Raw genomic sequence first — 72,089 nt, forward strand, 5'->3', positions numbered from 1 at the left:
CTGTATGCAGATCAAGAAGCAACAGTTAGAACTGGACATAGAACAATGGACTGGTTCCAAATTGGGAAAGGAGTATGTCAAGGCTAAATCCTCTTACCCTGCTTATTTAATTTATATGCAGAGTACATCATGTGAAATGCCAGGCTGGATGAAGATGAAGCTGGAATCAAGATTGCCGGGAAAAATATCAATAACCTCAGACATGCAGATGACACCACCCAATGGCAGAAAGCAAAAAGGAACTAAAGAGCCTCTAGATGAAGGTGAAAGAAGAGAGTGAAAAAGCTGGCTTATAACTCAACATACAAAAAAACTAAGATCGTGGCATCTGGTCCCATCACTTCATGGCAAAAAGATGGGAAAACAGTGGAAACACTGACAAGACTTTATTTTCTTGGGCTCCAAAACCACTGCAGATGGTGACTGCAGCCGCAAAATTAAAAGACACTTGCTCTTTGGAAGAAAAGCTATGACAAACCTAGGCAGCATACTGAAAGGCAGAGACAGCCCTTTGCTGACAAAAGTTCATATAGTCAAAGCTATGGTTTTTCCAGTAGTCAGGTACGGATGTGAGAGCTGGACCGTAAAAAAGGTTTAGTGCTGAAGAATTGATGCTTTTGAACTGTGGTGCTGGAGAAGTTTCTTGAGAGTCCCTTGGACAGAAAGGAGATCAAACCAGTCAATCCCAAAGGAAATCAATCCTGAATATTCATTGGAAGGACTTATGCTGAAGCTTCAATACTTGGACCACCTGATTCAAAGTGCTGACTCACTGGAAAAGACCCTGATGCTGGGAAACACCAAAGGCAGGAGAAGGGGGTGACAGAGGATGAGATGGTTAGATGGTACCATCAACTCAACACACATGAATTTGAGCAAACTTCAGGAGATGGTGCAGGACAGGAAAACCTGGTGCACTGCAGCCCATGGGGGTGCAGAGTTGGATATGACTGAGTAACTGACTATAACAAACACTGAATATAATGCAAGTAACTTTTATTCTACCCAGGGTTAATAGCCAAATTCATATTATCTCTCTTGCAAAATTTCTCCGCAAAAAAGTAACTTAGAATGATGGCTGAGATTACCTAATGGCTCGTGAAGTTTTCATGAGTCATCTAAACACGATTGTTGGGAATAAGTTATTTAGATAGATATAAACGGTTCAGTTCAGTTCAGTTGAGTTCAGTCGCTCAGTCATGTCCGACTCTTTGCGACCCCATGAATTGAAGCATGCCAGGCCTCCCTGTCCATCACCAACTCCCAGAGTTCACCCAAACTCATGTGCATTGAGTCGGTGATGCCATCCAGCCATCTCGTCCTCGGTCGTCCCCTTCTCCTCCTGCCCCCAATCCTCCCAGCATCAGAGTCTTTTCCAATGAGTCAACTCTTCACATGAGGTGGCCAAAGTATTGGAGTTTCAGCTTTAGCATCAGTCCTTCCAAAGAACACCCAGGACTGATCTCCTTTAGAATGGACTGGTTGGATCTCCTTGCAGTCCAAGGGACTCTCAAGAGTCTTCTCCAATACCACAGTTCAAAAGCATCAATTCTTCGGCACTCAGCTTTCTTCACAGTCCAACTCTCACATCCACACATGACCACTGGAAAAACCATAGCCTTGACTAGACGGACCTCTGTTGGCAAAGTAATGTCTCTGCTTTTGAATATGCTATCTAGGTTGGTCATAAATTTCCTTCCAAGGAGGAAGTATCTTATAATTTCATGGCTGCAATCACCATATGCAGTGATTTTGGAGCCCCCAAAAATAAAGTCTGACACTGTTTCCACTGTTTCCCCATCTATTTGCCATGAAGTGATGGGACCAGATGCCATGATCGTTGTTTTCTGAATGTTGAGCTTTAAGTAAACTTTTTCACTCTCCACTTTCACTTTCATCAAGAGGCTTTTTAGTTCCTCTTCACTTTCTGCCATAAGGGTGGTGTCATCTGCATATCTGAGGTTATTGATATTTCTCCCGGCAATCTTGATTCCAGCTTGTGCTTCCTGCAGCCCAGTGTTTCTCATGATATACTCTGCATAGAAGTTAAATAAGCAGGGTGACAATATACAGCCTTGACATGCTCCTTTTCCTATTTGGAACCAGTCTGTTTTTCCATATCCAGTTCTAACTGTTGCTTCCTGACCTGCATATAGGTTTCTCAAGAGGTTAGGAGTTTACAAACATTTTGTAGTAATTATATTTTATGTTATGTGTACTAAGAAATAGCTTTCAAAATCTTTCAGGTAACTTGAAACTTTGAAGTTTTACTAAGCTAAGTTAATGAAACTTTGAAGTTTTACTAAGCTAAGTTAAATTATGGAAATATATTGAAAATCTAGATTATTTTCAAATAAGATGAAAGTGAAGTCGCTCAGTCGTGTCCGACTCTTTGTGACCTGTGGACTGTAGCCCATCAAGCTCCTCCATCCATGGGATTCTCCAGGCAAGAATACTGGAGTGGGTTGCCATTTCCTTCTCCAAATAAGATGAAACAGTGAAACAATGATTAAACGTAGGTTTATCTACTTTTGGTTTCTTATGACAAAGAAATGAAAGGTATTTTGGATATATTAGTAAACTTATCTAGTACTTCATTGAAAGTCTCTTCCATGACAAAACAAGTATTTTTGGAAATTAAGAAATGAATTCATAAATTTGCAAATCTAAAGAATGCTGGTGTAACAGACACAATTCAGAGTTGCTCAGGTATGTTTCCTTAGAAATTAAGGTTTTAAGGGTTAAAAATTCTAATTTATATATATATTAATATATGTATACATATATACAATTGATATATATGTAACTAAAATTAATGTGTATATACATGAAATTAAAATTATTATAAACAAGGAAAACAATTCCATTTGCAAAGAAAGTAGGATGTGGGAATTTGGCTAAAATAAAAAGTATAAGATATTTAAATGTACGTTGAGGGGAAAAGAAGGCAAATTTTACTGAAGTTAAAAAAAAAAAAAGTTATTTCTAAATGGAAAAGGAGAGAATGAAAGCCAAATTAAATACGAAGTTGGGAAGAAAGAAAGCCAGGGAAAATTTTACCTTGTGTAATCAAACTGGCTAAGATTGAATTTATATTAAAAAGTGTTTCAAGTAAGCTTTAATATCAGTAATGTACTTATATAAAATTATATTCTTTCATCTGCTAAAGGACATAGTTTTTTGTACTATTGGTCTGCTCTTCATAATAGGCTATTGTAAAAGGTTTCTCTTTCCCTTTTAAATAATAACTGCCTAGAAAGCAAAGACTTTGTGTTTTACAAAATAATTTCCTGAGTTTTATCTGGTCTTTGACTAGTTTTTCTCATAATTAAGTAACCTTTAGTATTTTCCTTTGAAATATTTTATTGTCACTTTGATCAAAAGATAAGTATTATTTTATAATGATTTGTGATTCTATTTGCTGTGATTTTTTTTAACCTTTTTATAGTATTTACAAAATTCCACAAATCAAATTCTAAATGAAGTCTTTCTGAGCTCAAACTAACAGGATTTTCCAGATTGTCCCTCGAACATCTCAAAAGATTTTGTCTATGTCTTCATAAAAATAAAGGTGTTAAACTAGGCTGATTCAATATATTAAACTACATGGAAAGAACTGTCAAATAAAAAGTAATACCAAGCCTTCTTAATATGCTCTTTGTATATGTGTGTGTGTGTGTGTGTGTGCCTGAAAGTCCTAAAGTTTGATATGCCCTAGTATGATGTTATTGTCATAATTCCAGTTATTTTAAAATGTTGTACATCACAGAAACAACCAAATTTTGTCAATTTCATTACAATGAACTCTCATTAAGTCTTTAACAATGGACATTTTTAAAAGTCTTTCTGTCATTTACAGACAGCTATTATTTTCCTCAGATCTTTTGCAAAAGGGTTCTGAGAACAGTGCTTCATCTTCAAGGAGACTCACAGGAAAAAAAATAACAGTACAGGTTTTTGATCATAAAACTGAACTGGATAAGAATTTCTAGATCTAATGGAAAACCTGAATTCAATAGAACAAAAGTTAATAAAATGAGACTGAATTAAGTAAAGAGGATGATTATAATTTTTATGATTTTTTATGTGAAACATTTCTGGCTCCTTAATATTGTTTTTTCAGATTTAAAGACATATTTTATCTTAAGCTATCTATGATTTTAAATTACTTCGATAAGGTATACCTTTATAAACAAAGATGAAACATTTAGCTTTTCTTCCAACCTAATCTCTCCAAAATTTGGGAACTCCTGAGTACTTTCTTCATGGCAATATAATTACTTGTATAAATTCAGTAAAAATGTATCCTCTTTGTAATAAGACACAACTAGAAACATTGGTTGTATTACCAAAGATCTAACTGGAAAGTCATATTGGAGAGAGATATGCATATTCAGATATGGCCAGACAGTTTTGAGGAACTAAAATTGACTTTATGAAGCCAATAAATCCCCTTGAAAAAAATGGATCTAGCACCTTGTTTACAATGTTCCAGCAAAGTGATCTTAAAAGGTTTTATATAGTCAATCACTATTCTTCCTGCATTTACATAAATAATCAGGCCAAGTTTTACTGTAAACAAATTAACTTTACTGTAGTTACCTTTGGCAAAGAATAAGGATAATTGTAGAGGGGGAAATTATGTTTTCACCTTTGTAGGTACTAGAATCTAGCCTTGTTAACTGTCTGAGATCTTGTTATAAACCTGTAAAGGGGACTAGATCTTGAATTCTTCTAGTTTTCCTCAAATATCTGACTCTCCAAATTAACATTTCCAATTTCCTTCCACTCTTTTGATCTGCAGTCAAGGCTGCCCTTGAATCTCCTTGGAGGAAATTATATCAAGTTCTTTTCATTACTCAGATGGCAGCCAAACTTCAGGGACTTAAACCTTTAGCACACATCTCTCAGTGAAAAAGGAAACTGCATATAAGATGAAGACCTCAAAACCAAATTGAGTAGGAAGAGAAGTAGCTGACATAGATGCAGACTGCTTCCACTAAGATGCCAAATCAAGACGTCTTATTTTAACTAAACATAAAGCCTTTGTTCTTTTTTCTCCCTTTACTCTGGCATTGGCCCAGAGAGACCACACATCAGAGGTCACCACAAAGTGGGTATAACCTCTGGAACTTAGAAAAACTTTCTATTTCAGGCTAGAAAAAAAAAATCTAACTGACTCCTGGCTTGAACAGGCAAATGCAACAATCCTTGTAAATGAATGCATAAACAGTGTCAACTTTGTAGAAGTAGTTTGCACCTCAACAAGATTTATCTTTGCTTGTTGTGTTTATTATTCTCCTTGAGTCTATGAAGCCTAGATAGCTGGCAGATAACTGGGCAATGCTTTCTAAGTTATCTAACTGTGCCCCTAACTATCCACACACAAACTGAAACAGCTCATTGATCAGTTCCCCTGAATTTGCATGGTTGAGTTAGGAAGGATATACCAGGAAGCATTCAGAACTTAAGGATATGCTTTATTTAGCAGAGGTCTACTTCCCTCAACAGAAGTGAGTACAAATGAGGCTGTGATCAGGAATCTCTCCCTAACTCTTTAAAGTATTGAAGAGTCTGCTGTGAAACAATAGCTGTGCAATATATATCCTTAGACTCTCTGTCCAAAGTTATTCTTGATAACAGGGTTATCATTTAGCTAGGCAAAGAGGTATCATCTATGCTGTGGCCCACACTACTTGCTATGTCTGGATTACTACTTCTGGGGAAACTGAAACTCCATTATACAAGATCACTGAGCAAGCCCACTTGGCTTAAAAGAGTGACTCTTTCAAAGGAACTGTTCTTTAGTTGGTCCGGTTCTTAGGGATCATGACTCTGAAGTACACTCCGAACATTGAAACTATCCTGAAGATATTAAGAAAAGGTGGCAAGAATACACAGAAGAACTATACAGAAAAGATCTTAATGACCCAGATAACCACAATGGCGTGATCACTCACCTAGAGCCAGACATCCTGGAGTCTGAAGTCAAGTGAGCCTTAGGAGGCATCACTATGAACAAAGTTACTGGAGGTGACAGAACTCCAGCTGAACTATCTCAAATCCTAAAAGATGATGCTGTTAAAGTGCTGCACTCAATATGCCAGCAAATTTGGAAAACTCCACAGTGGCCACAGGACTGGAAAAGGTCAGTTTTCATTCCAAAGCCAAAGAATGTTCAAACTACCTCACAATTGCACTCATCTCACGCCCTAACAAAGTAATGCTCAGAATTCTCCAAGTAAGGCTTCAATAGTATGTGAATTAAGAACTTCCAGATATCCAAGCTGACTTTATAAAAGGCAGAGGAATCAGAGATTAAATTGCTACCATGTGCTAGATCATCAAAAAAACAAGAGGGTTCCAGAAAAGCATCTACTTATGCTTTATTGACCATGCTAAAGACTCTGACTGTGTGGATCACAACAAACTGTGGAAAATTCTTAAAGAGATGAGAATACTTCTTACCTACCTCCTGAGAAATCTGTATGCAGGTCAAGAAGCAACAGTTAGAACAAGACATGGAACAATGGACTAGTTCCAAACTGGGAAAGGAGTATGTCAAGGCTGTATATTGTTAACTTGCTTATTTAATTTATATGCAGAGTACATCATGCAAAATGCCAGGCTGGATGAAGCACAAGATGGAATCAAGATTGCCAGGATAAGTATCAAATACCTCAGAAATGCAGGTGACACCACCCTCATGGCAGAAAGCAAAGAGGAACTGAAGAGCCTCTTGATGAAAGTGAAAGAGGAGAGTGAAAAAGCTGGCTTAAAACTCAACATTCAAAAAACTAAGATCATGGCATCCGGTCCCATCACTTCATGGCAAATAGATGGGGCAACAATGGAAACACTGACAGACTTTATTTTCTTGGGCTCCAAAATCACTGCAGATGGTGACTGCAGCCATGAAATTAAAGACACTTGGAAGAAAATCTATGACTAACGTAGACAACATACTGAAAAGCAGAGACAGCCCATTGCTGACAAAAGTTCATATAGTCAAAGCTATGGTTTTTCCAGTAGTCATGTATGGATGTGAGAGCTGGACCATAAAAAAGGCTGAGTGCTGAAGAATGAATGCTTGTGAACTGTGGTGTTGGAGAAGACTCTTGAGAGTCCCTTGGACTGCAAGGAGATCAAACCAATCAATCCTAAAGGAAATCAATCCTGACTACTGAATAATCATAGGAAGGAATGACAATGAAGCTGAAGCTCCAATACTTTGGCCTCCTAATGTGAAGAATTGACTCATTTGAAAAGACCCTGATGCTGGGAAAGATTGAAGGCAGAAGGAAAAGGAAATGACAGAGGAAGAGATGGTTGGATGGCATCACCGACTCGATGAACATGAGTTTGAGCAAGCTCCTGGAGTTGGTGATGGACAGGAAAGCCTGGCATGCTGCAATCCATGCGGTTGCCAAGAGTCAGACACGACTAAGCAACTGGACTGAACTGATCTTGTTTCTAATTATAATGATAATCTCCCTGGTGCCTTGCATTTTCTCAAGTGCTTTAAATGCACGTTTGCAGCCACTAATCACCAAGCAAAAGACTCCGCAAGACTGGAACTTTAAAAAAGGAATGAAGAGAATGATCAACTAAATTATTTTGAGCCTGAAGTCATGACATGTGAATACCACACAGAATCAGCAAAGAACGAACACTTAGGAACAATAAAAGCTCTAAGAACTAGAATGAAGGAAATGCCTCTAATTTTGGTCCATGTCTCAGTTAGGGTTAGAGCTTGATTTGATCAAAAGGGGGAAACTGTCAAAAAGAAACAACAGGCCTCAAATTAAATCATTTTATGCTAAGCCCCAGCAACATTTATTAATCATACCTAAATTAAATGCAGTTTCAGTTTCTCTAAGGAGTAGAATTTTTAACCTATCAGTCTGGAATTTCCTGACCAACACTACTGAGGTAGTTTGCCTAAGATCCTTTCCCTTTCCCCTAAGAAAAAGGTAACCTTCTAATGCAGGAGACACGGGTTCAACCCTGGAAGACCCCACAATGCCATGGAGCAATGAAGCCCATGTCCCACAACTATTGAACCTGTCCTCTAGAGCCAGGCAACTGCAACTACTGACCCTGTGTGCCGGAGGCTTCACAACTACTGAAGCCCACATGCACCAGAGCCCATGCTCCACAACAAGAGAAGTCACCACAATGAGAAGCCTGCAAACCCCAACAGGGTCAGCCCCACTCCCCACAGCTAGAGAAAAGCCCAGGCAGCAGCAAAGACACAGCACAGCCAAAAGTAAATGAATAAAATAAAAATTATCTTAAAAAGGTAACCTTAATCGAAATAATCTACTCTTTAACTTCTTTGCCTCACCTCTTTCTGATGATAAAATCCTTTCATTTTGCAAAACTCGATGAAGTCTCTTTCTACTTGCTTGATGACATGCTGTCTGATTCAGAAAACATTGAATAAAGTGAATCAGAATTTCCAATTTAGTCAGCTAAATTTTGTTTTTTAATAGTACTAAAGCAGATTATTTTAAGTACCCTTCAAACATGGCTACTGGTCCTTAAGCAAGTATTCTGAGCCTTGATTTCCTCATTTCTAAATGAAAGACTGAACTGGATAGATCAGTGGTTATTAAATCATTAGAAGACTCCTCACTACTTGTATTTGGAAGCAATTTCAAACTTGAAGAAAATCTACAAGATATATGAAGAACACTCATTATCTGTCACCTAGATTCACCTATTGTTAACATTTTATACCATCTGCTTTATCATTGCTGCTCTCCACCACCACCCCCATCCATATAGATAGAGAGATAGTTAAATATCTATCTAAATGTGTATCTAGACAGAGATGCAGAGAGGTCTAGATTTAGATCATAGGGCTTCCCTCATTGCTCAGTTGGTAAAGAATCTGCCTGCAATGCAGGAAACCCAGGTTCGATTCCTGGGTCGGGAAGATCCCCTGGAGAAGGAAATGGCAACCCACTCCAATATTCTTGCCTGGAGAATCCCATGGACAGAGGAGCCTGGCAGGCTACAGTCCATGGGGTCACAAAAGTTGGACCCAACTTAGCAACTAAACCACTACCACCACCACTGCAGAGATCATACACACATCTATGTGAATGTGCACCCACATATATACATATATGTATGTATATTCATTCCCTATTATCTGAAATCCAAATTGAACTGGGTCACATGTATTTCAGCTGGGAACCTTTATAGGGGAGAAAAAAACAACAAGAGTACAATAATAAGTACGTTATCAGATGTTGCTGGTGTTCAGTGTGGATAACAGGCTTCAAATCTTGCTGGGGACCTTATGAGAAACTGTACAGAGTATCCCTCAGAACTGAGCTACAGTAGAACAGAAAGCTCAGGACATGATCCCTGGATTCCCTTTCAATCTCTGTTGAAGGCTGTCCCTAGGGCAGCATTAACTCCTTGTCACTTTTGTGCTGCTCTAGCTTGTGGCTAAGCAAACTCCCAAGCATGAAAGAAGCCCTCAAGCAGAGAAGCAGACATTTAAAGTGGGGAGTTATCCATGGTATACCTGAAACTATTCACCATGAGGACAGGGCACGTTCAGAGGTGAGCCTTGGGGACATGGGTCAGGGTGTCAAGAAAGTCAACTAGAGATTCTTTTTACAGTGGCTTGGCTTTGCTTCTAGACTCACAAAGCAACATTGTGATTATCACACTGCTTCTTGATATTATAGAAAAAGAGAAGTACAGTCCTGAGGCCTCTAGCCTTGTCACTGATGGCTTTCAGTGCATAGCAATGAACAGATATTCTGGTCTTTTACATTGGCTGTGGGAGCTTATTCAATGTTTCTCTTCCTGAGATCTATACTCATTTCTGGCAATGCTGACAATTTATGTTTTTGAGTCAGTAAGATTGTGGGACAGGCCTCCAGATGGTGCCAAGATGCTAGTACACAGAATAGCACTGAGAGATAATTCTTCCTAAGAGATACCTGGTCTCCTCACAGCCCTAAAACCATGAAACATCTTAGCAGTTGTGAGTCACATTTTTCCTGTTTTGAGTTTTTACAAACTTCATTCTTCAATGGGCAAACTGAGTTTAGATACTCCTCCCCAAAAGCCCATTTTCAGTGTATTATTATGTAAAGGCTTTAGCTTTAAACCTCAAATCAACTTAGCTTAATTACAAGTGTCTGGTTACTATCTATTCCTTCATATCTACAAAGTGGGGTCTTGTAATCAGCTTGAGGAAGCTCACATTTCTTGGGAGAGTTTGATTAGTAGCAGAGGAAGCACGAGGCACCTCTCTTTCTTCCAGGCTTGCATCTAACCCTAGTAGCTACTAGGAAGTACTCTAGGTTACGATTTGAAATCAGAAGGTTGAATATTCTTCTTGGAATGGATAGTTTAGAAACTGATAGAGAGCACTGACTTTAATATGTAAATATATTTAAATGATGTTTTAAAATCTTGATTAGAATATGGGTCAGCCTGGATTCTTCATGAAACAGACCTGCTTTTTTCTGTTTTTCTTACTTTGCTTCCTTCACTCCATTATAGATTTTACCCAAAAGTACTCCCATCATAAATTACTTGCAAGAATCCCTGTCTTAGGCTCTCAAAGTCTGACCTAGAAGACAGGTGAGGTTGAGAGGCTCTGAGGCAATTCATAAGAGAAGAATAATGTGAATTAAAGAATAAATTAATTACTTCTCACACAGAACCAGGAATAGTCCAACATATATGTGTTGATGTTTCCTGTCACTTTAAACTATAAATATTATAAACACCATTTTACTAAACTTTTGATTTAATGCTTACTCTGACTGCTAAGAATTCAGAATCAAAGGATTAATATCCTACCAGCTACTGCACAACTTCTCTAATGCTGTAATCTTCAAATGAGGCTCTAATAGAATGTCCATTTTCTTGCTGTGATTTGCTCGCATGCAAATCTCATTGGCTACTTTTAATTAGAATCTTAGAATTTTATAGCTGGAACAAACTTTAGGGATCATCTAGTCCAACTCTTTTCGTCATGGACAAACAGAAGGCAACAAAATCCAATTAATTCTTAGGGTCATTCAACTACCAAGTGGCAGAATTGGGATGAGAATCCAGTCTCATGGGCTCCAATCCAACACTCTTTCCACTGAACCACATTACTTGGCCTTTACCAAACTCCACATACTTCAGATAGGAGAGAAAAAGAATATTGAAAATTTCACTCATTACTCATTAACTCATATCATTGGGCTTATAAATGAGTTACATTAGTATCTGCTTTTGCCTAGTAATGAGTTTGTAATGCTAAATTATAAATCCATCCTCTCTACTTGTTCTTCTGTCTGTATAAGCTTCACCCAATTACTTCAAGTAACAATAAACATGTAACTATTCATCAGAGAGAAAAGCTCACTGGCAGAGCTACTGAATGTTGTATTATTTCACTCAAGATATAGTTGGAATTTACTTCTGTGTGAGTTAGTTGCTCAGTAGTGTCCAACTCTTTGTGACCCCATGGACTGTAGCCCACCAGGCTGCTCTGTCCATGGGATTCTCCAGGCAAAAACACTGGAGTGGGTTGCCATTTCCTTTTCGAGGGGATCTTTCTGACTCAGAGATTGAACCCGGGTTTCCTGCACTGTGGGCAGACTCTTTACTATCTGAGCCATCAGGGAAGGAGTAGACTAAATGAACTCATTTCCAAAAATGTTTAGTTTGTCTCTAAATGAATCAATGTCATGGACAGAAACACTGCTTACACACATTGTCCACATAGAGAGATGAAATTACATGGGATAAAAGGAAACCTTGCAGAGCCCTACTATTTCCATGTGATCCAAGACAATCACTGCTCTCCATTAATTACAGCTATCTGAGAAAATTGACCTTTATGCCCATTAGGTTGGTCTTCAAGCACAAGCAAATCTGCCAGCCTTGAAATATTACATACCCCAAAGCCACTGGCCATTTGTTCCTTATTGAATTTCTGTGTCTCTGTTTGTAACAAAAGTAAGACTTTCTAAAGAAAACATTTCTGCCTTAAATTATATAATTTGGCTACTAGTGAGTTACATTAGATTCCCTTCTGTAATCAACAGTTCTGTGCAGAAAGGAAGAACATTCTCCCCTCAGGTGTCCAGAGCTAATGATATCATAAACTTTCTCATATTTGGTGACTGTAATTTTCAGTTCATAGTAAGGCTTAAAAAACTAATGGTTCTGTTTACTTCCAATGAACAAATGGGAAGGAGGAGTAAAGGATGTAATGACTGAGAAAAATCCCTTTACCCTTTAAACTCTAGAAAAAGAATGTCTTCAATGGATTTTTTTTCTTTTTGCCTGCTTATTTTATAGTTCCTTTGCTGAAAAATTTTAATACCACATTAGAGTGAAGATGGTTCACCATTATTCTCAGACCACCCAACTCCCAATGATCCATTACTAACATCCAATTAAGGCTAAGTGATAGTGATGTCAATGAGTTGGATGTGCTTGACATTTGACCAAGGCAAACATCCTACTTGAGCTCATCTTTCCACGGGAACAAAAGTACATGACTTTTTGGCCAACTGTCTCATTTTATTAAAAAATATATATACAGTAAGTATCCTCCTACACATATTATATAAAGTGGAAGCACATTAAAAAGCTATCCTTTTGTTGGCTTTAAAGTCAATCATGTGTCCACGAACAGAACATATATATGTATTTGTGGGTTTTTTTCTTTTCTAAGTTGAATTAATTCATTTTATTTGAATATATGATCAAAAATCATTTAAAACTTCAAATGAAAGCAACCTAAGTGTCCTTCAACAGATGAATGGATAAAGACGATGCGGTACATATATACAATGGGATACTATTTAGTCATAAAAAAAGAATGAAATTTTGCCATTTGTAGCAACATGGGTGGACTTACAAGGTATGCTAAGTGAAATAAGTCAGACAGAGAAATACAAACACTGTATATTGTAACTTATATGTGGACTCTATAAAATAAAACTACTGAGTGTAACATAACAGAGATAGACTCACAGAGAGAACAAACTATTGGTTACCAAAGGTGGGGGGGGAGGGGCAAAAAAGGGGATAAAGAGGTGAAAATAGTATGTAAAAAATAAATAAGCTACAAGGAAATATTATCAGTTCAGTTCAGTTGCTCAGTCGTGTCCGACTCTTTGCGACCCCATGAATCGCAGCACACCAGGCCTCCCTGTCCATCACCAACTCCGAGTTCACTCAGACTCACGTCCATCGAGTCCGTGATGCCAACCAGCCATCTCATCCTCGGTCGTCCCCTTCTCCTCCTGCCCCCAATCTCTCACAGCATCAGAGTCTTTTCCAATGAGTCAACTCTTCGCATGAGGTGGCCCAAGTACTGGAGTTTCAGCTTTAGCATCAGTCCTTCCAAAAAAATCCCAGGGTTGATCTCCTTCAGAATGGACTGGTTGGATCTCCTGGCAGTCCAAGGGACTCTCAAGAGTCTTCTCCAACACCACAGTTCAAAAGCATCAATTCTTCGGCGCTCAGCCTTCTTCACAGTCCAACTCTCACATCCATAAATGACTACTGGAAAAACCATAGCCTTGACTAGACGGACCTTAGTCGGCAAAGTAATGTCTCTGCTTTTGAATAGGCTCTCTAGGTTGGTCATAACTTTTCTTCCAAGGAGTAAGAGTCTTTTAATTTCATGGCTGCACTCACCATCTGCAGTGATTTTGGAGCTCAAAAAAATAAAGTCTGACACTGTTTCCACTGTTTCCCCATCTATTTCCCCTGAAGTGATGGGACCAGATGCCATGATCTTCGTTTTCTAAATGTTGAGCTTTAAGCCAACTTTTTCGCTCTCCTCTTTCACTTTCATCAAGAGGCTTTTTAGTTCCTCTTCACTTTCTGCCATAAGGGGGGTGTCATCTGCATATCTGAGGTTATTGATATTTCTCCCAGCAATCTTGATTCCAGCTTGTGTTTCTTCCAGTACATCATGTTTTTCATGATGTACTCTGCATAGAAGTTAAATAAGCAGGGTGACAATATACAGCCTTAATGTATTCCTTTTCCTATTTGGAACCAGTCTGTTGTTCCATGTCCAGTTCTAACTGTTGCTTCCTGACCTGCATACAGATTTCTCAAGAGGCAGGTCAGGTGGTCTGGTATTCCCTTCTCTTTCAGAATTTTCCACAGTTTATTGTGATCCCCACAGTCAAAGGATTTGGCATAGTCAATAAAGCAGAAATCGATGTTTTTCTGGAAATCTCTTGCTTTTTCCATGATCCAGTGGATGTTGACAATTTGATCTCTGGTTCCTCTGCCTTTTCTAAAACCAGCTTGAACATCAGGGAGTTCACACTTCACGTATTGCTGAAGCCTGGCTTGGAGAATTTTGAGCATTACTTTACTAGCATGTGAGATGAGTGCAATTGTGTGGTAGTTTGAGCATTCTTTGGCATTGCCTTTCTTTGGAATTGGAATGAAAACTGACCTTTTCCAGTCCTCTGGCCACTGCTGAGTTTTCCAAATTTGCTGGCATATTGAGTGCAGCACTTTCACAGCATCATCTTTCAGGATTTGAAACAGCTCAACTGGAATTCCATCACCTCCACTAGCTTTGTTCGTAGGAATGCTTTCTAAGACCCACTTGACTTCACTTTCCAAGATGTCTGGCTCTAGATTAGTGATCACATCGTCATGATTATCTGGGTCGTGAAGATCTTTTTTGTACAGATCTTCCGTGTATTCTTGCCACCTCTTGTTAATATCTTCTGCTTCTGTTACGTCCATAGCATTTCTTTCCTTTATCGAGCCCATCTTTGCATGAAATATTCCCTTGGTATCTCTAATTTTCTTGAAGAGATCTCTAGTCTTTCCCATTCTGTTGTTTTCCTCTATTTCTTTGCATTGATCACTGAAGAAGGCTTTCTTATCTCTCCTTGCTATTCTTTGGAACTCTGCATTCAGATGCTTATATCTTTCGTTTTCTCCTTTGCTTTTTGCCTCTCTTCTTTTCACAGCTATTTGTAAGGCCTCCCCAGAAAGCCATTTTGCTTTTTTGCATTTCAGCACTGGAAATATAGCCAATATTTTATAATAACTACAAATGGAATACAATCTTTAAAAAGTGTGAATCATTATGTTGTACACCTGAAACCCACAATATTGTAAATCAAATACACTTCAATGTAGAAATATTCAACACAGGCTTATGAACGCCTCATTGGAACAAATGTGAAATCAACCTGAAGAGGAATGAGACAACCTGTACAACTGCTACATGAGCGTTCGAAACACCGTGGACTAGTACTAGGACACATACAGGCTTTGAAGCCACCGACATGGACCCTGGAGACATAGTTGTTTCTCTCTTGCCCTACCCCAGTGGTTCTTAAACTCTTTGTGTCATAAATTTATTTCTACTTTTCTGACAAAGATATACAAACTTGTGTTCACAAGATTAGGAAGCCCTTGAACTTCCAGAAACCCTCCATGAGCCTTCGAAAGGAAATTAAGGACTCCTCCATTCATGGCAAACAGGTCATTCCACTCTTCTGAGCTGAAGATACACAATATCTTTTCGTCTTCTTTTTTAAGCTTTTTCTTTCAAAAAAAAAACAAAACCCCAAAAATCCCACTTTATCAAGAGTGGGGTGACTGAGACTACTTTGATCTCTAACAATCACGGTGGCATCTGCCCTTCCGGGTTTAATGTAGCAGGCTCCCTTATCAGCCATCCAGGAATGGTCAGTGCCCTGTCTTTCTATCCCCACAGCCCCACTCCCACCTCAAAGCACTGACAATCAGCTCAGAAACATGGCTCACTTTGATAACCTTTTAGCCTTTGTTATTCCATGTGTTCTACAGCAGAGGTGATTAATCCTAGTCACCAGAATGTCAGGAAGAGGGTGGTGCTGGCAGGACATTCCTTGAGTATTGTGGGATGGGATGATATCCAGGTGATCTATTCTACTGGGGAAGCTTGTGTTGATTTAGCTGGAAGTTTCACACAAACAGAATTTGGTGTAACTGCACAGCAGTATATGGAACAGCACTGGGCACATTTTCACTTATTCACTGCCATCCTTGAGGCTAGTATTAAAGTCATGGATTGTGTTCATAGCAGAGTGGGATATTTCACAGTTCTTTATTTTTCAAATTCCAGTGAATTCTATGTCAAATTTCAGACGCATCTTATTTTCAAATGTATCTCCCTCTGAATTACATTGTTGTAGAAGAGTCCCAGAGATTTCTATGTCCCAAGATATTGGAGACAGTCCTGGCCTGAGACTGTTGGGGCCAATGTAAAAATTCACACATTCCTTTGATGATCATTTGCTCTGTACTAAGGGCTTCTGAGGCCCTGGAACTTAGTGCTTAACCACTTTCCAGTATCTTTACAAATAATGCTGCTCTCTTTTTCCTGAGGTAGAGGAAGAGTGCAGGGGAAAGAATATGCTTTCTAGATTCCCAGCCTAGCCACAGTAGCAAACAAACAGACCAAAACAAGATTCTGACTCAATCGTTTTAATAAATCACACTTACATATGTAGCATCCTTTTACGTCACCTTATCTGGATGGCCATTGGCCAAGCGGCAGTGACCATTCCTTTCTCTCAGGGTTTTATACAATTGTCCTGAAACCATGAGGACCTTCACTGGGACTGAAGAGATGAGGAACTGAGAGCTTATGACTATCAAGGACCCCAGGAATACATTTTTCTGAAAAAATTATGAGTGTCTATAATAACTTGGTATTTTGTAGAATTCATTATTCCAGTTGTATTAAGACATTTGTTTGGACTGCAAGAAAAGGTTATCCTTTCCATTCCCAATGTGCACCCATGCTGTATAGTTATTTATATTTTAAAATGGCTAAGGGTGAAAGCTTGAGTATTTTTAATTTTATTTTTTTAATGTGGGCTACTGATGCATAGAAAATAACTTTACCATTAAACAAATGCTCTTTAGAAATGACAAGTCACTAATGTAGTCAGAAAAATATAGTGTTATGGTAGGAATTATGACTGCTGTGATTATTGCTGTGTCTTATATTATACCTAATATTTCTTTTAACTTTCCACTTGACAGCTGAGCAAAAGAGGGGAGAATGAATGATGTATGTTGGATCTCAAGCAGCAACTGTACAATCTTGCAGACTGAAAATTAGGAGTCAACAGGCCTTGGTTCTAATGACAGTTTTACTTGACAACAGCCCCAGACTTGGTCTCTCCAACCTGGGAAGATTAATGACACAGCAGTTCTGAAATATCTCGAGGGCAAGTTTGAAATATATGTGCTTCTCCTTACGTTAATATATCTTCTCCTATTTCCTTCTAGTTTCCACTGAGTGACCACCATGGAAGGACAGAGAGCTGTGAGGTGGCAGGGTGGGCAAAGGTCTTGCTTTTCCTTCTTCCACATTCTCATTTCTTCCATACTTAATTGTCTTCCTTAATCTGCTATCATTGTCTTCTTTGTTCTCCTGTGTGCCCCATAATTATCCCTTCATATTCAATACCAGTATCACATGCAGATATTCTTAGCGTGGTCTTTCTTACCTCCCGCCAGTGGAGTGTTTCCAGAAGTCCTTTATTTTTATACAAGACAGCTTCGAATGTGGTTGTTTAAATAAGAATGAGGAAATAGAACAAGCATTTACAAGTGACTCAGTTCAGTTCAGTCACTCAGTCATGTCCGACTCATTGCGACCCCATGAATCGCAGCACGCCAGGCCTCCCTGTCCATCACCAACTCCCGGAGTTCACTCAGACTCACGTCCATCGAGTCAGTGATGCCATTCAGCCATCTCATCCTCTATCGTCCCCTTCTCCTCCTGCCCCCAATTCCTCCCAGAATCAAAGTCTTTTCCAATGAGTCAACTCTTCACATGAGGTGGCCAAAGTATTGGAGCTTCAGCTTTAGCATCATTCCTTCCAAAGAAATCCCAGGGTTGATCTCCTTCAGAATGGACTGGTTGGATCTCCTGGCAGTCCAAGGGACTCTCAAGAGTGACTCTCAAGAGTCTTCTCCAACACCACAGTTCAAACGCATCAATTCTTCAGCACTCAGCCTTCTTAGTCCAACTCTCACATCCATACATGACTACTGGAAAAACCATAGCCTTGACTAGACGGACCTTAGTCGGCAAAGTAATCTCTCTGCTTTTGAATAGGCTCTCTAGGTTGATCATAGCTTTCCTTCCAAGGAGTGAGAGTCTTTTAATTTCATGGCTGCAGTCACCATCTGCAGTGATTTTGGAGCTCAAAAAAATAAAGTCTGACACTGTTTCCACTGTTTCCCCATCTATTTCCCATGAAGTGATGGGACCAGATGCCATGATCTTCGTTTTCTGAATGTTGAGCTTTAAGCCAACTTTTTCGCTCTCCTCTTTCACTTTCATCAAGAGGCTTTTTAGTTCCTCTTCACTTTCTGCCATAAGGGTGGTGTCATCTGCATATCTGAGGTGATTGATATTTCTCCCGGCAATCTTGATTCCAGCTTGTGTTTCTTCCAGTCCAGCGTTTCTCATGATGTACTCTGCATAGAAGTTAAATAAGCAGGGTGACAATATACAGCCTTGATGTATTCCTTTTCCTATTTGGAACTAGTCTGTTGTTCCATGTCCAATTCTAACTGTTGCTTCCTGACCTGCATACAGATTTCTCAAGAGGCAGGTTAGGTGGTCTGGTATTCCCATCTCTTTCAGAATTTTCCACAGTTTATTGTGATCCACACAGTCAAAGGCTTTGGCATAGTCAATAAAGCAGAAATAGATTTTTTCTGGAACTCTCTTGCTTTTTTGATGATCCAGCAGATGTTGGCAATTTGATCTCTGGTTCCTCTGCCTTTTTTAAAACCAGCTTGAACATCAGGAAGTTCATGCTTCATATATTGCTGAAGCCTGGCTTGGAGCATCTTGAGCATTTCTTTACTATCATGTGAGATGAGTGCAACTGTGCAGTAGTTTGAGCATTCTTTGGCATTGCCTTTCTTTGGGACTGGAATGAAAACTGACCTTTTCCAATCCTGTGGCCACTGCTGAGTTTTCCAAATTTGCTGGCATATTGAGTGCAGCACTTTGACAGCATCATCTTTCAGGATTTGAAATAGCTCAACTGGAATGCCATCACTTCCACTAGCTTTGTTCATAGTGATGCTTTCTAAGGCCCACTTGACTTCACATTCCAGGATGTCTGGCTCTAGATGAGTGATCACACCATCATGATTATCCGGGTCATGAAGATCTTTTTTGTACAGTTCTTCTGTGTATTCTTGCCACCTCTTCTTAATATCTTCTGCTTCTGTTAGGTCCATACCATTTCTAGTAAGTGTATATTTTTCCAGGGCTGCTGTAGCAAATTACCACAAACTGGTGGCTCAAAACAACAGAACTTCTAGTCTTACAGTTCTGGAGGCCAAGCCCACAACCAAAGAGCTGGCAGGGCCATGCTCCCCCTGAAGGCTATGGGGAAGGACCCTTTCTTGCCAAGTCTAGCTTCTGATGGCTGAGAGCAGTCCTGGTAGCTGGATCCCTCCAATTCCTGCCTTTGTCTTCATATAGCTTTCTCTTCTCTCTGTGACTGTGTGACTATCATAATGACAACTGCTATCGGATTTAGCTCCCACTAGAAAACTCAGGAGGATCTCATCTTGAGATCCTGATGTCTGCAAGACCTTTCTTTCTCTTTTTTTTTCCAATAAAGTTCATAATCACAGATTCTGAGACACAGATAAGTGTTTAGGGGACCACTGTTAACCCATAAGAGTATATATTTAGCATTCACAAACCTGTTAGGTAGGTAATAGAAATCCCAATTTACCAGTGAGAAAATTGAAGTCCTGAACTCTTACTGAGTTAAGAAGAAGTGGACTCAAAATTCAACTTTAGGTCAATATGACATCAAAGCCTAGGTCTTTCACCATGAGCCTTCCTTGTAGTATCTAAAAATGAGCACAAAACTGCTTCAGCAAAAAGAAGATATTAACACCTCTAGTAAATAAAAAAACATTCTCTAAGCTGATGTATTTTCTTTTAAACTTCTTCTAAAATGGATTCTTCCAATACAGTTTATTATATTAAAAGGAAAAAGTCTGGTTTTTAATTTACCAAAAAGTCTCTTAAAAATGAAAATGACATGAAACTAGATATTAAATTTCTGAGATAGGGCTAGGATGGGGACAAAAATGTAGTTCTTAGCTTTTGTACATTAAAAAAAAAAAATCTTTTTTGATCCATGACCTCAAATGTATTCTTTGCCAAATGGAATTTGGAAACCAAAGGACTTCAGCCAACCAGTTCAATTTTATATATTAAAGAAGGACACCCTGGCAGTTTTCTCAACATATAAGCCAATATTTCCAATGACCTTCTCAACATTTTTACATGGACATCCCAACATCACTTTAAGTTCATTTCCAGTATCACTTTTCTTCCAACATTTCTGTTTCCACTTTTTCTAGTTGCTGCTACCATTCTTCCATTTACCAAGCTAAGAATTTTTGACTCATTGAATGTTTTTCTTTTCTTCACAGTGTGTCTTACATGCATTCATTTACTGCCCAAGTCTTTTAAAGTATTTTTTTCTGGGTCATCCACCATGTGAGTAGTAGAGATACACAGTTCCAAAAAGGCAGACACAGCTGGCTCTTTTAGGGTGCTTAAAGTCTAGCTAGAAAAAGAGACACTGAGCACATAATTACAAATATGACTCAATATTAAAGAGAAAACAAAGGTTTTAAAGAGGAACATGCTGCTGGGGAATCAAATCCATCCACATCTTGTCACCCTCTCTGCTCTGCTCTGGTTGGCCCTTCTCTTACCAGCTTCAGGAGGCAGCCTCTCTGCCTTTAGTCTGACTTCATCTGATCCATCCTGCAGGCTACTGCCTAGTTAAACTTTCCATATTTCAGTTTATTCTATGTTACTCTCATGTCATGAGTTCTCAGCAACATTCTGCCACTTACACACTAACCTTTTAGGCATTTAGGATTTCCCTTCTTGTAACCTCACTCAATCCTGGGTAGAGATCTCAGAGAAGAGACCTTAGGGTCTTCCCAACACTGGGAGCTTGGCAGTGGTATTAACAAGCCCTATTAGGCTCATGAAACTTCTTCCAAAACCAATCTATGCACAAATTATCTGTCCTAAGACATCTAAATTAGTCTAACCCCTAACGTTTGTTCAAACCATTTTTTTTTCCCACAGCTTATCTTTTTCCTCTTCTCCATCTCTCAAATTTGACCCCTGCCTCAAAGAAAACCCCTCTGAACCCTCCCTGACCCCAAGAGCTTTCTCTTCTTTCCCTAAGCTCAAGGCACTCATTGTCACACCTGGCCTCTACGTGAGCAAGTCCAACTGGATTTTATGATGTTATTTTTTCTGTGTAAGCATCTATACCTTACCTCTTCCAAAGAAACCATGTACTTCATTAGAAGGGCTAGTCCTGCAGTCAGTGTTTCTTTGTCCTATTGCACCTTCTGCTCAGTAGAGAGAGAGTCAATAGTTCATATAATCATAGAGCTGTAGAGTTGGGCCCTGAGTGAAATGAGATTCAGACCGGTAAACTGACCACCTGCAGATACACAGGTAGTTAGAGGCATGATTCAGACCAGAAACTAGATCTCTTGCTAGCAGATAATATTCTTTTTACTGATGAATGAATGTAGTAAGTAAATGAATGTAAATAAATTTTAGGAAAAGTTCCATTCTTTTTCAGTTGGTCCATCTAGTACTTAACCTTTTGTAGACAGAGGTCATCCTATTGATCTGCAGATGCTGTGGTTTCCACAGACACACATAATAACCTTGTTATTGAATCTGAACTGTGATGCCCATTTAACCATCGCTGCAGCAGCAACAGAACCTTCCCACCACCCCCTACCTCCCATTCATTCTGATTTATTCTTGACTATAACTGGGGTAGTGCTTCACAGTTGGCTCAGTGGTGAGCCAAAGAATCTGCCTGCCAATGCAGGAGAGGAGACATGGGTTCAATCCCTGAGTTGGGAAGATCCCCTGGAAAAGGGAATGGCAACCCACTCCAGTATTCTTGCCTAGAAAATCCCATGGACAGAGGAGGATGGAGGGATATAGTCCGTGGCATCAGAAAAGGGTCAGATACAACTTAGGAACTAAACAACAATAATAACTATGGTTAGATAGACTTTCAAAACTTTAATTCATGGCCTTCAGCTTAATTTCCCATGTCTGCAATTTGTGGTGTAGTACCTTGAGAAGACAAAAGCACACACTTTGTCTACAGGAAGGAAGCTCTTGTGTGAGACAATAATGAAGGTAGATGGAAGATTGTCCTATGATATTTCTAGCCCTTCAGACATTTGGGGGTAGTTCCAACATTTAACCAGGCTTCTGAGCTATCAGTTGGGAGCCTGGAGGTGGGATGGGGACACCCCAAGAAATCATAGCAAACTCAATGATTATCTCTCCACTGACAATGAAAAAAAAATCACTGTTCAGCTCTTTGTAGAATGAGATGGGGGAATGGGGGCTGTGAAGAAATTAAAAACATGAAAAATATTAATGAGTGCAATTATTGAATCATCAGTGACACAGTCCATCTGCTTCAGAGGATTCCAGTGACTGGTGAAATTCTAAAATATTGCACTGTATTTTCACATTCATATAATCACATAAATGTTCTTTAAGGAATACCCAATGATATTCATATATCATGCCTATCCTCTCTATAACTCGGCAATCTCTTTTTGTCTGTTTCATTTTATTAGTCACTAATTTCACATTCTGACACCAAGTTGTTGGAATTTGCTGGCAACTGTGTAGGTAGGAGGCAGCCCATCAACATGAAATACTGAGCTATGGAATCTTCATTTGTAAAGATAAACTGATGCAAAATTTATCTCAAAGATCTTATGTATCCCAGTTTTGAGAGCAAAGTGAACTTACCGTCAGAGTGAAGAGATTAGATTCGTCTTTAAAGTCTTTTCCCAGAGATGATTAATATATTCAGGAAAGAGATGGGACAATGACAGTGACTTCACTCTGACAGTAAGTTCACTTTGCTCTCAAAACTCTGGGCTACACAAGATGTTTGAGATAAATTTTGCATCCGTTTAACTTTACAAATGAAGATTCCATAGCTCAGTGAGACCAGGTTTGTGGAGTAAGGCTCTAAAATGAGATTTCTGGACTCAATTCCAGTGTTAGTGGTTGGGGTGGTTCTCTAGACCAATAAACAATTCTCCAACATTTGCAAGGTATGCTGCAATTCAACTCAACTCTGCACTATCCACCTGAAACTGCTGTCGGACTCTACAGGTTACGTCCTGCAAGGCTGTCCCCATCCCTGACACACACACACTTCTGATTCTAGTCATTACTCCAGGTTGTTCCCTGTGCTTCAGACAAATTGGTTATAAATCAAAAGGTCCCACAACCCAATGGTAGAGTAGCTCACAGAACTCAGAGAAACATTTTACTTACTAGATCACCAGTTTCTTATAAAAGGATATAACTCAGGAATATTCAGAGGTAAGAGATGCCATAACATAAAGAAGGTATACAGGAAAAGAAAGAGGACCTCTGATGCTTTCTCTGAGAATGCCACTCTCCACAAATCTCCATGTGTTCATCAACCAAGAAGCTCTTTGAATCCAGTCCTGTTAGGTTTTCATGGAGGCTTCATTACCTAGTCACAACTGACTGAATCATTGCCTAACACCATCCGTTGGGAAGACCTATCTAATTGATATGATCAGTTCAGTTAGGTTTAGTTCAGTCCCTCAGTTGTGTCTGACTCTGCAACCCCATGGACTACATGCCAGACCTCCTTGTCCATCACCAGCTCCCAGAGATTACTCAAATTCATGTCCATTGAGTCAGTGATGCCATCCAACCATCTCATCTTCTGTCATCCCCTTCTCCTCCCTTCAGTTTTTGCCAGAACCAGGGTCTTTTCAAATGAATCAGTTCTTCACATCAGGTGGCCAAAGTATTAGAGTTTCAGCTTCAACATGAGTCCTCCCAGTGAATATTCAGGGCCAATTTCTCTTAAGATGGAATAGATGGATCTCCTTGCAGTCCAAAGGACTCTCAAGAGTCTTCTCCAACACCACAGTTCAAACGCATCAATTCTTCAGCACTCAGCTTTCTTTGTAGCCCAACTCTCACATCCATACATGACTACTGGAAAAACCATAGCCTTGACTAGACAGACCTTTGTTGGCAAAGTAATGTCTCTGCTTTTTAATATGCTGTCTAGGTTGGTCATAGCTTTTCTTCCAAAGAGTAAGCATCTTTTAATTTCATGGCTGCAGTCACGATCTGCAGTGATTTTGAAGGCAGGAAAGACAAAGTCTGTCACTGTTTCCCATCTATTTGCCATGAAGTAATGGGACCAGATGCCATGATCTTCGTTTTCTGAATGTTGAGCTTTAAGCCAACTTTTTCACTCTCCTCTTTCACTTTCATCAAGAGGCACTTTAGTTCTTCTTCACTTTCTGCCATAAGGGTGGTATCATCTGCATATCTGAGGTTATTGATATTTCTCCCAGCAATCTTGATTCCAGCTTGTGCTTCCTTGGCCCAGCATTTCTCATGATGTACGCTGCATATAAGTTAAATAAGCAGGGTGACAATATACAGCCTTGATGTCCTCCTTTCCCAATTTCGAACCAGTCTGTTGTTCCATGTCCAGTTCTAACTGTTGCTTCCTGACCTGCATACAGATTTCTCAAGAGGCAGGTCAGGTGGTCTGGTATTCCCTTCTCTTGAAATTTTCCACACTTTGTTGTGATCCACACAGTCAAAAGTTTTGGCATAGTCAATAAAGAAGAAATAGATGTTTTTCTGGAATTCTCTTGCTTTTTTGATGACCTAATGAATGTTGAAAATTTGAACTCTGGTTCTTCTTCCTTTCCTAAATTCAGCATGAACATCTGGAGGTTCATGGTTCATGTACTGTTGAAGCCTGGCTTGGAGAATTTTGAGCATTACTTTGCTAGCATGTGAGATAAGAGCAATTGTGCAGTAGTTTGAACATTCTTTGGCATTGTCTTTCTTTGGTATTTGAGTGAAAACTGACCTTTTCCAGTCCTGTGGCCACTGCTGAGTTTTCCAAATTTGCTGGCATATTCAGTGCAGCACTTTGACAGCATCATCTTTTAGGATTTGAAATAGCTCAACTGGAATTCCATCACCTCCACTAGCTTTGTTGGTAGTCATGCTTCTTAAGGCCCACTTCACTTCACATTCCAGGATGTCTGGCTCTAGGTGAGTGATCACATCATCGTGGTTATCTGGGTTTTGAAGATCTTTTTTGTATAATTCTTCTGTTTATTCTCTTCTTAATATCATTTGCTTCTGTTAGGTCCATACCATTTTGGTCTTTATTGTGCCCATCTTTGCATGAAATGTTCCCTTGGTATCTCTAATTTCTAGTCTTTCCCATTCTATTGTTTTCCTTTATTTTCTTTGCATTGATCACTGAAGAAGGCTTTCTTATCTCTCCTTGCTATTCTTTGGAACTCTGCATTCAAATGGGTGTATCTTTCCTTTTCTCCTTTGCTTTTCACTTCTCTTCTTTTCACAGCTATTTGTAAGGCCTCACCAGACAGCCATTTTGCTTTTTTGCATTCCTTTCTCTTGGGGATGGTCTTGATCCCTGTCTCCTGTATGATGTCATGAACTTCCATCCATAGTTTTTCAGGCACTCTATCTACCTAATCCCTTAAATCTATTTGTCACTTCCACTGTATAATCATAAGGGATTTGATTTAGGTCATACCTGAATGGTCTAGCGGTTTTCCCTACTTTCTTCAATTTAAGCCTGAATTTGGCCATAAGGATTTCATGATCTGAGCTACAGTCAGCTCCCAGTCTTGTTTTTGCTGACTGTATAGAGCTTCTCCATCTTTGGCTGCAAAGAATACAATCAATTTGATTTTGGTGTTGACCATCTGGTGATGTCCATGTGTGGAGTCTTCTCTTGTGTTGTTGAAAGAGGGTGTTTGCTATGACCAGTGAGTTCTCTTGGCAAAATTCTATTAGCCTTTGCCCTGTTTCATTCTGTACTCCAAGGCCAAATTTGCCTGTTACTCCAGCTGTTTCTTGACTTCCTTCTTTGCATTAAATTGAAAAATGAAAATGAAGTTGCTCAGTCGTGTCTGACTCCTTGTGACCCCATGGACTGTAGCCTACCAGGTTCTTCCATCCATGGGATTTTCCAGCCAAGAATACTAGAGTAGGTTGCCATTTCCTTCTCCAGATCTTTCCGACTCAGGGATTGAACCCAGGTTTCCCGCACTGTAGGCAGACACTTTACCGTATGAGCCACCAGGGAAGTCCACTTTTGCATTCCAGTCCCCTATATTGAAAAGGATATCTTTTGGGGGGGTGTTAGTTCTAGAAGGTCTTGTAGACCTGTGATACAGGTCACAGAACCATTCAACATCAGCTTCTTCAGCATTACTGGTCAGGGCATAGTCTTGGATTACTGTGATGTTGAATGTTTGCCTTGGAAACGAACAGAGATCATTCTGTCATTTCTGAGACTGCATCCAGGTACTGCATTTTGGACTCTTGTTGACTATGATGGTTACTCTATTTTTTCTAAAGGATTCTTGCCCACAATAGTAGATATCATGGTCATCTGAGTTAAATTCACCCATTCCAGTCCATTTTAGTTCACTGATTCCTAAAATGTCAATGTTCACTCTTGCCATCTCCTATTTGACCACTTCCTTGATTCACAGAGCTAACATTCCAGGTTCCTATGCAATATTGTTCTTTACAGCATTGGACTTTACTTCCATCACCAGTCACATCCACAACTTGGTGGTGTTTTTGCTTTGGCTCTGTCTCTTCATTCTTTCTGAAGTTATTTTTCCACTGATCTTCACTAGCATATTGGGTACCTACCAACCTGGAGAGTTCATCTTTCAGTGTCCTATTTCATACAGTTCATGGGGTTCTCAAGGCAAGAATTCTGAAGAGGTTTGCCATTCCCTTCTCCAGTGGACCACATTTTGTCAGAACTCTCCACCATGACCCATCCATCTTGGGTGGCCTTACATGGCATGGCTCATAGCCTTGCCTAACTCAATTGATATGGTAGGTTTGAAAAGTCTATAAAAATTCATCAGAAAGCGTATCTAGCATAGGCTAGTATTCTCAGAGGGGGCTTAGAGCTAAAAGTGGACATTCAGTCTGCTTAGTTAGGGAGTTTGTCTTGACCTATTTGGTTAATGAGAAGTGAGAGCTAGGCTGTCTGGATCCCTATTCCAGCTCCCCCCCCATTATCCATGGTGAAACTTAGAGAGTTACTTAATCTTTGTGCATCAAGTTGTTGTTGTTGCTGTTTTAATCTGCATTTAACTTACAAATTTGTTGAAAAATTAGTCAATTCATGCAAATTGCTTAGAATAATACCTGGCACATAGTAAATGCTCAAAATATGTTAACTATTATTCTATATCCAAGCTTCCCTGGGGCTTTCCCAGTGACTCAGTGGTAAAGTATCCACCTACAGTGAAGGAGATGTGGTTTCAATCCCTGGGTCAAGAAGATCCACTGGAAAAGGAAATGGCAACCTACTCTACTATTCTTGCCTGTGAAATTCCATGGATAGAGGAGCTTGGTGTGCTACAGTCCAGGGGTTGCAAAAGAGTCAGACATGACTTAGGGACTAAACAACAGCAACAAAGCTTCCTTGAGATTTTAGACATAGATTTCTGTTCCACAATTACAAGTAAGATAATTTTCTAGGAAAAAATTATTTTCTGCTGGGACTAGAAAAAAAATGTTTTTAGTATGCTAAGACATCTTTCTAGTCATCATAAGAAATGGGTCAGGAACACAAAACTAAAAAGATAAGAATTGTTATTCAATGAGAGAGTTTTGCAACATCTAGTAACTTCATAGATTCTGGAAAGAAAGAGAAAAGGGAGAGAATAACAAGGTAGATAAGTTTAATGGAGAAGTATATATGGGGGAGTACATTTTGTGTGCTTGTGTGTATGAGTTTACAGAAGTGAATGTGGGGAGATATATATACTGTATTACAGAGAGCCATGGACATGTTCACCATTCCCTTTGTATCTCTCTGGAACTTAGCTGATTCCATTTTCCCTGTCCAACAGTGAGCAGAAAACAACTGGTTGTGCCTACTCTATAAATCACAGTGTATTAAATAGAGTGAGTTGCATAAATCTTAAATGTATAGTTCAAAGACTGTAATATATATGGTTATAGATAGATAACCTAGGTAACCAGTTGCCAGACCAAGATAAATAACATTTCTATCATTCTAGAAAGTTCCCCTGTCTTCCCTTTCACTCAATAGTACCTTAGAGGAAATACCTAAGCATATAAATAGCATTACATAAATGAAACCATAAAACATATACTCCTTTGAATCTGACTTCTTTATTTCAACATAAAGTTTCTGAAATTTAGCTATGTGCTGTGTTCGTTCCTTTTCAGGTAGGTTGTACCTTTTTAATGTTGAGTAGTATTCCATTGTAAGAGTACAGTAAGATTGTCTATCCCATTCTCCTGTTCATGAACACTTGTGTTGCTCCTATTTTCACAGTCCCAAATCCAAATAAATGAAAATAATTCAGTGATGTTCAATCTTTTTTTTTTAATCAGTAAAACTATTTCTTTGGTTGAAATCTAAAGTGGACATCCAACATATATAAAATATGTAAAAGCAAATCTACTCTATACAAAGGATAGGACTTTCAGCGGTAGACCTCTAGATCAGTTTCTTTCCCGTCCCTTTCTCACCCCCAAGCTAGTATTCTTAAAAGCATCTCTCAGTATAATAGGGTTCCATGGGAAAACTAAAACACACATACACACAAACAGTTAACCAGGTACACATCTATTAGAATTGTTTTTAGAAAGAATTACGATGTCCATTATTCCAAAACCACAACTCTTAAGGATTTTGCCTGAAAGAAATGACCTCATTTACAGATGAAGACACTGGCGCAGCTAAATGTCTCATCTCAGTTCACACGGCAAGCAGCAAGCAAATGGAAGAGCAGAGACTCCAAGGCAGGCTTCCTCTTCTCGGCTACATCAGAACTAACACCTGCTCACACTTGCAGCCTGCATATCCAAATGGTTCCTAGTGTGCTTGGCAACATGTAGATCATTGGCAGTCTTTGTTTATTGTTTGACTTTAATTCAATAAACATCCAAAGAACACTTATTTAGTGCCTACTGTATGCAAAACATCATGTCATGGGCATACCAAAGCATTTGTGAATACCAACTAGATTACTGGAATTTCCTAATGTGTTAATTTCAAATTTTACCATATCAGCCTCTTATGAATAATATTCCAATTACAGCATTACATTCCAATTCATCTTGGGATATCGGGGTTTTCATTTTTCTATAAAATTATGAAAATGGTGCTCTTTCCCTCACCACCATCCAATCTTAAAACATAGTATGGAATAATTGAGTACACATTTAGTGATTTCTTATAAAAGTTCACTTGCTTTTCTCATTTAAAAATATTTAAAAGTATACAACATGTTTTAAAATATACCCCTGTGTAAAATCTCCCTTGTATCTTCTGGATTATGTATTTGAGCAGCTGTACCACACTGGCCTCTTTGCAGGCACGGAGATCAGGATCCAGAATGATCTCAGGATCTTTCATCTCAGCTCATAATGAAAACTGACACTTAGAAATAATTATTTGTGACATTTTTCAAATACCATAATTTTCTGGAAAGAACACACATCAAAGGTGTGACAAACCCATGACTGTCATCACCCTGGTAAAGATACCTGGCTCTAAAACAGTGGTTCAGTGAATACTTAAGTTTTTTTCATTTTCCCTTATTACTTTTGGTGTTTGTCTTGAGCTGTGGGGTGGCTTCCGTGGGTGAGGTTAACAATGTCCAGACTCTTAAAGGTGATCAAGAACATGTCTCAAAGCCATTTTTCAGGATAGAGTAGAATCAGTTTGGGTCTTTTCTTATTCCCTTGGCTTTGCATTGAGAGGCTCACGAAGTAGCTCAATGTAGGAAAGATGTGAGAATAAGTTAGTTAATAAGTTTTATGCCTTTAAAAAGAATAGGAAAAAAGAGTAATCTATGTGAGTAAGAGATTGCAAAAGCCCCATGGGTTACGGATGGCAACAGAGCCGGTGCTGCCAATGAGCCCTGAAATCTAAATCGGTTTAGAAATAGAAGAAACGGCAGTATCAGTGCCATTTTACAATAAGTGCCACAATTAGTGCTCTAGTTTGACTTTTTATGTATTTATGTGAGTACACTGGGTGTCCATCTGGATCTTTGAATCTACCCAGTTATATGCGTGGGCGTGTTCTCTGCATAATATCCTTCCTCCCAGGCCTCTGAAACGCATGAACGAATACTGACTTCTCCAGAAACAGGATTTTTGCTGATTAGAGAACAAAGCAAGAATGTTAAACTCAGCAGGGGAGTACTAGTTGCCTGCCATGGAAGAGCTGAGTGTAAACTTTTGGAACAGATGGGTCTTACTTGGTCCTGGAGGTTTGACCCACTGAACTCCCACTAAAGGAATCACAGAACTCTGGATGGCCAAGTACCAGTCACTAAATTCAGAAGTCTTTAGATGTGGGTGCCACATTCTCACATATATCTGTGCAGGTCCTTGTAATGCATCCAAAAAAAAAAAAAAAAGTGCTACCACTTAAGAGGATTTCAGGAGAAATGTTACAGAGAAGCACAAGCAGCACCAAGCATCATCTCAGTTTTTAGTTTATCAAAGAAACCTCTAGGAACAAGTAACATGGTGCTAAGAAGCGGCAAAAACTAGTTGAGAACATAAACCCTGGAGCTAGTTCCGCTGTGTCCATCTTTTGAGTCTGCTACTAACTACATATAAATTCACTGATCTTAGGTGAATTGCCTAATCCTTCAATGCCTTAACTTCTTTATTTGCAAAATGAGTTTGATAATAACAGCGTGTGCATGTCTGCTTATCAATCATGTCTGACTCTTTGCGACCCTGTGAACTGTAGCCTGCCAAGCTCCTCTTTCCACGAAATTATCCAGGCAAATACTGGAGTGGGTTGCCATTTCCTACTCCAGGGGATATTCCCAAGCCAGGGATTTAACCTGTGTCTTTTGTGACTCCTGCACTGGCAGGAAGATTCTTTACCACTGCACCACCTGGGAATCCTGATAATAACAGTAGCTACAGTATATTGTACAAGTATTAATATGTTAATATATGAAAACCACACAATAAGTCCAATATGAATATTAGATACTCATTGTTTCTTGGAATGAAGGCATTTATACTAGCAATCATTGAGGGCTTTTAAACGTCTCTTTTCTTTTCATGAAATAAAAAAAAAAAAGGAGGGATGAGCAGTGTCTTCTGTTTTTTTTCAAGAACAGACTATAGGAGTGAAATCTATATGGAAGTGATATGTTTACTTGGAATAATCAGCCACAAATGCAAGCTCTTCATTCAGTGAAGTAAATTAGAAAGAATGATTATTTCATACTAAGAGTTATGTCTATCCTTTTCCTGATATTGATATCTTCCAAGGTATTTTTTTTTTAATGGACTGTATCCATGGACAAATTTTACCACCTGCTGTGAAGGTAGAGATCTCATCTTTCTTACTCGTCTCTCTGCCCCCAAAATGAGCATAATATATTGGAGCTACTCCACAAATATTTTTCATTGAATAAATAAATTAATATTTTCTCCATGCTTTTCTCACTGAAAAAGTCCCACTCTATTTATTCATTCACACACACACACACACACACACACACACAAACACAACACCTACTCACATCTGGCTCTCCCTCTAGCCTATCACCTCAAATAGAATTCTAATTTATTCCTCGAATTTTAACTCAAAAAACTCTTCCAGGAATGGATACATGTATACGTATAGCTAAGCCCTGTTGCTGTTCACCTAAAACTATTACAATATTGTTAATCAGCTACACCCCAATGCAAGATAAAAAGTTAAAGAAAAAAAAAAAAAAAAAACTCTTCCAAAATGTCTTTTTCTCATTTCTCTACCTAAATGGTACTACATCCTTGAATTCCCATACGTTTTTTTCTGTGCCATTCTTAATATACTTTTTTCACTTTCATTACAAGATGGAAATGATATATATCCTATATAGACCTATAAGGTTAGGCATTGATTTGTATCTTACATAGTGGCTATCACTGAAAATTTAATTGTTGAAAAATAAAACAAATGAATGTGTTTTAGATCACTTTGGGCTAAAATCTTAACTAAACAGCTTTATAGTTATCATATTCAAATTGAACCTATTCCGCAACCCCTAACTGCTTGATGTGATCAACAGCAGGATCTACTCCATCTGAACTCACTCTGAGGAGAAGTTTGGCAGGCTCTTGATTTAAACACTCAGTTTTTCAAGCCTTCTGAATACTCGGGTATTATTAAACTCAAAAAAATGTTAAGACTAATCTGTAAGATATTTTTCAAAATTTATTTCCTGAGGTAGGAGGCACCTTTACTAGTCATTGCCATTCTTCTCAGTTCAGTCGCTCCGTCGTGTCTGACGCTTTGTGACCCCATGGACTGCAGAACCATAGGCCTCCCTGTCCATCACTAACTCCCAGGGTTTATTCAAACTCATGTCCATTGAGTTGGTGATGCCATCCAGCCATCTCATCCTATGTCATCCACTTCACCTCCCACCTTTGATCTTTCCCAGCATCAGGGTTTTTTTTAAATGAGTCAACTCTTCTCATCAGGTAGCCAAAGTATTGAAGTTTCAGCTTCAGCATCAGACCTTCCAAAGAATATTCAGGACTGATTTCCTTTAGGATGGACTGGTTGGATCTCCTTGCAGTCCAAGGGACTCTCAAGAGTCTTCTCCAACACCACAGTTCAAAAGCATCAATTCTTCAGTGGTCAGCTTTCTTTATAGTCCAACTCTCACATCCATACATGACCACAGGAAAAATCTGCTGAAAAAACTACTGGTCCACTGCTTTGGCTAGAGGGACCTTTGTTGGCAAAGTAATGTCTCTGTTTTTTAATATGCTGTCTAGGTTGGTCATAACTTTTTTTCCAAGGAACAAGTGTCTTTTAATTTCATGGCTTCAGTCAAAATCTGCAGTGATTTTGGAGCTGAAAAAAATACAGTCTGTCACGGTTTCCCCATCTATTTGCCATGAAGTGATGGGACCTGATGCCATGATCTTAGTTTTCTGAATGTGGAGTTTTAATTCTAATTGTGGCCTTACTCATGATGTCCCTGTTTTAAAGTTATCTTGTACTGTGAAACCTTGTGTGTACCAGGAGACCCCATGGAGACTGAGCCAGACCTTCAGAGGTACAGGTCAGAAGTGGCCTGCCACAGGGTCAGGGCCTCTGGGTACAGCACCCAGGGTATGGCATAAGCCCTCTTGGAGGAGGTTGCCATTCACCCCACCACAGAGCCACCAGAACTAACACAGGACTGGAGAAACAGACACTTATAAGGCACTCTTGTGTGTACCAGGACCTAGAAGAAAGGAGAAATGACCCTACAAGAGACTGACTCAGACTTGCCTGTGAGTGTCCAGGAGTCTCTGGCAGAGGCAGGGGTCAGTGGTGCTCTGCTGCATGGTGGGGGGCACTGAGTGTGGCAGTACATGCTCAGGACATTTTGGAGGAGATCTCCATTAACTTCATTACTTCCACCATAGTTTGGTCTCAGGTAAAAAACAACAGGGAAGGAACACAGCCCTGCCCATCAACAGAAAATTGGATTAAAGATTTTCTGAGCATGAACTCCTTGTTGCCAAATTCAGACTTAAATTGAAGAAAGTAGGGAAAACCACTAGACCATTCAGGTATGACCTAAATCAAATCCCTTATGATTATACAGTGGAAGTGACAAATAGATTCAAGGGATTACATCTGATAGACAGAGTGCCTGAAGAACTATGCATGGAGGTTCATGACATTGTACAGGAGACCGGGAGCAAGACCATCCCCATCCAAGAAAAAGAAATGCAAAAAGGCAAAATGGTTGTCTGAGGAGGCCTTATAAATAGCTGGGAAAAGAAGAGAAGTGAAAGGCAAAGGAGAAAAGGAAAGATATACCCATTTGAATGCAGAGTTCCAAAGAATAGCAAGGAGAGATAAGAAAGCCTTCCTCAGTGATCAGTGACAAGAAAATAAAGGAAAACAATAGAAGGGGAAAGACTAGAGATCTCATCATGAAAATTATAGATATCAAGGGAATATTTCATGCAAAGATGGGCACAATAAAAGACAGAAATGGTATAGACATAAGAGACGCAGAAGATATTAAGAAGAGGTGGCAAGAATAAACAGAAGAACTATATAAAAGAGATCTTCACAACCCAGATAACCACAATGGTGTGATCACTCACCTAGAGCCAGACATCCTGGAATGTGAAGTCAAGAGGGCCGTAGGAAGCATCACAATGAACAAAGCTAGTGGAGGCATGGAATTCCAGTTGAGCTATTTCAAATCCTAAAAGATGATGCTTTTAAGGTGCTGCACTGAATATGACAGCAAATTTGGAAAACTCTACAGTGGCCACAGAACTGAAAAAGGTCAGTTTTCATTCCAATCCCAAAGAAAGGCAATGCCAAAGAATGTTCAAACTACCACACAATTGCACTCATCTCACACACTACTAAAGTAACACTCAATTCTTCAAGCCAGACTTCAACAGTACGTGAACCATGAACTTCTAGATGTTCATTCTGGATTTAGAAAAGACAGAGGAACCAGAGATCAAACTGCCAACATCTACTGGCTTTTGAACTGTGGCGTTGGAGAAGACTCTTGAGAGTCCTTTGGACTGCCAGGAGATCCAACCAGTCCATTCTAAAGGACATCAGTCATGGGTGTTCTTTAGAAGGACCGATGCTAAAGCTGAAACTCCAATACTTTGGCCACCTCATGCGAAGAGTTGACCATTGGAAAAGACTCTGATGCTGGGAGGGGCTGGGGGCAGGAAGAGAAGGGGACGACAGAAGATGAGATGGCTGGATGGCATAACCAACTCAATGGACATGAGTTTGAGTGAACTCCGGGAGTTGGTGATGGACAGGGAGGCCTGGCGTGCTGCAATTCATGGGGTCTCAAAGAGTCGGACACAACTGAGCAACTGAACTGACTGACTGGATCATCGAAAAACCAAGAGAGTTCCAGATAAACATCTACTTCTGCTTTATTCACTATGCCAAAGCCTTTGATTGTGTGGTTCACAGCAAGCTATGGATAATTCTTAAAGAGATGGGAATACCAGACCACCTTGCCTTCTTTCTGAGAAATCTGTACACAGATCAAGAAGCAATAGTTAGAACTGGACATGGGACAATAGACTGGTTCCAAATTGGGGAAAGAGTAGGTCAAGGCTGTATATTGTCACCCTGCTTATTAACTTATATGCAGAGTACATCATGAGAAACGCTGGGCTGGATGAAGCACAAGCTGGGATCAAGATTGCTGGGAGAAATATCAATAACCTCAGATATGCAGATGACACTCCCCCTTATGACAGAAAGTGAATAAGAACTGAAGAACCTCTTGATGAAAGTAAAAGAGGAGAGCGAAAAGTTGGCTTACAACTCAACATCCAGAAAATGAAGATCATGGCATCTGGTCCCATCACTTCATGGCAAATAGCTGGGGAAACAATGGAAACAGTGACAGACTCTATTTTTGGTGTGCTCCAAAATCTCTGCAGACGGTGACTGCAGCCATGAAATTAAAAGATGCTTACTCTTTGGAAGAAAAGCTATGACCAACCTAGACAGCATATTACAAAGCAGAGACATTACTTTGCCAACAATGTTCCATCCAGTCAAAGCTATGGTTTTTCCAGTAGTCATGTATGGATGTGAGTGTTGGACTACAAAGAAAGCTGAGCACCAAAGATATGATGCTTTTGAACTGTGGTGTTGGAGAAGACTCTTGAGAGTCCCTTGGACTGCAAGGAGATCCAACCAGTCCATCCTAAAGGAAATCAGTCCTGAATATTCATTGGAAGGACTGATGATGAAGCTGAAGCTCCTATAATTTGGCCACCTGATGCAAAGAACTGACTCACTGGGAAAGACCTTGATGCTGGGAAAGATTGAAGACAGTAGGAGAAGGGGATGACAGAGGATGAGATGGTTAGATGCATCACCGACTTGATGGACATGAGCTTGAGCAAGCTCCGTGAGCTGGTGAAGGACAGGGAAGCCTGGTGTGCTGCATCCCATGGGGTCACAAAGAGTTGGACAGGACTAAGCGACTGAACTGACTGATTGAGTTGGAATGGCCGTCTGACAACAGGGCTGCTCTGCCCCTTCCCAGGATGGTGAGCCTAATGGCAGCGCTGCTGAAGAGCCTGACAAAGGTAACTTCTGCAGGCAAGAATTGGTATCAAGTCATTTCTTGATTGGGTTAAGTCATTTCTGATTCTTGCTGGAAGCCCACAGAGTATAAATTATAAATAAATTGATTGACAGAATCAGATTAATTTAGCAAGTTAGTGATTACAGCTATGCATTTTTAAGTCTCTTAAGAAAATAACTGGATTTAATGGGAGGGCTATATAATGAGAATATAAATCAAGTCTTGACTTTGTCATCAACTTGGAGACTTATTCACTCAAATGATCACTCTCTTTGTTTGATCTGAGTCTCCCCATCTGTGAAACGCAGATAGAAAATAAAACTCTCACTTACAGATCACACTACTGAGTGACAGGCACCCTCACAGGTGACACCCCCTTTATTCCTCTCAAGGGAGAGACATTATTTTCTAAGTGATGAAGAAATCACAGTGCAGAGAAGTGCATGCCCTTGCATGCCAGACAGCAGCTCCCATGAGTTGAAAACAGGATGTAATTTGGACCCAATCAATGCTCTGTGTCTCTATTTCCTCTTCTGTAAATGTGGAAAATGAGAGTAATAAGGGAACATACTTATATAGCACTTACTGTGGAGAAGGCAATGGCACCCCACTCCAGTACTCCTGCCTAGAAAATCCCATGGACAGAGGAGCCTGGTGGGCTGCGGTCCATGGGGTCGCGAAGAGTCAGACACGACTGAGCGACTTCCCTTTACTTTTCACTTTCATGCATTGGAGAAGGAAATGGCCACCCACTCCAGTGTTCTTGCCTGGAGAATCCCAGGGACGGCAGAGCCTGGTGGGCTCCCGTCTATGGGGTCACACAGAGTCGGACACGACTGAAGTGACTTAGCAGCAGCAGCAATGTATCAGGCAATGTTGTAAATCCTTTTACATATATTTACTCTTTACTAACCAAAACAAGACTTAAAGATAGTTTCCATTATTAGTTCCATTTTGCAGATATGTAAATCAAGGAACCAAAATGTTCACTAACTTGTCCAAGGTCACATACCTAATAAGAGGCAGAATCAGGGCTTGTACCCAAGCAATATTGCTTCAAAACCAACACAGCAAGCATTATGTTAATAAAGATAAAATGTGTACTCTTCTTGACAAATTAAAGTCTATCAAGTACTTTGAAATTCTATCTGTAGGAAGCAGCTTTCTAACTTATCAGCATATTCAAATCTCATCTAGGTTCCCTTTACCTCAAAGTCAACGTTTGTTCGGGAACTGTTCTGAGATATGTACAATAAGGGAGGATATAAGAAGACAGAAAAGTTTACTAAATCAATGCTTAAAAAAGTAAAATCTTAGTATTTTGTAGTGCTAAGATATAAATGAAAAATTTAGACTTGGCCTCTGCCTTCCTGGAGTTTCATTCACTTGTTTTTCATTTGCATTTAATCACCTCTGGCACTTAGTGAGGCCCCTGGGGGAAAAGCAAAAATATCGAGTGCAGTGTGTTTGTCCACTAAAAGCTCATAGCATAATTGACAGATGACCTGATCGTGGTGCAATCAGACTAAATGAGTAACATTTGTTTATTTAGTGAGGGAGAAAACGATACATTAAGAAGATGAAGCCCCTTCAAAACGTCACAGATTCTCGGCAAGAGAATTTATCTATTTATTCATTCGGTGATGAATCAATATTTATTGGACACCTGCTATATGCTGTCATTGTGTTACTGATCTTTGGAGATACAGTTGATCCAAAAGGACTAGATTTATCCCTGCCCTCATGGAGCAAGCATTCTTTACAGTTTAACGGACTTTTGGACTCAGTGGGAGAGGGAGAGGGTGAGATGACTTGGGAGAATGGTATTGAAACATGTATAACATCATGTAAGAATCGAATTGCCAGTCTATGTCCGATGCAGGATATGGCACGCTTGGGGCTGGTACGCGGGGATGACCCAGAGAGATGTTGTGGGGAGGGGGGGTGGGAGGGGGGTTCAGGTTTGGGAATGCATGTACACCCGTGGTGGATCCATGTCAATGTATGGCAAAACCAATACAGAATTGTAAAGTAAAATAAAAATAAAATAAAATAAAAAAATAAATTCTACAAAGAATTCTAAAAAAAAAAAAATGTTCTGTTACAACTGAGATTTAAAGAATGAGTTAGAAAAGGAAAGGGAAGTACATTCAGGATAGAAGGAATAGTATTTGCAAACAAAGCGAAAGCTTAACGAGTGAAATGGGAATATATCATGACATCTGGTTAAAGGATGTAGGTGAGAGATCATCTAGGGACTGTTTGGCCACATTACAGAGTTTTGTTTTTCATCTTAAAGGCAATGAAACACTCTGAAGGTAGTAAAGCAGCAGTGGTCCATGACTGGATTTGGGTTTTTGAAAATGTCATGTTGACTACAGTATAGAGAAAGAACTGACATATCACCAGGTTGAATCCAGAAGGCAGTTAAGTGACACTGGAATAGGCTAGACAAGAGATGGTAAAAATGTGGACTAGGGAGGTGGTAATAAAAATGGAAACTAGTGGATAGAATTAAGAGAGATCTGAAAGATAAAAATCAATGGAATTGGGTAATGGACTAGGTGTTAGGGATGAGAGGAAAAGTGATCAATTTTTACTGACTAGTTTAATTGAGACTGGAGAAGAGCATGGCAACCCACTCCAGTATTCTTGCCTGGAAAATTCCATGAACAGAGGAGCCGAGTGGGCCACAGTCCATGGGGTCACAAAGAGTTGGACACGACTGAGCAACTAACACTTAATTGAGACAGAACTGAGAAAAGTCTTGACAGAGAACTTTGCTTTCAACGTCCACAGTCACTCCATTCTGTTCTTTGTTCTTACTCAGTGGTAATTTTTCCTTTAGTTTCTAACTTCAGGAATTCTTCAACTTCTTCAAACACACACACATACACGCCCAAACACATACACACCCACACATACACACATTTTCTCAGAATTTGATAGTATTTTATACTCATAAAATATTGTGATAAGTGCTAGTATTAGGTTGGCCAAAGTTCTTTCAGCTTCTTTTTTTCTTTTTCTGTAAGATGGCTCTAGTAGTGTTTAGTGTATTTAACTTCATTCAAAACAATCTTTTTTTCAGATTGTATTGTGACAGCTATCATATCAGTGTGCATTTAAAAAAAAAAAACCTTATCAAAAGTGGTGAATTTTTATATAGCCATATTAATATTTCACATGGACAAAAAGAAGAAAAAATTGATATATTATGCTTTGTTATTTCAAGAAAGGTAAAAATGAAACTGAAATACAAAAACATAAGTTGTGCAGTGTATGGAGAAGGTGCTGTGACTGATGAACATGTCAAAAGTGGTTTGCAAAATTTCATGCTGGAGATTTTTCTCTGGACAATGCTCCACAGTCAAGTAGACCAGTTGAAGTTGATAGCAATCAAATTGAGACATTAACTGAGAACAATCCATGGTATACCATGTAAGAGATAGCTGACATACTCAAAATATCTAAATCAAGCACTGGAAATCATTTGTACCAGCTTGGTTATGTTAATTGCTTTGATGTTTGGGTTCCACATAAGGTATATGAAAAAAATCTTCTTAACCATATTTCTGCATGCAATTCTCTACTTAAACATAAGGAAAACATTTCATTTGAAAGAAAAAAAAAACTGTGACAGGTGATGAAAAGTGGATATTGGACAATAATGGAAGATGGAAGAGATCATGCTGCTGCTGCTGCTGCTAAGTCACTTCAGTTGTGTCTGACTCTGTGCGACCCCAGAGATGGCAGCCCACCAGGCTTCCCCGTCCCTGGGATTCTCCAGGCAAGAACACTGGAGTGGGGTGCCATTGCCTTCTCTGGAAGAGATCATGGGGCAAGCAAAATGAACCACCACCAACCATGTGTTGGGCCAGTCTTCTTCCAGAGAAGGAGATGTGTATATGGTGGGCCTGGAAGGGAGCCCTCTCTTATGAGCTCCTTCCGGGAAACAAATGATTAGATTAATTACAACAAGCATTGCTCCCAAGTTGACTAATTGAAAGCAGCACTCAGTGAAAAGCATCCAGAATGAGTCAACAGAAAATGCATAATCTTTCATCAGACTAACACAAGACTGCATGTTTCTTTGATGACCAGGCAAAAATCATTAAAGCGTGGCTGAGAAGTTCTGATTCACACACTGTATTTACCAGACATTGCACCTTTGGATTTCCATTTATTTCAGTCCTTACAAAATTATTTTAATGGAGAAAATGTCAATTCCCTGGAAGACCATAAAAGGCACCTGGAACAGTTCTTTGGTCAAAAAGAAAAAGTTTTGGGAAGATGGAATTAAATTGCCTGAAAAATGGCGGAAGATAGTGGAACAAAATGGTGAATATGCTGATCAATAAAGTTCTCTGTGAAAAATTAAAAAAAAAAAAGTGTCTTTTATTTTTACTTTAAAACCAAAGGAACTCTTTGGCCAACCCAATACTTTGCTCCTCCTAATATTGTCTGCTCTTCACAGAGGAAACTATTGGTATGGGTATATATTATGAGGTTCCCAAAGCTACTCCATTCCGATATCAGTTTTAAGTCAGAAACTGTCTTGCCATGCAGAGAATATTTGGCAATATCTGGGGACATTTTTAATTGTCACAACCATGGGGGCAACCACTAGCATCTAGTCAATAGAAGCAAGGGATCCTGTTAAACATTACACAATGCACAGGATAGCCATCCACAACAAAGAAGCATCTGGTCCAAAACGTCACTAGTGCCAAGGTTGAGAAATCTCACCCTACGTGTCAACTCCTCATAAGGTTAATCAAGCTAAAGCAATACTGCAGGAGCTATCTCTAACCTTTTACATAACTTGGCTATATTTAAAAAAAAAAATTAACAAAAAAGAAGAAAAATCCAGAACTGGAAATTTGGCATATCAAGATACTACTCTTAACTTTTCAAAACTAATCAAAATGGGAGCAGGGTCACAGGAGAAGGATTCAGTAATTACAGCATTTCTGAATAAGAAGCAAGAACAAAGATAGCCACAGAAAAGTATAAATTAGTGCCTAATCAACTAGCTGATTGAATTCTCTGTAAGATTAGGTTTGAGGCCCAAATTCATTACCGTGGTGATCTTGGGCACAAGGCTGAACAACTATCAGTCATATATGAAGCTGGGGCAGTAGGGATATCTAAATATTTAAAAGCTTCTGTAATTAATACAATGAATTATAACAATAGGAACAAGGTATAAAACTCCTTAGCACAATCAACTCCAGGAAAAAAAAATTGGCAGATAATTCCAATCTCATCCTGTTGTGATTGTGGATTGCAGCACATATGGTCTTACACCAGGGGTTGTAAAACAGTGAAAGATTCTAACACCATATGTGTGGAAATCCTGCACCTTGCAGAGAGTGAAGGAATTGGGAAAGCTTGTCCTTCAGTCCTGGACCTTTATGGCCATTTTCTTCCTGGCTCAGTATCAGATTTTGTCCTCTCCATATGGTATTTTTTAACATATTGTGCTTCATCCTTAATGTCGTTTTCTTGGGGATTTTAATTGCTTATTTCCAATACTAATTTCCATTCCTATGAATACAGAGGAAGTAGTTTTGCTTCTCTTTCAATAGTACAAAAAGAAAATAATTATGAGAACTACCCAGCATGAACAGTATTTATAGTTTTGCAATAAAAGGTCAGCATTGTGTCAAATATATGCACCTGTATGCATATGCAGATCTTTAAAATTCTGTATTCAGATTTGTGGGGGTTTGCTGGAAGGAAATGCACTATTTAAATGCATTTTGATGATTGTTAGTTACCTAATAGTTTGGGACCATGGATTTGGAGAGGACAATTTTCTGTCATTCAGTTCAGTTGCTCAGTCATGCTTGACTCTTTATGACCCCATGGACTGCAGCACACCAGGCTTCCCTGTCTGTCACCAACTTCTGAAGCTTACTCAAACTCAGGTCCATCAAGTCAGTGATGCCATCTAACCATCTTATCCTCTGTCATCCCCTTCACCTCTCACCTTCAATCTCTCCCAACATTAGGGTCTTTTCCAATAAGTCAGTTCTTCGCATCACGTGGCCAAAGTATTGGAGTTTCAGCTTCAACATCAGTCTTTCCAAAGAATATTCAGGACTGATTTCCTTTAGGATGGACTGGTTGGATCTCCTTGCAGTCCAAGGGACTCTCAAGAGTCTTCTCCAACACCACAGTTCAAAAGCATCATATCTTTGGTGCTCAGCTTTCTTTGTAGTCCAACACTCACATCCATACATGACTACTGGAAAAACCATAGCTTTGACTTGACGGACCTTTGTTGACAAAGTAATGTCTATACTTCTTAATATGCTGTCTAGGTTGGTCATAGCTTTTCTTCCCAGGAGAAAGTGTCTTTTAACTTCATGGCTGCAGTCATCATTTGCAGTGATTTTGGAGCCCCCCAAAATAAAGTCTCTCACTGTTTGTATTGTTTCCCCATCTATTATGCCATGAAGTGATGGGACCAGATGCTATGATCTTAGTTTTCTGAATGTTGAGTTTTAAGCCAACATTTTCCACTCTCCTCTTTCACTTTCATCAATAGGCTCTTCAGTTCTTCTTCGCTTTCTGCCATAAGGGTGGTGTTATCTGCATATCTGAGGTTATTGATACTTCTCCTGGCACTCTTGACTCCAGCTGTGCTTCAACCAGCCCAGCATTTCATATGATATATTCTGAATATAAGTTAAATAAGCAGGGTGACAATATACAGCCTTGACTTCTATCATTAGAAAACTTTAATTATTCTTCTTTTTCACATTAAGTTGAAATAGTTAAGTATATTATAAAATTTAAAGGATCAGAGAGTGGGCTTTTTAAAGGATACATCATAGTGACATTTTAAGAAATACACCTATAATAACATACTAAAGTAAAAGAAAAGAGGCCTGAAGAATTAAAGTGATAGATCACTGAAAACATGTTACCAATATACCAATACTTTTGCCTCTACTGGGCTTTCTCTTTTGGCTCCATCAACTCCAAATATTACACAATAGTTAATTCTAGATACTCCACAAATTCATAGTCTCTAATTTGAGTTAAACTCCTTAGCAATTTCTTCTCCTATTCCCTGTACTCACAATATCAAAGCTTCAGCAAATGCCTCAAATTACTCTAATTCCCATCCCACTTGCATTTTGATAATGATCTCAGCTCTTATTATTTTTTAAGAAGTGAGGCTATCAACATACAGTTTTTCAGTTTTTGGCTTCCCCATCCCCACAATGCTTTGCTTTTTTTCTTTTTTCTCTGGCAATGAATTCTCCCTTTCCTCTAGCCACAGACACTGTTCAGGGCCTAACCCCTGCACTGATTCATCCCCATCTCCTCTGGAACCTGCTGTGCTTCATCAATGGTTTCCTCTCCATACTACACTTAGCAGTGTGGTTCTCTTCCCATAGCCTATAAACATCCTCAGGTCTCCCTAACACTAAAAATTATAATCTTCTCTTTAACTTGAGTCTTTCTCTTTCCCTTCATTTTCAGCCAGAGTTTTTGTTGAAGGATTATCATTGTCATCAATTACTCTCTTCTCACTCAATCTTCAGTTCAGTTCAGTTCAGTCGTTCAGTTGTGTCCAACTCTTTGCAACTCCATGAACCACAGCACGCCAGGCCTCCCTGCCCATCACCAACTCCCAGAGTCCACCCAAACCCATGTCCATTGAGTCGGTGATGCCATCCAACCATCTCATCCTCTGTTGTCCCCTTCTCCTTCTACCCTCAATCTTTCCCAGCATCAGGGTCTTTTCCAATGAGTCAGCTCTTCGCATCGGGTGGCCAAAGTACTGGAGTTTCAGCTTCAACATCAGTCCTCCCAATGAACACCCAGGACTGATCTCCTTTAGGATGGACTGGTTAGATCTCCTTGGAGTCCAAGGCACACTCAAGAGTCTTCTCCAGCTCCACACTTCAACTGTTGGCAATCCAGCTTTTCTTCTCATCACTCTACTGTAGCTGAATTTGTGAGCCCTGCTGATGGCTTCCCTGTTGCTAAATAAACCCTAAGCAAGAGATTATCTTTCTTGAATTCACTGTTGCACTGGCATTGGGTCCCTCATTCCTTTTAGTTCCTCCATTTATCTTTACTTCTCTGATAGTTGGTGCTTCTACCTCCCTCACTATGCCTTTCCAGGCCTCTTCATGAGATTCTCCCCTACCGTTTTTGGTTCACTGATCTTTTTCTCATCAGGCTCTATTTGGTCAGTTTCATTCAAGTTCTTGTAGAACACTACTATCTGTATGCTGATGTGTCCTAAAATTTTATCTTAAGTTCCCATACCTCCTTTGAACTTAAGACACACAAAGTTTTTGGCACAACTCTCTTGTAGTTCCATTGGCTCTTCATACTTCACGTATTCAAATGTGAATTCATTTTATGAATCAAGGCTCTGTCTTCCCTGGAGAAGGCATTGGCACCCCACTCCAGTACTCTTGCCTGGAAAATCCCATGGACAGAGGAGCCTGGTAGGCTGCAGTCCACAGGGTCGCGAAGAGTCGGACATGACTGAGTGAATTAACTTTGACTTTTCACTTTCATGCTTTGGAGAAGGAAATGGCAACTCACTCCAGTGTTCTTGCCTGGAGAATCCCAGGGTTTGGGGAGCCTGGTGGACTACCGTCTATGGGGTCGCACAGAGTCAGACATGACTGAAGCAACTTAGCAGCAGCTGTCTTCCCCACCTCAGTCCTCCACAAACTCCTGCATGCCCCTATATTTTCATCTCAAATAATAAAGCTTAAATACACTTGAGCATCCAAACTAAGTACCAGGAAATTCCTCTCTTCCCTCTCTACACATCTAATCATTAAGTTCTGTTTACTTTGCCTTACAAGTATTTCTTGAATTTGCCTTCAAATATTTCTTGAACACAGTATATTCTTGAATATCCTATGTTTAGCATTATAACCACTCCTATGGTTCCCACTTTAACCATGGCTCTTGAGGACCACTACAATGCTTCTATAACTGGTTTCTCCATCCTCAGTTTTGTTCTCATAAATTCATTCTTTATACCACAGCCAAAGTAATCTGTGTAACATGCAAATCTAAGTAGAGACTTCACTCACTCCCTGCTGTCTACAGAATGATGTCAAAGTTTCTGAACATGCCACACAAGACCTTCCATGACCTGGCTCCAACAGATGTCCTCAGAATTTCTTTCCACAATTTTCTAATTTATAGTTTATACTCTTAATATAGTGATCTGCTTATAGATCTGTACACACATGTTGTGTTTCATACTTCTGGATCTATTCCTTCTTTCAGGATCACCCTTCCTGATCACCTCCTTTTAACTAACCCAAACCTATCTTCCAAACTTCAACTCAGTTCTGGTGATGGTTCATTTTACATGCCAACTTGGCTAGGCCATAGTATGCAGATATTTAGTCAAACTTTATTTTAAATGTTTCTAGGAGATATTTTTAGATGAGAGTACCACGTAAATCAGCAGACTTTGACTAAAGCAGACTGTTCCCCTTAATGTCAGTAGGCATCACTAATCAGTTGACAGCCTTAGTAGAAAAGTGACTGACCTTCTTGAAAGAAGAGGGAATTTTGCCAGCTGACAGCCTTTGGACTCAAACTGCAATTCCTTCCTGGGTCTCCCGTTCTAATCCTGCTGATTTTGCATTTGCCAAGTTCCAAAATCAAGGGAGCCAATTCCTTAAAATAAATCTCTAAATAAATTTTCCTTATAACACCTTTTTCTCTTTTGGTCTCACTGGCTTAATTTTCATTATAAAAATTATCAAGTGAAAATTGAACTGATTTATTTATTCATTTACAAACTTAATTATTCTCCCACTAGATTACCAACTACATGAAGCCAGGGTCCTTAACTCTGTGCTGCATCTCAAGTAGCAAGCACATGGTAATCATCAAAACCCATTTTAAGTAAATACACTAAGGAGTTATGTATTCATAGCCCTATAATGCTGGTGAGGAGAGATTACAAAAACATAATTCTTGCTATTGAATATCTTTCAAACTGCTTGGGGTGTTGAGGTTAACACTGATGAAATTCTCAAGGAATAAGATAAGGCAAGAGAGGTGACAAGTTGTGTGATGTGGACCAAGACTAGAAGATTCAGTGGAAAATGAGATCTGTGAAAATAGAGACAACAGGCAGGGAGCAAGACCCTGTATTGGCCCTGTTGAATAGGTAGAATTTTAATAAGCATAGAGAAAAATGAATGAAAACAGGGAGACCAACATGAATGATAAGTTAACATGAGATAGAAAACATAAGAATTCTGAAAATGGAGGTTATAAGCACTTGAAAGTGGCAAGAAAATTAGCCTTATAGCCTGCAAGGAAATATAAGGCAAGTGACAAAAATCTATCTATCATCTCTATAGGTTTGGTAGCCCAATAGAAGCCACTGAATGCTTCTGAGATGACAGACCTAAAAAAAATTGAGAGGTTAACTTATGAAAAACTAGGCATAATGTTAGGCAGCATGGATTGAATGGCAAAAATTCTGGAGTAAAGTAAACCTAACTTAATCTCCCTGCAGACTGCCGTTGCATCAGTTCATCAGTACCTCCTTTCTCAAGACCCAAGGTATTGTTGGGAATCTTTCCACAGGCCTGCATCACCCAGACTCACGCTACATACTCTAGTTAGGTGAATGAATGTGCTCAGCATCTTGTCACCCTTCTCTCCTTTTTTATTTTTGATGCTTCTTTCTCTAATACAGGAGCCTCACATTGACCCAAGGTAAACTGAAGTCCAATCCCAGATCTTTCACCACTCACTGATATGTAATATTCTAATCTTTAGGAATCTCTGAATAGCTTGTTGCCAAATCAGACATCAACTCACAGCTAAGGCTCTTTAACCTTAGCTCAGTGTTTTGTGTTTGTACCTCTTTCTGGAAATAAATATTCCCAAATTTAGGAGGTTTGAAGAATCTCAATACAATAATCTTGTCAGTTCAGACTAAAGTCAGGCTTATTGACAGAGTAGCTATGACCTTAGGGCCCAATTCTTATATCCTGGTTTCTGTTTTTTTCTTATGGTATTCTGTGTTTGGCAACATCTACCTGCTCATAAGTGGCTTAAAATGTTTAATATTCTTAGAACAGAATGCCCAATTCTGAATTGGCAAGACATTATTGCATCTATTATCTATTATTTACCATTTTGAAATGACTAGAGTACACAAAATTCAAGTAAAACTAAGTAATCAAAAGGCTAGATCAATTCAGTTCAGTCGCTCAGTTGTGTCTGACTCTTTGTGACCCCATGGACTGCAGCACGCCAGGCTTCCCTGTCCATCACAAACTCATGGAGCTTACTCAGACTAATGTCCATTGATTTGGTGATGCCATCCAACCATGTCATTCTCTGCAATCCCCTTCTCCTCCCACCTTCAATCTTTCCCAACATCAGGGTCTTTTCAAATGAGCCAGTTCTTCACATCAGGTGGCCAAAGTATTGGAGTTTCAGCTTCAGCATCAGTCCTTCCAATGACTATTCATGACTCATTTCCTTTAGAATGGACTGGTTGGATCTCCTTGCAGTCCAAGGGACTCTCAAGAGTCTTCTCCAACACCACAGTTCAAAAGTATCTGTTCTTTGGCACTCAGCTTTCTCTATAGTCCAACTCTCACATTCATACATGTCTACTGGAGAAACCATAGCTTTGACTAGAACCATGTCAAATCAGAACTACTTTTCAATAGCATAATTAAGCAGTAACCCAAAGGAACTAGCCAGAAATCTTTGCTCTTCTTATGACAAGTTCATACTGGCTTGCTTGCTTAAAACAGTCTGATTTAGTTTTCAATTGGTCATATTCAAACTAGTTTGATTTAGTTGAATTCACTTGGAAAAACTCAAAAAAGAACTAGTTTAATCCAGTCAAAATGTCCCTGGGGTATAAAATTATACTCTCTATAGACATCTTTGAATCCCCAGCATCTAATCCAAGGCCCAACACAGAGTAGAAGCTTAATACCTATAGTTAGAACCATGGATGACCAAAACGGAACAACTGAATATTAACCTGGTGGACAAGAGGACACTACATTCCGAGACAGGGACTGATGACAAGGATTCTTTTCAGTGAAAGTACAGATACTGTACAATCCACAGTCACTAGCTACATGTATTTTGAAACGTTAAAATTTAGTTGTGCTGAAAGTGTAAAATACACATCAGATTTCAGATAATTTTTAAAAAAGTAAAATATCTCACTAATTTAAAAAATTGATTATATAGTCTCAAAATATTTTTGATATATTAGTTTAATTAAAATATAGTATTAACATTGATTAAAAAATTTTTTTTGCTTCTTTTTTTTTAAGGAGACTGCTAGAAAATGTTAAAATACATCTGTGGCTCATGTTTCTGTTGGGCAGTTTTGTGCAATATCCTGCCACTGCTCACTCATTAGAAGTGTCTATCACCACCTAATCAACACCTATCCTCAGAACAGGCCCAGGACAGTTTGGCACACATGTCAGGAATGTGCATTTTAAGTAACTTCCACTCTTGATTTAAAGGACTATACTACCTGTGCTTCTAAAAACAAAAAACTTTTCCACTCCATCTGTCATCAAATTCTGCTTTTTCCTTGAAATAGTTCCCAAATCTGCTCTTTTCTCTTTCTCTTTCACTGGATTTGAATACTCTTTGTCTCACCCAACTCTCCACTTCTAATATATCCTATACCTTTGAGTATGTCTCTTTAAATGGAAAAATGTAATATCACAGGCAATTTCTGACCTCCATGATATCCAGTCTCTCCCTGGACCACCAATTTTTAAAAATTTTTTTCATATTAACCAACAGCAGTGATTAAGAGCTGACTCACTGGAAAAACACCCTGATGCTGAGTAAGATTGAGGGCAGGAGGAGAAGAGGGCAACAGAGCATAAGATGGTTGGATGGCATCATCGACTCAATGGACATGAGTTTGAGCAAACTCTGAGAGGTAGTGAAGAACAGGGAAGCCTGGCATGTTGCACTCCGCAGTATCAGAGAGTCAGACACAACTGAGCTACTGAACAACAAGTGATTATTATGTGCCAGGAACTGTGCAAAACACTTTTCCAATATCAACTCATTCAGTCCTCGTAGCTTCATTATGAAGATTATTCTACTGTCCTCATTTCATCGATGGAAAAACAACACAGAAAAGTTTTCACTTGTTCAAGATTATGACAACTAGTAGTTGGTAGGGCCTGGATTTGAACCAAGTAATCACTGTATTATTTACTTGGCCCCTTGGGGCAGAGCTGGTCTTCCCCCTGGAAGATTTATCTCTCAAGGTTTGCCTTACACAGGGAAGGATGAACAGCAGCAGCTCTGAGTCAATCTGATGCTTTCCCTTGATCATTGTCTTCCATGCGGTTATGATCTATCTGTTCTCTATCTCATTGTGCCAGGGTCCTTCCTTTTGATTTCCCAGATAGCAATAATCCAGTGAAATACTTTGGTCACCTGATGCGAAGAGCTGACTCATTTGAAAAGACCCTGATGCTGGGAAAGATTGACGGCAGGAAGAGAAGGGGACAACAGAGGATGAGATGGTTGGATGGCATCACCAACTCAACGGACATGAGTTTGAGCAAACTCTGGGAGTTGGGGATGGACAGGGAGGCCTGGCATGCTGCAGTCAATGGGGTCCCGATGAGTTGGACATGACTGAGCAACTGAACTGAACTGAATGCAGATTTTAATCCAAATTATGGAAACTAAAAACTCTATTTAAAACAATTTTCTACTTTGTAAATGGTTTTCAGTTTAAAGAGTATTTGAGGTAAAATTGTAAATTACCAGTGTGTAGATGGGAGAAAATTTGTCCATTGTGATCCTGATTTTTGGAGAAACTGACTTATCTCAGAGAAGTTTTTCTAATGGTTTTCTCATGGTGGAACTTGAGGCATTGTGATAGATCACTGAGTGGGAGAATAATGGTATCACTGGGAACATTGTTTACTCTCCCTGCATTTTTAAATAGTTATGTTATTTCACTCATGCACACATATCCTGTTTGACTCACAAAGGGATTTGAGGCAGTTTTCAAACATAAATACAATGTAACAGGATTAAATAAATTGATGAAGAAATTGTTAGTTACTTATTTTCTCAGTGGCAAGAATCTGAATCTCTGTTCCAGTTGCTAGCATATTCATTATGGCATGAAAAACAGAGGCATAAGGCACACTCCAAAACCACAGACTCTTTCCTCTAGTAGGGCTTTGCCCCATCGACCTGCTGAGCTAAGCTAGCGCTATCATGGGCACTGAGTAACTCCTCCAACTCCTTTAATTTATTTTTCAATATTATTGAGATAGAGTTGACATGTAAAACGTATTAGCTCAAGATATACAATATAAAGGTTTGATATGTATCTATATTGTGAAATTATTACCATCATAAGCCTAATTAACATCAACCACCTCAGATAGAAACTGTGTTTTCTTGTGATAAGAACTTTTAAAATCTACTCTTAGGAACTTTCAAATACACAATGCAGAATTTTGAACGACAGTCACCATACTGTACATTACATCCCCAGAATGTATTTATCTTCTTTTACTTTCTGACCACCTTCATTGATTTCCTCCACCTCTGGCAAACTCCCACCCCTGGCAACCACCAGTCTGTCTCTGTTCTACACATTTGTTTACCTTTTAGATTCCGCATATAAGTAAAATCATACAGAATTTGTCTTTCACTGTCTTATTTCACTAAACCTCATACCCTCAAGGCATACCCATGTTGTCACAAATAGCAAATTTTTTTTCTTTTTTATGACTGAATAATATTTTGTTGTATATAAATGTCACATTGTCTTTATCCGTTCATCCACTGATCAACATTTAGGTTACTTCCATGTGTTGGCCACTGTAAATAATGCTGGAATGAACATGGGGGTGCAGATACCTTTTTGATACAGTGATTTAATTTCCTTTGGATACATACCCAAAAGGGAAATTGCTAAACGAGAGGGCAGTTCTAGTTCTACCCTTTTAAGGAAACTCAAATATCTCACTGTTTCCCATTCTGGCTGCACATATTTATATTCCCACCTGACTACTTTTAAAGATGGGTCTAGAGATCAACCTAATAAGCTGATGTGAGCTTCCTTTTCTCTGGATCCTTTTCAGGTTCCTACTGGGCCTTCAGACACAGAGTGCCTCCCAAGCAGAAGGCACTTCCAGTCCTCGGCTCACCACACCAATTTCTTAGTAGACGGGAAAAAAATAAATGGAAATGAAGACATATAAGTGATATCTCTCAGCTTGTTTTGACATTAATTTGGTTAGTTCTTTCACTAAAATCTCTACCTTCTGCTTCACTATGGTAGCATAATTTAGTTAAGCTAGGAATTTCATTTTGACTTTGAACTATTTTAGAGCTGCCTCTTCCCTGAGGATGGAGTAAGGTTTCTAGAGTATCTTTGGAACTGGAAGTGTTGGGGAGATGGCAGGAACCAACTGAGTAGGCAAGAGAAGAGACTGCACATTAAAAAGAAGGATCACGGGTGGACTGTAAAAGAAGCCACACGGAAGATGAATAAACAAGAACATGCAACCTAAGACACTATACACTTGCTGGAAGTGGTCTACAAATTTGGTTCTGAGCTTCCCAATAGCCAAAGGAAAGAGAAGCACAATAATTTATCAGTCAAAATGTCCATATTATGAAGTCAACACAGTCTCTCAAATATATTTCTTTTTTGGACTTTAGACCATTACAAAGATTTTGTCGCTACATTCTTATTGAGAGGACTACATGATACAGTGCACGATGTTCTCAATAACATGCCTTTACTACATTTCCTGGAACTTATTACATCTCTTGCTGTGGATGCAAATCAGTAAAAGCAAATCTAAAAGGGGTGTTTTCTCTGGGTAACATACTATACAGGGTAGCCAATACTTTTTTTGTAACAAATAAATCACTGGGAGCACTAGTATATTAAATTTGTAATTTTTAAATTGGGGCTTCTCTAGTGGCTCAGTGGTAAAGAATCTGCCTGCCAATGCAGGAGGCCTGGGTTTCTTGATCCCTGGGTCAAGAAGATCCCCTGGAGAAGGAAATAGCAACCTATTTCCAGTATTCTTGCCTGGGAAATCCCATGGACAGAGAAGCCTGGCAGGCTAGAGTCCATGAGGTCGCAAAAGAGTTGGACATGACTTAGCAACCATATGTATACATAAGTATATAATTTTTAAATTATTTCTATCAGAGAAAATTAATGTGGACAATTTAGGTGCCCCTCTGTAGGCTTTTTTCCCCTACTGTTGGAGTTTGCCCTACTAAGAGAACTTCTGCCCGTGGGATCCTAACTCCGTAATTTATCCACAGGTAGTTAGATCAAGGTAAGCTCCTGACCCAAGGTAGCCTGTTGTTAGGCTGAGCTGAGTTAATCAGATTTTTCCTACCAAGAAATTAAATTAGGAGACACAAAGCCTGCTATAGTGATTTATTCTGGAAAAAAGAGCTGAAAGGACTAGAGTGAGTTGCTTGGACAATCAAACCATAGCCACACCACAGTTGTAGAGAAACAGAATCCCTGTCACTTGAGAAGGAAGTCAGCTTCCACACATCTCTGCTCCACCACCTGCAAGTGTCTCTTATCAGAGGAGGGAAGAAAGACATTCTTTTCTCAGGCTCTCCACCATATAATTTCCCCAGCCTCCACACTTTCAGACAAGTCCTGCCTTGGACATCTTTTCTAAGAAAATGGCAGGGTACCTAGGGGCCATTACCCTGGTGAAGGAAGGGATAAAGGAAGCAGATGCTGGGGTTAATAAGTAACTGACTGACTGAGGTGATTATTAAACTGGTGGTAACATGGGAGGGTCTGATGTTTACACTGTTAAATTTATTTATTTATGACAAGGCACATTGGAACACTTTGAAATGAAATCTTTACAACAATCTCACGCACTGTGGGAAACAATGCCTCAAGATCCCAAAGCAAGAAATGGACACTCAACATCAATAGGATGTTAAGCATTTACTTGAGCTCTTGCAGATTAAGATGACTGTTTGCTATAACAGGAGACCCAGGAAAATCAATACTGCATCAATTACCTCTCTAGTATTGAAGCACCTGCCAGCAACAGTGCCTTTGAGATTCCATTTCATGCTGCAGACCCACAGCTCCATTTCCTAATGGACAAGCATTTCAGCTCCTACTGCTTAGGTCTCAAACACACAAGTATCCTTTCAATATCTTATTGATATCCTGCTAGATCGCTATAAAATAGCCTGCTCTGGGAAAGAGTCTCAATCCAGAGTGAGCACTTGCATTATCAGAAAGCAATGACTGAGTTGGCTGAGATAATCAAGGCATAGCTGAAGATGCTGCCCATTCTACACAATCACTATCCACCCATCCACTATCCCAGGAGGGTCATACCTCCCTCCTGGCAAGGGGCTAAGCACATCCTCAGACTGGTGAGCATTATGGACAGTGGCAGTGTAATGAGAGCGTGCCATGACGGGAATGAAGGACACTCAGTTCCAGACAGATCCAAACTGACCTCTCTGCTGTGTACCCAAGGCACACCTGACATCAGAACAGACCAAACACAGCAAGACGAGCAAAATGGGAAAATAGTACAGAGCCAGGAATAAGCAAGAAAGTTTTGATAATCTGGCAAGAGGACACTCTGGTTCTGAATATTGGGAGATGGAGAAACAGAGTGAATAATTAATGGAGTTACACACCACATTACTCTTTTTAGACAAAACTGCATGTTCTGTGGATAAAGGTTATTTAGTTCAAGTGATAAAAAATGCCAGTTCTTAAGGAAGTCAGTCTTCAAAACTAAGATTCCAAAGATTTGTTTTGATTTTTGCAAAACAGTCCTGGGTGTTCATTGGAAGGACTGATGTTGAAGCTGAAACTCCAATACTTTGACCACCTTATGCGAAGAGCTGACTGATTGGAAAAGACCCTGATGCTGGGAAAGTTTGAGGGTAGGAGGAGAAGGTGGCGACAAAGGATGAGATGGCTGGATGGCATCACCGACTCAATGGACATGGGTTTAGGTGGACTCCGGGAGTTGGTGATGGACAGGGAGGCCTGGCGTGCTGAGGTTCATGGGGTCACAAAGAGTTGGACACGACTGAGCGACTGAACTGAACTGAACTGAAGAAACGTTGGGACTACCAATCCCATAATAAGATCACAACCAAATATACAAAAAAAGAAAAATTTGCAAGTCTGCATCAAAGTAAGAATATAAATAAATGATATCAAAAGAAAGTGAACTGGATGTTCTAATTGCAGTTAGACAGGAAGTATGATGTAGAGAGGAAAGTGTTCTCTGGTGGTACTGTGGAGCTAGTCCTGGAATAACTCTTGCATGTATCGCCTATTAACCCAGTGACCTTGAGCTATCAGCTACACATTTGTAAATAAGGAGAATAGTATATTCTGTACAGCATCAGTATGCAGATTAAATGAGATCAAGGATTTTAAAGTTTTTGGCTTGTAAAAGGCATTCAAGTACACGTTTATAACCCCATTTTGATGTTGGTTTGACAATGTTAAGATGAATGAAACATTACAGATCCCAGAAACTAAAGGAATATTAAAGACTTCACTAGAGAGGACAACTGTACCTTATTAATCAGTTCTCCTCCACATTCCTTCTGAGAGGACTAGCTCCTTTTATAAACACTGGGAAAGCAGGTCTTTGTTTTGTGTGGAACTGCACAACATAGTGACAAGGCCGTGACAAGGCCTCTTCCCACGTTTCACTGATGCTTCTTGAGATAATATTCCTATACTTGGCTGTGCTCATTCATAGCATATTTATCCTCCCTGTTTCTTCTGGTATTATCTCCCTAAACTTGGTTCTGTCTCCCATTAGGACACCTAAAATTGAAGGTGTTCAGACAGCTGAGAGCCCACATGATCCGGATTCTTCTTTCTAAAAATGGTACAAGGTACCAATGTTACATGCCTAAAAACAAATACCGTGGTATTTTTAAGTAAAATATTTTTAAAAGCTCAAAAATGGAGAAAATATGTACAAATATATATAAATATATATGTTATATGGTTATTTTTTTGACCCACTTACAGGTTGCCACCCACAGTTAAAAATACAACATTAAACAATAAAATACTAATCAGCCATAAAAAAGAATGAAATAAGCAATTTGCAGGAATGTGGATGAACCTAGAGATTACCACACTAGAACCTAGAGATGACATATATTGGAAAGAAAAATACAAATACAGTATGATATCCAGTTATAGGTAGAATCTAAAATATGACACGAATGAACTTATTTATGAAACAGACTCACAGACATAGAAAAAAGACTTGCAGTTCCCAAGGCAGATGAGGTAGGAGAGGGATGGATGGAGAGTTTGGGATCAGCAGATGCAAACTATCAGATATAGAATGGATAAACAAGATCCTCAACTGGAATTCCATCACCTCCACTAGCTTTGTTCGTAGTGATGCTTTCTAAGGCCCACTTGACTTCACATTCCAAGATATCTGGCTCTAGATTAGTGATCACATCATCATGATTATCTGGGTCGTGAAGATCTTTTTTGTACAGTTCTTCTGTGTATTTTTGCCACCTCTTCTTAATATCTTCTGCTTCTGTTAGGTCCATACTATTTCTGTCTTTTATCGAGCCCATCTTTGCATGAAATGTTCCCTTGGTATCTCTAATTTTCTTAAAGAGATCTCTAGTTTTTCCCACTCTGTTGTTTTCCTCTATTTCTTTGCATTGATTGCTGAAGAAGGCTTTCTTATCTCTTCTTGCTATTCTTTGGAACTCTGCATTCAGATGCTTATATCTTTCCTTTTCGCCTCTCTTCTTTTCACAGCTATTTGTAAGGCCTCCCCAGACAGCCATTTTGCTTTTTTTGCATTTCTTTTCCATGGGGATGGTCTTGATCCCTGTCTCCTGTACAATGTCACGAACCTCATTCCATAGTTCATCAGGCACTCTATCTATCAGATCTAGGCCCTTAAATCTATTTCTCACTTCCACTGTATAATCATAAGGGATTTGATTTAGGTCATACCTGAATGGTCTAGCGGTTTTCCCTATTTTCTTCAATTTGAGTCTGAATTTGGTAATAAGGAGTTCATGATCTGAGCCACAGTCAACTCCTGGTCTTGTTTTTGTTGACTGTGTAGAGCTTCTCCATCTTTGGCTGCAAAGGATATAATCAATCTGATTTTGGTGTTGACCATCTGGTGATGTCCATGTGTAGAGTCTTCTCTTGTGTTGTTGGAAGAGGGTGTTTGCTATGACCAGTACCTGCTGTATATCACAAGGAACTATTCTATACTAAACCATAATGGAAAAGAATATGAAAGAGAACATATATGTGTGTGTGTGTACATGTACACATATATCTGAATCACTTTGCTATACACCAGAAACTAATGAGCTAATACAACATGGTAAATCGAATATATTTTAATAAAAAATAAATTGGAAAAAAAAAAAAAACCCACATCATTAAAAAAAGTACCTCCTAAGCAAGTTGGGCAGAAAAGCTCCGCCTCTGAGTGCTATGCTAACTCATCCTGAAGATGTTTGCCTGCTTCTCTGCTCTCATGTGCAAACCCCCCATAATCCTTCAGAGGCTCAATAGGAGAGACACTCTATGTGGCCAAGGCTTCTAGGATCTCCAGAATCTGCCCAAGCCACTCCTAACTTTACAGGATTTTGGACTAGGCATGTTATTGGCAATACTTTGCTGAACAGCTGGGAAACTAAGGATTTTCCAGAAAGCCAAGACTCTGCAGTAAGATAGGAGGACTCTGACAGATAGTGGGTTCTTAAAAATATTTCTTATATGGGGGAATGAAAGAGTTAATAAGATAAAAGTTAAAAGGAGATTTTACAGTATACTTCTGCTGCTGCTGCTGCTGCTAAGTTGCTTCAGTCGTGTCCGACTCTGTGCCACCCCATAGACGGCAGCCCACCAGGCTCTGCCGTCCCTGGGATTCTCCAGGCAAGAACACTGGAGTGGGTTGCCATTTCCTTCTCCAATGCATGAAAGGGAAAAGTGAAAGTGAAGTCACTCAGTCGTGTCCGACTGTTAGCAACCCCATGGACTGCAGCCCACCAGGCTTCTCAGTCCATGGGATTTTCCAGGCAAGAGTACTGGAATGGGGTGCCATTGCCTTCTCCAACAGTATACTTCTAACCTTTGGCAAATCTCATTCTGTATACTGATCTTAAATCTGGCAACCTTGATCAATCCACTTTTAATTCCAATAACTTGGATTTTTAAATATATATCATCACATTACTTATGAATAGTAACAGTTTACTTTTTCCTTTTTGTCCTTATACCTTTCTTTTCTTCTTGCCTTAATGTCCAGCCTAGGATATCAAGTACATTTTTGGATAATGGTGATGGTAAAAGGCTTTCTTTTCTGCTTCCTGGGCTAAGAGAAAAAGCTTTTCACATTTCACTATTAATCAAGATGCTTACTGTAAACTCATTGTCACTACATTTTATCAAATTGTATTCCTTATATTTTTAGTATGCTAATTTTTAAAATAAATGAAAGAGCTTTTTCCCCAGAGGATCAACTAAACAGGATATTATATAGTACTAAAAGCTGGAAGAGTAGCTAACATTTGTTGATGTTTATTTTGAATCAGGTATTACTCCAAGTATTTTATTTATATTAAGTAATTTAATGGTCATAACAATTACTGAGAAAGGTTCTTTTAATACAAACATCTTTCAGATGAAAAATCTGAGGTCTAGAGGTTAAGTACCTTGACCAGGATCATACAACTTATAAGTTGAGGAACTGAGATTTGAATCCAGGAATCTCTAGGAAATATTGTCATTTCCATGATCCTCCTCCACAGAGCTAATATATAAGGTAAATTATATTAAGCCCTAGACATAGAACCATATGCAAAGTAGGTGTTCAATAAATGCCAGTTCCTTCTGCTCATATACTGTTCTCTGAATGAGTAAAACAAAGAAATCATATATTCCAAAGCTTAAGGCTTAATTTGAGCTGATTCTACTCTACAATTTTTCATTTCTTGGACTGTGAGAAGAGAGGATATAATCATGAACTTACTTCAATTAAGCAAATGATTTCAGTTTCTAAAACTTTCTGACTCCGAGAGATGAAGGTCCTGACCACACATTTTGCTTTCATCTTTCCCCACTTCATCCTGAGAGCAGCAGCCAGGACATGTATCATTCTAGCTACATTACTGTAACATTGTTTTATCTTCAGAACTCATGTTCTAGCTGAATGCAACATGATCAAATTAATGTTATGTAAGTGGTAATATATCAAGCAAGTTCCGGATATTTCATAAAAGCTGGCCAGAACATCATACTATTAATAATTTCCCCTCAAGCATTCTTATGGACTTTCTTTGCTCTTTCTTTTCTGTTGCATACACATATGGTCTGAAGTACTTTGTTGCTCTTGGGTTTTTTTTAATGCCCTTAACCACTATTTGTGTGCTTTTAGTTACATTTATACATACTATTTTATAAATATTTTTTTCTACATCTCTCTCTCCCATAGAAATGTGTGCACCTTGATGAAAGGCACTATTTCATGTTTATTGTTGTATCCCTACCACCTTGCACAGAGCATGATAATAGTAATGGTTAAATAAATCTCAGTTGAATGGATGGATGAATGAATGAACCCAACCAACAATAACCCTTTAGAGCTCCATTTTGGGTTCTTTACTGACATCCCTCACTTCTATTGCCCAAATTTCTATGGACATGAAAGTACGTGTTTGTCTTTCAGCTTCAGAAATATTACTCCTTTTCTTCATGCTATTATGTGTTGAAATTGCTTCCCAGATGATGGGCAGTTTGCTTTTTTTTTCCCTTTGGTTTACCTAACATGACCCTCCATAGTCTCTTAGACATGTTATCAGATTCCTTTCCTTTCCTTACTGATCTGCATCTAGCAAGTGAAGGAAAGCAAGAAACTGGTTCAGAAGAGTTCAGCCTCTAACGTGTTGTTTATTCACAAGGCTGCCAGAAATTACAGGCTGTTCCTCAATGCAGTTCTCTGCAAATAGACATCTAAACACCACAGAAGTCTGTGCTTATGTAATTGTAAGGCTTTAAGTCAGAAAAACAAGGAACTGACATTGTTTTATCTATTCAACTCCCCCGCAAAAATGTCTGAGGTTGAATTGCCCCTGGTTGATCATTTTGGCTTAAAATCTGAGTCCTGACTTTGGGGACTGGGTAGATGGATAGAGGGCATCCACAAGGTAATCCTACCTGCTGCACCTTCAGCCCAAGAGTATATTTTTGTGATTAAGTGGTGTACATTTGCATGCAGTCATTGGGTGTGCGTGCGTGTGTGTATGCATGCCTAGTTGAAATATGGATGGTTTCTTTCATTCAGCTTGAATATAAAAGCAGCTCCCTGAATTGCCTCAGGGTACTTTTCAAATTCCCTGTGATATCACCCAGTTGGAATTATGTGCACTCATTTTCTAAATTCTGCAAAGAAAATTGTTGAATTCTCTGTGACATTTACCATAACTCTGAAATTTTATGCTGTTTCCTTTTTCCTTTTCTCCCACCCCTCTTCCCATTTCAAAAGCATACATCTTCTCCCTGCTCCATCTCCTTGAGTGTTAAATGTTTTTAGAAAGTGTTCATTTTTATTATCAGCCATCTTGTTCTATTTTATTTGCTACAGAATCATTCATAGTCTAGTCTGATTCTTGGCTATAAAAAGAGAATACCATTATTTGGTATATCCCAGTAGTGAATCTGTCTCATATGTGTTAAGTTTAACTCAGCAATATCAAAATCCTACATGGATGGATATATTGAATAAAATATACTCCAAATTTCTAAAGAAAAAGAAACACAGTGACACAGTGTATAGAGTCTTAATCTCTCCTTTTCTCATGATTACCCAGTTAAACATTTCCCTTGGCTTTCTATTGACAGGTGTTCTCACACTATAAGGTATCTTAAAATCCCCCAGGTAGATTGTAAAAACTGTAGTTTCTTCACAACCTGCTTTCAGAGACTCTGATTCAAGAAGTCTGGGTTGGGACCTCAGAAGCTGTATTTCTAAGAAGTAATCCTGTTGGGTTTAATGCAAGCAGCATAGGGATCCCATTTTGAAAAGCACTTGCCTGCTCTAATCCAAACTTTTCACATTGCACTACTCCTTCTATCAACTATCTCCATCACTCTCTTCTCTTTACCTGACAGTGCCCTAAATCTTCACAGTCCATCTTTGCTGACCTTCTCACCACCTCTCTAGAGATTCCCATGCCTTATATCACTTCATCCTTGCATGTGCTCAAAATGCCCTTTCCCTCTGCCTGGAAGGATTTCTACTCATTTTTTCAAAATCTTTTTTTTTTTTTTCTCTCATACTAATTTTTATTCTTTCAGTTGCCTTGGTTCATGTTATATGACTACTTGTGACATAATTATGACTAGTTATGATGAAACAGTAGTTTCATCTGTCAGCTCACGAAGCAAAAACTCAATTTATATATATATATCCTTTTGAAACACTTTTGCATAAATTGAAATAAAGATACTCATTGCTCTTCAAGATCCATTTCCAGTATCTCCTCTTGGTGCAGTTGAAGCCAGCAACATTTTTTGTTATGAATGAATCAATCAATAATCACTTATCAAATACCTGCTAAGTACTAAATGCTTAAATATATGCAATCTCATTTATTTCTTCCAATCCTACAGGGACCATTTATCCTTCTCATTTTACAGATGAGGTCAGTGAGTGTTGGAGATAATAAGTGATTTTTTTTCTGAAGTTAAAGAGCTGTTAGATACTGGTGGTAGATAATCAAACCCACCTTCAATGATTCCATAGTAAATACTCTTTCCTCCCCTTCACAGCCTTTCATAGCTTCTGTTCAGTGAATTTCCATATCACTTTATCTGTAATTCATTATGACCCTAATCAGACTGTACTGTGCATATTTCTTTATAGGTTTCTCTTAGGTGCTATGTGGTAACCTCCTCAAGGTCAGGGGCCAAGCTGTCTGCTCAGTAGTTAGATACAGTAGACATGCATCATATTAATTGACTGACTGAATGAACAATATACTAAGTGAACATAAGCCTGTATTATTATGTACTAACTGTGGTGGATAGTCATCACTTTAAAGCCACTCAATATGCATTTCCCTTTAAAAGAGCTTCCTGATTTACTACTGGGATATCATCCTTTCCCCATTGCATGTAATTTTGTAGGCAGTATAATTCTAGGCAACTTTCTTATACAAAAGAAACTGAAAAAGATAGAGAACTCTTGCATGGTGGCTCAAGTATTGGGGGAATATTTTAAGTTCATTCTTTTTAGCAATGGCAACAGTTCAGATTATTGAGATAGCTGTAGGGTTCCTGCCTCTTTGGTTCCTACCTATCTTCAAGCCCCATTCCTCAGCACTCCCGAGTCCTTGTGAATCCTCCATGTCCAGACAATAAATTCCCTCCTTTTAGACACAGTCTCTGTTGCTCTCAGTCAAAAATCATAACTGATTGCCTGTTCCTCAGAGAAGCCATTTTAGCTTTCCTTGCTACACAGTATGATTTTTACAAGCAACCAAAACCTATGAAATAGAACTAAATAAGTAAATATTACATGTTACTTTTAGGAGGTGAGAGTTGATAAGCAACCTTTAACATCAAAATGCTTTTAAAGGCTTATTTTGAGCTGATTATTCATGTTGACCCTCCTTATGAAATGGAAGCATGGTTTTTTATTCACATTTTATAAGACAAGCCATTTATGGTGTCCAGAGGCAATGCAAATTTGTGATTCACAGTTATAAATGGCAATAGTGGCCACTGAGTTTGACATCATTTGCCCAAAGGGATTAATAAGATTTTATGAGTTTTTGCCAATATTTGCTTACTTGCAGATGTGATTAGACAAGGGCAGAAACTCTGCTGAGAGAAAGCAAAGAATTGGAATTCACAGCATAATAATAATAATAAAAGCTTATAAAGATTAATGTACTTTGAAAGGGAGTATTTACATGCCTAGATAAAAAGCTCAGATTTGAAAGGTGATTTGTTGGTGCACAGAATAAAATGTAAAAATATTTTCAATAAACTTAGTGGCTAATAACAGCTTTGACAGAAGAGGATATTCATTCATTCATTCTTTCCTTCTTTGAACCAACCTTTATTGAATACTGGCTATGCGCTAGGAGCTGGAAATGAAAAGACGATCAAATTACAGTCATATAGAGGAGCTAATATCTGATCTGCATTTAGATAAATAAGTGGATTGTTTCAGCTCATGTGTACCTTGGTACAGTAGAACCATTTATTCTTTTTCTCAATCAATAATTTATAAAAAGTATGTATCTAGCATTTACTCTGATCAAATGATTATGCTAGATTCTTTGACATAGGCAAAAGGCACATCAAGAAGCCTAAATAGTGGTTCCTGCCCTAAAGAAGCTTACAGTCCATTCAGAGAGCTATTATAGTATGAAAACTTCACAAAGTAAAAAAGAATGATATGAGAAAATGGGAATTTTAATAACTATGTAGTAAGTGCTGCAAGTGCTTTAAGAGTTGAGAAGTGAAATTAGAGTGTGAGAACTGGACTGGGGAAGGTATCATAAGGATATGGGATTCAGTTCAGGTCAGTCACTTAGTCGTGTCCGATTCTTTGTAACCCCATGGACTGCAGCACACCAGGCCTCCCTGTCCATCACCAACTCCCAGAGTGTACTCAAACTCATGTCCATTGAGTCGGTGATGCCAGGTCTCCAACGCAGGAGACCCTGGTTCAATCCCTAGGTCAGGAAAATCCCCTGGAGAAGGAAATGGCAACCCACTCTAGTATTTTCGCCTGGGAAATCCCATTGACAGAGGAGCCTGGTTGGCTACAGTCTGTGAGGTCACAGAAGAGTTGGACATGACACATCTCAACTCATGAGATGGATGACAACCGTCTCATCCTCTGCCCTCCCCTTCTCCTCCCGCCTTCAATCTTTCCCAGCATCAGGGTCTTTTCAAGTGAGTCAGTTCATCACATCAGGATGGGATTCAACATAGAATCAAAGGAGAAAAAGGCTCAGAACTGAAAAGCAAACTTAGAGATATTTCATGCATCTCCTCACCCTTGCCCTGTACCCCCTCTCCCAATTTTACAGATTAACAATCTGAAATTCAGAAAGATTAAGTGATTCATACAAATGTAGACAGCAACTTACAGAGCCAAGATTAGACTAACAATCTTAAAGGATTTTGATAGGAAGACAGAAAAGAGAGAGTTGCGGAGACTGTACTGGGGAGTCATGTTGTTTGCTGTTTATTCACTAAGGCATGTCCAACTCTTCTGTGACCTCACAGACTGTAGCCAACCAGGCTCCTCTGTCAATGGGATTGCCCAGGCAAGAATACTAGAGTGGGTTGCCATTTCCTTCTCCAGGGGATCTTCCTGACCCAGGGATTGAACCAGGGTCTCCTGCATTGGCAGGCAGATTCTTTACCACTGAGCCTCCAAGGAAGTTCTTTGGGGAGCAGTGGGAAGTTTAAACACGTAGCAGGGGGAGGTGACCATGGAGGTTTTTGAAAGCAGGAGATGAGATTTACTGTTTTAGGAAAGGAGATGCAATTGGAAAATTCTGAGCACACAGTGGTCCTACCAGCTTGGGAAGTTGGTTTGAAAAAATGAAAAACAGAAGATTCATCATAGACAAACTGCATTCAAGATTATAGCAAAGGATCAGAAAGCACATATCCAGCTTTTTCCAATATATTATAATATCCACAGTTAACAACATTCAAGAGACCTGACAGTATTTAGTTATCATTTAATGTTTCATTTCAATCTAACATTTTAATGTTAAAAGCCTTTTCTTTTAGAAACCCAACCACCACAAAACACAGCACCATTATGTAAAAACAACAACAACAACAACAATCTGGTAGGCACATTATATTCTCAGTTCCAGCAATATACTGACCTAGACTCCACATCAACACAGTTGGGTTTCCAGGAAAAGAGACAAAAGACCAAATTTATTAACATTCTTATGCAGAATTGCTCATGATGTCTTACTGACTAAATAGCCATTTGAACGAACATGTGAATGGATGGATGGATATATAGATGGACAGAAGAGTGACTATAAATGAAAAGTTACCATGGCAAAGTCTGGAAGATTATTAAAGAAATTTCTGAAACATCACCTTGCTCTAAGTAACAAATCCCAAGTTTTCCTTCAAAAGATAGAAACCTTCTCAAAAATGTATTTACTCTTAACAGTGGATACCCAATGGAAGAGGAAGGATGAGTTTTATTTGGATTTAGCTGGTTTCTGTTGATGGCACCCTTCTCATAAGAGGCAAGAGAGGAGTGATAAATTAGTTGACTGTATAATTCATAAACATAAACTTTGAAATAAGGTAATTATTTCAAAGGAACATTTTAAGTGAAGTAAATGTTTATTATTGATTGCATTTGAAAACATCAATAGGCACAATGCAAAAGGTACGCAGGATACATGGAGTTTCTCTTGTAAATATCAATACAACATTGTTCTCCAAAGAAAACTGAGCATAAAGAGATAGTTAAACAAACTTCGACAAGTGTAAGCACTTACATAACAAGAGTAGGTACTGAGACACGGATGTTGAGGTTTTACTATAGTATTTGATTTGTTCATCATAAATATTCAGCTTGTTAAGTCACATTTAATAACCATAAAATGTAATTACACAGTAGTTACCAATGTCATTGTAAGTTTATTTCAAATCAGCCAGATTTATTCTACAATGCATAGATCCTAAGTCACAATAGAACTCTTAGAATAATCAATATTTAATTAACTTATAATTACTCATACTAACTGCCTTTTAAATGTAAATTAAATGCTACCATGTGACATTTAAAGGGATTATCATTTTTCCTATTAGGTCACTGTATATTATTTTATTGCCATAATTTATTCTTATTGCTAGTGAGAGTGTTTGTAGTCTCAGAAGATATATAAATTTGCAGAACATTAAGAAAAACAAGGCACTAATAACTCTGTTGTACTATCTTCTAAATCTATAATTTAGAAGGAGAATAAATAACAATTTAAAAAAAAATTAACAATTCTGATCTTGCTCACAGGGACACACTGACTGCTTCCTGCTCAAACTTCCCAGAGGCTGAAAGGAATTCCCTCATTTACAACAAATGCCCTGGTTCCCTGCAATGAACAGTCAGGGTCCAGGTGTGAAAAGATCGTCCTGATCTAGTTTAGATGATGTTTTCTGCTGAGAGATTCCATTCCCTTGAAAGCTGTAGAAATTTTTTTCAGGCCTTGGGTGCCATAGAGAAGGTAGGAGTTCTAATGCACTAAATGGTACTCCACTAGTTAGAAAGCATTTATCAAGGATGTAACCAGAGAGGCAGGACTTATGAACAAGAGGCAACTTCAGCTAGTAGGTTAGAAATGGTTTCTATTAATAATTAGACTGTTAAGTTTTGAGAAGGCTAGTAATCAGTCTTGTATCTTTGGTATCCTTCATGACATCTAGATCTGTGACTAATCTACTATGGCAAACACCTTTCTATTATTTAATTTGCTATACAGCAGGAATCCCTAGTAATTTATTTGTTAAGGAAAGGCCCCTGACATTCACCCCAAACCTCTCTAGAACTAGAATCAAGCTGCAGTTAAGAAGACTGAATTCAAAGATGCCTATGAAATCAGGAGATTCCAGGGAAATGCTATGGCTTTCAACAGAGAAATCTGTGCCCCCAATCCACGAGAACATGAATTCCAATGAGAATGGCAACTGACTCTAAGTTCAGGAGAGTCTCTGTTGGCAGAGTGTCCTCAGATGACACACACGTTCAATGGTTGTGGTTACTGACACTACATTCCAGTATTACAGGTATAAGAGGGATACCTGGAGACTATGGTGACTAGAAATGCAGGCCTGCTCCACAGGCAGCAACTGTAACTAACTCTAGCCAACTGCCTGCATACTTCCTAAGTTTTTTTAAAAATTATGGAAATCCAGATTTTTTTATGTGAAATCTGATCATATGTCATCTAGTTTGATTTTTCTTTTTTCCCAAATATGAGTTTCCACTGCACAAGGAACATGAGTCACAACTTAGAATTCTATACTGGTCAGTTAGCAACCTTTCGGAGAAGGCAATGGCACCCCACTCCAGTACTCTTGCCTGGAAAATCCCATGGACAGAGGAGCCTGGTAGGCTTCAGTCCATGGAGTCGCAAAGAGTCGGACACGACTGAGCGACTTCACTTTCACTGTTCACTTTCCTGCATTGGAGAAGGAAATGGCAACCCACTCCAGTGTTCTTGCCTGGAGAATCCCAGGGACGGCAGAGCCTGGTGGGCTGCAGTCTATGGGGTTGCACAGAGTTGGACACGACTGAAGCGACTTAGCAGCAGCAGCAGCAGCAACCTTTACTCTGTTGTGTCTAACACATACTCTTCACTCCAATTCAATAGCTTCCCAATGGATCTAATCCTTTTACTGCTCCACACTTGAATGCCTGTCATTTTTGCCACCATTTCCAGATCTAAATACATCATTCACTGCCTTGAACTTTTCTGAGTTTTCCCGTTGTCTGGAATAAAGTCCAAATCTTTGGTGAACTCCATTAAGTCTTATCTACAGTCTTAATTTTAACTACCTTAGGGCTCAAGGTTCTTAAATTAAAAAAAAAAAAAAACTTCAAACGATTCGCAGCTTCTCAAGCACACCATGCCATTTTGAACACATATGTGAATATGCTATTCTAAGTGAAATGTCTCCCTGCTCCTGTCCCCTCTGCGTGGACAATCCCACTGAGTCTCCTGAGTCAGAGTCAGTGACTCCTCCTCCATGAAGATCTTCCTGCTTATATTTTTAGTTTCTCTTTCCTTTGTGTTCCAGTAGCTCCTTTAGTATTTATTATATCAGACTGTAAATATGTATTTATTTGTTTCTTCTTATTAGACTCTGAATTCTTTGGGAGCAAAGAATAATCCTCTTCATCTTTGCATTCTTTGTGCCCAATAAAGGTCTTGGCTTTTATTAATATTTTATGAATAAATGACAAATCCAAAGTTGACATCTTGATATTTTGTTGGCAAAGCACATTTTATAAAATATGAACTGTATTCAGGGAGTATGTGTTAAATATGTACGCGTTCATGGAAGTGGTGAGTAAACAAGTTAATGTATCAGCCAAAATATAGCAGATGGGCTATAGGAAGTACATGCTAGTTACTGGACAAATAAACTGAAATGGCACTGAAGCAAAGCTGAAAAGATTGTAAAAGAAGCCCGGTTTTAAGGGAGAATGAATGGCCATGAGATAAGTGCTGATATAAAAGGCTGAGAGACTGAAAAGCAGCCTGTGAGAAAGTGAAAACTGGGTAGTACCCGAGTTTTGATTAATCTAAGTATTCCGTATTTTGCCATCAAGGAATTTTGAACCTGATTCTGAGACCCACCCATGAGAAAAGGAAATAAGGACAGGTTGGCAGACATGTTGTGGGAGACAGGGATAAAGGGTGCTAATTGTGCTACGGTACAAATGTTGAACAGGTGATCTGGGTTTTGGTATACACCACCTCAGTGTGAACTTTAAGCAAAGCATTTAAATTCTGTCTGCCTTTATGTCATCATTTGTAAAATAAAGGATTTTGATATAATATTCTGAAGAGTCACTCCAATGTACTAGTCTATGATTCTATTTAGCCTATCTTTATCTAAACCACACCTGGAGGAAACTTCCCCAAGTCTAAAAGTGCTCAGTCTAAGGGATTGAGAAGATACAGATGTATTGCAATAATCCCAGAAGCTGAGCTCCATGAGGGCAGAGATTTTTATATTAGGTTTACTCCTATAAACCTGTATCCAAAATAGTAAATGGCACAGAGTAGGCTCAGTATTTCTTTCTTTCTTTTTTTTTTTAGGCTCAGTATTTCTTGACTGAATGTATTGGGGAAATATCTCAGAAAGACACTCCAAAACTTATTCTAAGCCTGTACTGTCTACATGACAGTCATATTAATAAGTTTGTGTGTGTGTGTGTGGTGTATTCACACAAATATAGGTCTCTTTCCTGTACCAACTTCCTACTGTGTTTTGGAACAATTCTATGCAGTGTGTGGTTATTTGTGCCACACAACCACAACATGAATGTGGGTATAGCCATGTGTCAAATGAGTCTCATTCTGTCCTAGATCTATCCACAAATGTCCATTAAAACTCTTTTGGTTCCATCCCTGGAACCAAAGTGAACCCAGACAAATAGATAATAATATGGTCCTCCCTAGAAAGTAGGATCTGAACAATTCTAGCTCAGCAGTTTTCAAGCTGTGCTCTTCATGGCCTTGAATCTCATGAAATCACACAGAGAGCTGAGTGGGTACGGCTCTGAGCTCACCATCTCCTGCACTAACTGGAGAAGTATCATGTTTACCTATCAAGTGTTCAGTTTACTGTCAAATTTTTAATTTGAAGCAAGAATTCACTGTTTTTAAAATGCCTAAAAATGCTTGAATGTTCTATTCAAAATGTCCCAGTTTCTATAAATGAATAATAGTAATAGCTAACACTAATGAGCACTGACTATGTGGTACACTCTAAGAACTTCACCTGTATTCATTCATTTAATCCTCACATTTCTTTGGCATAGGTGTTGCTATTATTCTCAGTTTTCAGATGCAGAAACAGGGGCACAAAACGGTTAGAAAACTTTCTCAAAGTCATGCATAGTTAGTAATTAGCAAAAATTCAAAGTGAGGTGCATTAGCTCCAGGATTCATGCTCTTAAACCACTCCTTTTTACTACTTATACTACCTAGGAAAAGCCAAAAGTAAGCACTCTGTGCCAGCTTCAGAGTAGATTTTGCTGGAAATCTCTTTAATAATTTTTACATGATCCTCCTTGATAGACAACAAAAATTTCAATAATAAGAAAAAGGCAAAAACTGTATCTGATCAGGAACTTTAAAACTGCATCCTGATTCAATTCCCTCAGATCCAAACTCTTGAAATTAACAAGTTTATATGAAATTTGAATTTGTCCCCACACCAGTTTGATCTAAAGGTTTAACTTAATATGGGGCAACACCTCTGTCAGACACCTAACTGGCTCTGGCCCTTTAAGGAAACCCAAATACTTAGGTGTCACAGACTCATCAATTAATAAAATGACAAGCTAAAGATACCCTAAGTTAGTCATGGCAACCCCCCTAGATCCTGCTTGCTCGTACCTCACCTGCTGCCTCTCTGAACCCTATCTCCATCTGCTGTGAACTCTTAGACTGGAAACCATTATTCCGTCTTGTTTCAGGACCTATTAGTGTTGCTCCTTGGCTTACCATAACCTGATGGGCTCAGACTTGGCTTGCCTCTATCTTTCTCCCAGTCAAGTACTGTCACGTGTTTGAATCCTGCTTTAGTTCCTGTCCTTTGGAACACAATTTCCAACACTAGCTAGTGTCCTGGTCTAGGATACCCAAGTCCCTCTCCTCTAGGGCTGTATATAGACGTTGCCCTCCTCAGTTTCACCTAAATGCTAGTTTATTCCAGTTCATTGTGCAGAAACTTTCATCATTCACCACAGCCAGAGGTGGGTCATTTATAACATGGTTGGAGCATCTGAGTATTGACAAGGTGAGACTGAATGAGTCTTTCAGAAACTCTAAAAAATGAGTGAGATTATAAAGAAAATCAAGCAAAGGTAACTGGATTGTCTCACTTCCAAACTGTTATAACTGTCAAGAGTTTTTAAAGAGAGGTTTCAAAACCCAGGCTCAGAGAACTGAAAACTGAACATGTGCTATGGGATATATTCTTGTCACTGAGGGTGGGCCTCTGGAGGAAGCCCTCCCTTACACATTAATATACTTACATATTTAGCACTTAATGTAACTTTAGAAATTTAATGGAGTAATTTTTTTAATCACATATTTACAATTGACCTGGGTGCTACTAATCCTCTACTCTTCACCCAAAGGGAAGAAAAAAAATGGACTGATGAATCTTGCTGCATGTGGACCTCCAAGGATTTGTAACTGTATTTTCTACCCCTAAAAGTCATTCAACTTGATGCACAACTATTAAGTCCAGAATCAGAGGAAAATAAATTAGGGTTAGGGTGCTTGTAAATAATACTCTATTAGAATAAAAGAGAGATGGAGTGTCCTATGTTCTCAGCAAAGCTATGCTGATTTTAAACCAAGTATAATACTGACAAAACCAGTATTTCTGACAGTTATGCATTAAAGGCATCATCTGAGTGGCATTTGGCCCCACTGGGCCAGTAGAGTTTGCTGTTTTTTCAGTCTACAATATTTAGAACATGAGACTGCTCAAAGAGATCCAGGATGCACTCATACTTAGAACAAAGAACAGAAGAGGTATGCAAGAGGTTTAACGATGTTTGGTTTTTTTTTTCTTTCAGAAGCATAGGTTAGGTGGAAGAGTCATAAGCTAGTGAAGCACTATTAGTTACAGATACTGCCCAAGGCATCTGTCATGATCATGAAGACGTTTCTCAGATCTTTGTGAGGAGAATGATTGATGTAGGCCTCAGCTGCAGCACTGTGAAATCCACCACTGCTTTCTCATGGAGGTCATGGTTCCCATGAGCTGCTCTTAACTAGCAACTGAATACGGCTGGCTACTGAGGTGGGTCCATTTCTGGAGAGATGGGAACTCCTCTGGTGGGGGACTTTGGCTCAAGGGCTTTTGTAGACTATGCTACAGCCTAAGAGTGTTCCACCCATCCTTCTGTCCTTCCCTCTCTCCTCCACAAGTGCCATGCCTGCACTATGTTCTGAGGGTTTTCCTAACTACCCTTCTCTCCTTACCCACTTTCCCTTACAGTCATTCCTCTAATAAACCTCTTACATATCTAACCCTATTTTACTGTCTGTTTCTCAGATGACCCAGACTTACACAATAGTTTTACATACACTGATTTGATTTAGTCTGCTCTTTACAAAAAGCTCATGAAATAGTTTATAATCAAACTCATTATAAAGCATATATAACCTGTTCCTTTAAAGAAGAATGCATGTTCAAGATATGGTAACAGGTGGAAAGAGGTCTAATTTTTGTGTGTATGAAAAGTCCAGGGGAAGACCTCACGCATGGCTGGGCTAAGGATTTTATCCATGTCATCAAGAATTACCATCTTTTGGCTCTGAAGTTCTCTGTTTTGGCCCTATTCTATGAGAGCTTATGCTTTTCCTCTATTAAATCCAGGTTTACACCATCCTCTTCAAAACTTCAATGGTGGAAAGCTTCTGTCTTTCCAAACTCCAGCCAAACTCCTAGACATGACTTGATTGACCTGAATCAGATCACATGTTCATACCTGAGGTAGTAACTGTGGCCTGGAGGATGGGATACACTGATTGGCTTAATGCTAGAAAAGATCCCACCCTAAAACTGAGAGAAAGATCAGTCTCATTTAACCATGAAGACTGAGAATAGGGAAGAAGTGACTTCCATAGTGGAAAACTAGGATGTTCTTTTGAAAAGAAGGGGATAGTTTCCGAGCAACAGAAAATGGAAATCTAGGAATGTTAAACCATTTGCACAAGGAAGTGGTTCTTAAACTTTAGAGCACATCAGAATTATTTTGAGGGCTTGTTAAAATACATATTGCTGGGCTTTACTCTCAGAATTTCTGATTTAGTAGGTCTAGACTGAGTTACAGGAATCTGCATTTCTAATAAGTTCCTAGTTGTTGATGCTGGTCTGAACCACTGCTCTG

Source organism: Oryx dammah, unplaced genomic scaffold, assembly GCF_014754425.2.
Source record: "Oryx dammah isolate SB20612 unplaced genomic scaffold, SCBI_Odam_1.1 HiC_scaffold_1, whole genome shotgun sequence".
Lineage (NCBI taxonomy): Eukaryota > Metazoa > Chordata > Mammalia > Artiodactyla > Bovidae > Oryx > Oryx dammah.